The following is a 71212-nucleotide window of genomic DNA, read 5'->3' as shown; positions in this document are numbered from 1 at the left end:
TTTGGGGTGTGTCTTTGCTGGAAACCCTAAGGTCAAGTATTACTTCTTACAGTGCACTTATTTAGTGTGTTTTTTGGGCAGTCATTATACTGTAAAAAGGGAGTCATCACAAAAAGTGCTATAACTTTAGTTATTAACTGAATGGTGTTATGTGAAGTCCACAGCCCTGTATTTTAAAGGTTCATAGTTTATTCTTTCTACTTCTTAGGTTGGACATTGACTACACAAGTGTTTATTATATCATTTTTAAAAACACAAAATAAATGAAAGCAGGATATGCAGAGAATGGTGATGAGAGTGCATTATGAAAAAAGATTTGGATCCGTCTAATCCTGAGCTCTCTTGAGGTAGGAAAATTAGGAAGAAGGAATTAGTAAAATTAAAACCTGATGTGAATAAAACAGGAAATAAAAACAAGGCAAAAAATGATTGAAAGGATTAATCACAAATTGCTTCTTTCAGGATAAACTACATGTACCCTTCAGGAGACTGAATACAGATAAAGAAAGCAAAAGGTTAAAAAGAGATGCATTTAGAAATCAGAAAGGAATGTCATCAGAAGTTGTCTGGAGGCTACTGCATGCCACTCTAGTAAAAATATTTCCTGCTGAACTTCTAAGGATCATATTTGACACAAGATGTAGAAAACACAAGTGTTCTAGTTACTGTGGGAAAGTTCGGAAAGGTGATCAAAAAGCATTGTTTTTGTTTTTGAGATGGAGTCTCACTGTGTTGCCCCGGTTGGAGTGCAATGGCACAATCTCGGCTCACTGCAATCTCTGCCTCTCAGGTTCAAGCGATTCTCCTGCCTCAGCCTCCCAAGTAGCTGAGATTACAGGCATGCACCACTACGTCCCACTAATTTTTATATACTTATTAGAGACAGGGTCTCACCATGTTGGCCATGCTAGTCTCAAACTCCTGGCGTTGTGATCTGCCCCCCTCTGCCTCCCAAAGTGCTGGGATTACAGGCATGAGCTACTGTGCCCAGCCAAAAAAAAAAAAAAAAATCAGGTATATATATATATATACACACACACACACACACACACACACATATATGTGTGTGTGTGTATGTATGTGTGTGTGTATGTGTGTGTGTGTATATATATATATATATATAAAATCTCCTTTATTCAGATTTTCCTCTTGTGGACATTTTGCCTTATTTGCTATATTGCTGTTCTTTCTCTCTGTTCTTTTATTTTTGGAGACAGCATCTTGCTATTTTTCAGGGGGCAACAGCAGTGGTGTGATCATGCAGCCTTGACCTCCTGGGCTCAAGTGATCTTCCTGTCTCAGCCTCCCAAGTAGCTGGGACCACAGGTATACACCACTATACCCAGCTAATATTTTTTTTGGTAGGGGTCTTGCTATGTTTCCCAGGCTGTTCTCAAACTCCTGGGCTCAAGGATTCCTCCCACCTCAGCCTCCCAAAGTGCTGAGATCACCCATGTAAGTCACTGTGCCCGGCTTCTCTCTGTTCTTAACATTTTTTTTTTTTTCCTTGAACAATTTGAGACTGTGTTGCAGATATCGTGGTCCTTTACCCCGGATGTAGTGTAGAGTACACTATTGAGGGAGCTTCTGGTATCAATGGGAAACTCACTGGTGGAGTCTCCATAGGCTACGAGTGACAGTGAGATACGATGCCATTAAACTGGACTCCCTAGGGTTAATGGGAGTGACAGGATTCTGAAATAGCAGAGGCAGGTGGAGGCACTTAACCATCAGAGGCAAAGTGAGTGTAATTATTGGAATGAGCAGCAAGCCTGGACTGGCAGTCAGGGCGTTGTGATATGCAGATACCTGTGGCAATGGCCAATGGTCCACACGGTCCCTTGGGGAGAACAGCATCCCCTGAGGGATATTGCCTAGAGTATTATTTGACTGTATAACCAGGAAAAATGAAGATCTGGGGAGTAGAGCCCTATGTCATCCTCCACAATGAAAATCACAAGTCTGGCCAGGCACTATGGCTCATACCTGTAATCCCAGCACTTTGGGAGGCCAAGGCGGGTGGATCACTTGAGGTCAGGAGTTCAAGACTAGCCTGGCCAATATGGTGAAACCCCATCTCTATTAAAATACAAAAATTAGCCAGGCATGGTGGTGGGCACCTGTAACCTCAGCTACTCAGGAGGCTGAGGCAGGAGAATCGCTTGAACCTAGGAGGCGGAGGTTGCAGTGACCCGAGATCATGCCATTGCACTCCAGCCTGGGCAATAGAGCAAGACTCCATCTCAAAAAAAAAAAAAAGAAAGAAAGAAAAGAAAATCACACATCAGTTCTCAAGCTCAGTCCCCGCTGACAGAAGGGCAGCCCAGTTCCCTCGGAGGGACCCAACAATGCTACTGCAAATATATGCAGCAAGTATTCCTCCAGTTCTTTGTTAAAGGGACCGAGTCATGTTCTAGAGTAACTGTCCACTACAGAAAGGGAAGTACTTAGATTTCTCAAGGGCCATGGAGTACCAGGTTCATGAAATCGGTACCAGAGGATCTGAAGTGCCGCTATAGATCCCTGCCTAGAGTGGGCACAGGAGGCAAGGTAATAAGCGGAGTCCTGCCTCATGTTTGTCTCATGTTGTCCAGTGGACCCACACTTCCCTCTTGATGTTATTTCCAGGTCTCTTAATTGGGGTGGATATACTTAGTGGGTAGCAGAACTTGAATATTACTTCTCTCACCAATTATGTTAGGAAGGTCCAAGCATCAAGTGTCAAGATGAGAAATAAAAAACAATATCACATTCTGGAGAATGCAATTCTGGAGAATTGCAGAGATCAGCACCTCCATCAAATACTAAAGATGCAGGATGATGGTTCCTATCATATCCCCATTTGGCTCACATGTTCAAAAAACCACATGGATTGTGGTGGATGACTGTGGACTTCCATGGACTTAACCAAGTGATAGCTGAAATTGTAGCTGCTAGGCTGGATCTTTACCGGAACAGATCGATACAGCCTGTGGCACTTGGCCTGCCGCTATTGAGCTGATAAACGCATTCTTTTCAATGCTCATCAGTAAAGAGACTCAAAGTTGTTTTGTTCATATGTAGGAAAGGCAGCAGAATAGATTTACCATCTTGCCCCAGTGCTATGGTAACTCTTCTCCTCTCTATCACAGTATGAGCCACAGGGACCTGATCATCTTGACATTCAATGGAACATAATGCTAGCTGGACTTGGTTGAACAAAATATGGCAAGTACTCTGAATGACCAGATGCCAGTTGGTGGGAGACAAGACTCCCCTCCCCTAAAATTCAGAGGTGTTGCCATATTGGTGACATTTGTAGGGGTCCACTGGTCTGAAACAAGTTGATGTGCCTCAAGCACCCCCTATTGCCAACAAAGAGGCTGGAGCAAAACTATGCCTTCTCTAACAGACAATTATTTGCCATTCATTTGAAAAGCAATTCTTGTCATACCACTGGGCCCTAAAAGAGATTTTGAAATTGACCATGGGGCATCCAGTGACTTTGCACCTGGAGCTGCCTTTCAAGTATGATAGAGATGGTCATTCAGGAGCAGGTGGAGAACATAAGTAAGTTAAATGGACACATGGCCCAGATCCCCAGGTCATCCACCTCGGTTGCATTGAAGCCATTCACTCAGCTGATGTCTATAGCCTCAGGTAGGTGTATATGGTCAACTGATGGAACCATCTCTGGCCTTGTTGATGTGAGCTGAAGTAGACTGCTATCCACTGAAATAGACTGCTATCATACTACAGCCCTACGCAAGGTGGCCCGCAAAATAGTCATGAGGGGTTATCTTCCCAGCCATCAGAGCTGAGTAGTGTATTTGGCCATCCACTTTGTACAGAGGGAGAAGAGGCCTGAAGCAGGTATGAGTATGGACTCCTGAGCTGTGGCAAATGGCTTGGCTATTTGGTCAGCGACCTGGAAGGACCAAATTAGGAAAAAGGGAGACAAGGAGATTTTATATTTTTAGTAGAGATGCAGTTTTGCCACGTTGGCCAGGCTGGTCTCAAACTCCTAACCTCAGGTGATCCACCCGCCTCGGCCTCCCAAAGTGCTGGGATTTCAGGGGTGAGCCACCATGCCTGGCCTAATAATTATTAACTCTAGATATTTTGACATTCATAATCAACATGTATAAAATTAATTAATAGCTCTACTGTCCTTCAACTATACAAGGATATTTGATTACATTAACCTCACATTCTCGCCTCCTTACATGCTGTGTTTCTCTTGTTCTTTGGGGCCCAGAAGACATTCTTACAGTGTACTGTACCATCAGTGTTCTTTGTTCTTTCCTGCATCTCTGATCTTCCTGGATTGCTCTTCTGCATAAACACATCCTTCAGAATTTATGGCAGTTCTTTTTGGAGCAAACCCTCTATATGGTTAGCCTGAAAATGTATTTTACTGCCATTCTTAAAATATATTTTTGTTGAATATATAATTCCAAGTGAACAGTCTATGTAGAAAAAAGTTAACACAGCAGGCCTGAGCCTGCTATTCTCAGAAAAGTCAGCTTGCAAGGTTGGCCCTTGGCTGGCATCTAGTCAGTTGGATTTCCATCATTCTCTAATCAGAGTGTCTCACTGTATCTAAACTGTCTGTACAGTGTGGCTTATGCTGAACACCTCTTTTCCTGCTGGGAGTCTAGAATTTTGGTGCATGCCAGACAGTGGATGCCAATGTAAGTACCTTCCCCGCATTAAAACCTTACACACTGAGTCTCTAATGAGCCTCCCTGGTAGACAATGTTTCACCTGTGTTGTCATAACCTGTTGCTGGAGGAATTACATGCATCCTGTAGATTCCATTGGGAAAGGACTCTTGGAAGCTTGTGTTGCACCCAGTAGGAGCTTGACCTGGCCTGGTACCCCATGTATTACCTGGCTCCTTTAATGATGATGTTTGAGTCTCTGATTTTCATTGTTAACTTGGATCCTGTGTCCAACAGTTCCTGAAATGTCCGATTATTCCCTTTTCCCCAGTGTACATTTACCTGAGTACATGCCCTCAGGTCTTTCTGGAGAAGGAATGGAGGGAATCATTACCACATACATTTGCCATGATGTTGTAGGATCCTCTCTTATGTGGCCTGGCATCCCCTTCAGTCAAGGGGTACTGACTCAGGTCTAGAAACTGATCAAAGGATCATAATTTTTTATTGAGATGTGTCTTGAGCCTTTATCATCTTTCCTGATTCCCTCTGATTGCATAAATTAAGCTATATCTTGCCCTTAGGAAAAGTATGTCCTATTATCATCTCTATAATTCTCTCTCTCTCTTTTTTATTTTTTATTTTTGAGACAGAATCTTATTCTGTTACCCAGGCTGGAGTGCAATGGCACTATCTTGGCTCACTGCAACCTCTGCCTCCTGGGTTCAAGCGATTCTCCTGCCTCAGCCTCCTGAGTAGTAGGAATTATAGGTGCCCACCACCATGCCCGGCTACTTTTTTGTATTTTTTAGTAGAGACGGGGGTGTTTCACCATGTTGGCCAGGCTGGTCTTGAACTCCTGACCTCAGGTGATCCACCTGCCTAGGCCTCCCAAAGTGCTGGGATTTCAGGCGTGAGCCATGGTGCCTGGCCCATCTCTATAATTCTCTGTGGGAACAGACTCCCCTGCCTGTCATACACTACATCTGTTCTTGCCATGTATGACAGCAATCTCATCCAGCTTCCTTCTGGCAGTGAAGTGTTGTCACCTGGCCTCTATTATTTCAGGACTCATCCTCATTAGTATTGGGAACACAGCTCTGTAACAGCATCTCCCACTATCAGCCCACAGTCACCACCAAGCTTCTTGCTGATGTTGGTGGCCCCATTCATCAGCACATTCCTCCTCACTTGGATAAACAGAAGGTGCCCACGGCTCTCCTGTGGACTGTGGTGACCTGGTGAGTTTTCTGTCCTCAGTAGTATATCCACTCCAGCATGCCCGCTTCTCTGAGTTATCTCATCCCTGTATCCACTATTGCACCGCAGTTCTGGCAGTTCTACTGTCATGGCGGATACTGCTTTTTCCTAACTTCCATGAGACTGTTGAGTGGAGTGTTAGTACTATCTTCACCTCCTTGCTAAGGTGAGAATCCCATACCCCACAGCAGCATTCTCGCATCAACAAACTTCCCTTTATCCAACTTTGTCCCACTTAATGCAGCATGAGGAGAGCCAGCCCCGTATGTGTCTCCCTAGCACCTGCTGGACATTTGGCCACATCCTGCGGTTCCTTCGGTGTGTATCATTCTTTCCTCCCTAAGCAGACCAAGTATCTTCTTGTCAGGTGGCCAAGCAGCAGCCCCTAAGCAGCAGCCTGGGGGAGCCACAGCTGCTATGCATCAAGCACAAGGCAAGGCCTGGCTGACATGCATGGTCAGGAAAGCAACAAGGAGCCATGTTTTAGATCAGGCAGTTTATATTACTTATACAGATGGTGAAAGCGCAAGTAGACAGAGGTGCCAGGTCCCCGTGGCCCTTGCACAGAGCAACACCAAAACAAAAGAGGCAAAATGGCAGCAACATGAGTGCCACATGAAGCTCATACCACACTGCAGCCAAGCAGCTTTAGAGGTGGTAGCTATGTGCATGCTGTCAGGGATGGGAAGGTATAATTCTAGGTGGTCCCCAATTCCCACTGCCTTGTATACATGCCTTCTATAATCGCCTCCCCTCGAGTGCGGGTGCTAATTCTAAGCTACAGCCAAGTGTTTCCCGCTTCCTTCCTAAGCTACAGCCAAGCCCGCCCGCCTGCCTGCCTGCCTTCCTTCCTTCCTTCCTTCCTTCCTTCCTTCCTTCCTTCCTTCCTTCCTTCCTTCCTTCCTTCCTTCCTTCCTTCCTTCCCTCCTAAGCTACAGTCAAGCTTGCCTTCCTTCCTCCCCTCCCTCCCTCCTTCTTTTCCCTCCCCTCGCCTCCCCTCCCCTTCTTTTCCCTTCCCTTCACTTTCCTCCTTCTCCCTCACTTCCCCTCCCCTCGCCTCCCCTCCCCTTGCCTCCTCTTGCCTTCCCTTCCCTTCCTCTTTCTATTGACAGAGTCTTGTTCTGTTGCCCAGGATGGAGTGCAGTGGTGTGATCTCATCTCACTGCCTCAGCCTACTGAGTAGCTGTGATTACAGGCATGCGCCACCACACCCAGCTTATTTATTTTATTTTTTTTGGAGATGGAGTCTCGCTCTGTCGCCCAGGATGGAGTGCAGTGGCACAATCTCAGCTCATGGCAAGCTCCGCCTCCTAGGTTCACACCATTCTTCTGCCTCAGCCTCCCGAGTAGCTGACTACAGGAGCCTTCCACCATGCCCGGCTATATATATATATATATATTTTGTATTTTTAGTAGAAGTGGGGTTTCACCATATTAGCCAGGATGGTCTCAATCTCCTGACCTTGTGATCTACCCGCCTCGGCCTCCCAAAGTGGTTTTTCTTTTTCTTTTTTCTTTTCTTTTTTGTATTTTTAGTAGAGGCAGGGTTTCACCGTATTAACAAGGATGGTCTCGATCTTCTGACCTCATGATCCACCAGCCTCAGCCTCCCAAAGTGTTTTTTGTTTGTTTGTTTGTTTTTGTTTTTTTGTATTTTTAGTAGAGACCGGGGTTCCCCATGTTGGCCAGGCTGGTCTCAAACTTCTGACCTCTAGTGATCTGCCCACCTTAGCCTCCCAAAGGGCTGGGGTTACAGGCATGAGCCACCGTGCCTGACGCAGCCAAGTGTTTTCCATTCTGCATCTGTACTCAGAGGAGGGCAAGGCGTGGAGTCCCATGCTTACCAGAACCAGGGAGGCAGGTGATAAACTGGCTTGGGAGAGTTCTGAAGAAGATCACCCCATCTCAAAACCACCTTTGCCAAAATGATAACTGAGGAAATTACGACAGTGAAATATATCAGATCTAACTGACTCCATCTTGCTTCTCATCTCTAAACTGTCCTTATCCATTCCTGGGCATGGGCCGAACTAGCCTTGGGAAGGAATTTAGTTCATAGTTTAAATAACAGCCCTTCCCAAAAGCGAATCTGTTCTTGTGAAACGCCATGAAAGGCCACCAGCCACCAAGTTAGGTGGAGAGGGGCTGGAACTCTAAATATTACCAGCCGTTATGTGGGAGGTCATGAGATTTGCAACTTCCCCGATTACTCTTGAAGGTAGCATCACTGTTGTGAACCTGAGATTGGTCTTTTGAGATGGCTCCTCAGGTTTTTTCATTTCTGACAAGTGGTTGGCCCCACCTGGACCTGCCAACCAGTTCCGTGGCCCTCACCCAAGAACTGATTCAGCACAAGAGGATAGCTTGGACTCCTTATTAGTTCATCCCCAAGACAACCAATCAGTGCTCCTGACTCACTGGACCCCTACCCACCAAATTATTCTTAAAAACTCTGATCCCTGAGTTTTCTTTTCTTTCTTTCTTTCTTTTTTTTTTTTAATTATACTTTAAGTTCTGGGTGACGTGCAGATCCTGCAGTTTTGTTACATAGGTATACACGTACCCTGGTGGTTTGCTGCACCCATCAACCCGTCACCTACATTAGGTATTTCTCCTGTTATCCCTCCTCTAGCCCCTCACCCCGCGACAGGCTCCAGTGTGTGATACTCCCCTCCCTATGTCCATGTGTTCTCATTGTTCATCTTCCACTTATGAGTGAGAACATGCAGTATTTGGTTTTCTGACCTTGTGATAGTTTGCTGAGAATGATGGTTTCCAGCTTCATCCATGTCCCTGCAAAGGACATAAACTCATCCTTTTTTATGGCTGCATAGTATTCCATGGTGTATATGTGCCACATTTTCTTAATCCAGTCTATCATTGATGGACATTTGGGTGGTTCCAAGTCTTTGCTATTGTGAATAGTGCCACAATAAATATACGTGTGCATGTGTCTTTATCGTAGAATGATTTATAATCCTTTGGGTATATGCCAGTAATGGGATGACTGGGTCAAATGGTATTTCCAGTTTTAGATCCTTGAGGAATCACTACACTGTCTTCCACAATGGTTGAACTAATTTACACTCCCACCAACAGTGTAAAAGCGTTCCTATTTCTCCACAACCTCTCCAGCATCTGTTGTTTCCTGACTTTTTAGTGATCACCATTCTAACTGGCATGAGATGGTATCTCATTGTGGTTTTGATTTACATTTCTCCAATGACCAGTGATGATGAACATTCTTTCATATGTCCTTTGGCTGCATAAATGTCTTCTTTTGAGAAGTGTCTGTTCATATCCTTTGCCCATTTTTTGATGGAGTTGGTTACTTTTTTCTTGTACATTTGTTTAAGTTTTTTGTAGATTCTGGATATTAGCCCTTTGTCAGATGGATAGATTGCAAAAATCTTCTCCCATTCTGTAGGTTGCCTGCTCACTCTGATGATAGTTTCTTTTGCTGTACAGAAGCTCTTTGGTTTAATTAGATCACATTTGTCAATTTTGCCTTTCGTTGCCATTGCTTTTGGTGTTTTAGACATGAAGTCTTTGCCCATGCCTATGTCCTGAATGGTGTTGACCAGGTTTTCTTCTGGGATTTTTGTGGTCCTAGGTCTTATGTTTAAGTCTTTGATCCATCTTGAGTTGATTTTTGTAAAAGGTGTAATGAAGGGGTCCAGTTTCAGTTTTCTGCATATGGCTAGCCAGTTCTCCCAACACCATTTATTAAAAAAGGAATCTTTTTCCTATTGCTTGTGTGTGTCAGGTTTGTCAAAGATCAGATGGTTGTAGCTGTGTGGTGTTATTTCTGAGGCCTCCGTTCTGTTCCATTGGTCTATATATCTGTTTTGGTACCAGTAGCATGCTATTTTGGTTACTGTAGCCTTGTAGTATAGTTCGAAGTAGGTCGCATGATGCTTCCAGCTTTGTTCTTCTTAGCCGGGATAGTCTTGTCTATGTGAGCTCTTTTTTGGTTCCATATGAAGTTTAAAGTAGTTTTCCAATTCTATGAAGAAAGTCAGTGGTAGCTTGATGGGGATAGCATTGAGTCTATAAATTACTTTGGGCAGTATGGCCATTTTCACGATATTGATTCTCCTATCCATGAGCATGGTATGTTCTTCCATTTGTTTGTGTCCTCTCTTATTTCCTTGAGCAGTGGTTTGTAGTTCTCCTTGAAGAGGTCCATCTCATCCCCTGTAAGTTGTATTCCTAGGTGTTTTATTCTCTTAGTAGCAATTGTGAATGGGAGTTCACTCATGGTTTGGCTCTCTGTTTGTCTGTTATTGGTTTATAGGAATGCTTGTGATTTTTGCACATTGATTTTGTATCCTGAGACTTTGCTGAAGTTGCTTATCAGCTTAAGGAGATTTTGGGCTGAGACAATGGGATTTTCTAAATATACAATCATGTCATCTGCAAACAGAGACAATTTGACTTCCTCTCTTCTAATTTTGAATACCCTTTATTACTTTCTCTTGCCTGATTGCCCGCACTTCCAATACTATGTTGAATAGGAGTGGTGAGAGAGAGCATCCTTGTCTTGTGCTGGTTTTCAAAGGAATGCTGCTAGTTTTTGCCCATTCAGTATGATATTTGCTGTGGGTATGTCATAAATAGCTCTTATTATTTTGAGATATGTTCCATCGATACCTAGTTTATTAGAGTTTTTAGTATGAAGGGGTGTTGAATTTTATCGAAGGGCTTTTCTGCATCTATTGAGATAATCATGTGGTTTTTGTCATTGGTTCTCTTTATGTGATGGATTACATTTATTGATTTGCGTACGTTGAACCAGGGTTGCATCCAAGGGATGAAGCCAACTTGATCATGATGGATAAGCTTTTTGATGTGCTGCTGGATTCAGTTTGCCGGTATTTTATTGAGGATTTTTGCATCGATATTCATCAGGGATATTGGCCTGAAATTTTTTTTGTTGTGTCTCTGCCAGGTTTTGGTATCAGGATGATGTTGGCCTCATAAAATGAGTTAGGGAGGAGTCCCTCTTTTTCTATTGTTGGAATAGTTTCAGAAGGCATGGTACCAGATCCTCTTTGTACCTCTGGTAGAATTCGGCTGTGATTCCATCCAGTCCTGGACTTTTTTCTGTTGGTAGGCTATTAATTACTGCCTCAATTTTAGAACTTATTACTGGTCTATTCAGGGATTCGACTTCTTCCTGGCTTAGACTTGGGAGGGTGTATAGTCTAGGAATTTATCCATTTCTTCTAGATTTTCTAGTTGATTTGCGTAGAGGTGTTTATAGTATTCTCTAATGGTAGTTTGTACTTCTGTGGGATCAGTGGTGATATCCCTATATCATTTTTTATTGCATCTACTTGATTCTTCTCTCTTTTCTTCTTTATTAGTCTGGCTAGCAGTCTATTTATTTTGTTGATTTTTTCAAAAAACCAGCTCCTGGATTCATTGATTTTTTGAAGGGTTTTTCGTGTCTCTATCTCCTTCAGTTCTGCTCCGATCTTAGTTATTTCATGTCTTCTGCTAGCTTTTGAATTTGTTTGCTGTTGCTTCTCCAGTTTTTTAAATTTTGATGTTAGGGTGTCAATTTCAGATCTTTCCTGCTTTCTCTTGTGAGCATTTAGTGCTATAAATTTCCCTCTAAACACTGCTTTAAATGTGTCCCAGAGATTCTGGTATATTGTGTCTTCATTCTCATTGGTTTCAAAGAACATCTTTGTTTCTGCCTTCATTTTGTTATATACCCAGTCGTCATTCGGGAGCAGGTTGTTCAGTTTCCATGTAGTTGTATGGTTTTGAGTGAGTTTCTTAATCCTGAGTTCTAATTTGATTGCACTGTGGTCTGAGAGACTGTTTGTTATGATTTCTGGTCTTTTGCATTTGCTGAGGAGTATTTTACTTCCAATTATGTGGTCAATTTTAGAATAAGTGTGATGAGGTGCTTAGAAGAATATATATTCTCTTGATTTGTGGTGGAGAGTTCTGTAGAGGTCTATTAGGTCTGCTTGGGCCAGAGCTGAGTTCAATTCCTGGATATCCTTGTTAATTTTCTGTCTCATTGATCTGTCCAATATTAACAGTGGGGTGTTAAAGTCTCCCACTATTATTGTGTGGGAGTCTAAGTCTCTTTATAGGTCTCTAAGAACTTGCTTTATGAATCTGGGTGCTCCTGTATTGGCTGCATGCCTATTTAGGATAGTTAGCTCTTCTTGCTGCATTGTTCCCTTTACCATTATATAATGCCCTTCTTTGTCTCTTTGATCTTTGTTGGTCTAAAGTCTGTTTTATCAGAGATTAGGACTGCAACTCCTGCTTTTTTTTTTTTTTTTTTTTTTTGCTTTCCATTTGCTCAGTAAATATTACTCCATCCTTTTATTTTGAGCCTGTGTGTATCTTTGCACGTGAGATGGGTCTCCTGAATACAGCACACTGATCGTTCTTGACTCTTTACCCAATTTGCCAGTCTGTGTCTTTTAACTGGGGCATTTAGCCTATTTACATTTAAGGTTAACTTTTTTTTTTTTTTTTTTTTTTTTTTTTGAGACAGAGTCTCACTCTGTTGCCCAGGCTGGAGTGCAATGGCATGATCTCAGCTCACTGCAACCTCTGCCTCCCGGGTTCAAGCTGTTCTCCTGCCTCAGCCTCCTGAGTATTACAGGTGCATGCCACCAGGCCTGGCTAATTTTTTTATTTTTAGTAGAGACAGCATTTCACTGTGTTGGTCAGGCTGGTCTTGAACTCCTGACATTGTGATCCACCCACCTTGGCCTCCCAAAGTGCTGGGATTACAGGCGTGAGCCACCGTGCCCCATCCAAGGTTAATATTATTATGTGTGAATTTGATCCTGTCATTATGATGCTAGCTGGTTGTTTTGCCCGTTAGTTAATGCAGTTTCTTCATAGTGTCGATGTTTTTTACAATTTGCTATGTTTTTGCAGTGGCTGGTACCAATTGTTCCTTTCCATGTTTAGTGCTTCCTTCAAGAGCTCTTGTAAGCCAGGTCTGGTGGTGACAAAATTCCTCAACATTTGCTTGTCTGTAAAGGATTTTATTTCTCCTTTGCTTATGAAGCTTAGTTTGGCTGGATATGAAATTCTGGGTTAAAAGTTCTTTTCTTTAAGAACGTTGAATATTGGCCGCCACTCTCTTCTGGTTTGTAGGGCTTCTGCCGAGAAATCTGCTGTTAGTCTGATGGGCTCCCTTTGTGGGTAACCTGACCTTTCTCTCTGGCTGCCCTTAACATTTTTTCCTTCATTTCAACCTTGGTGAATCTGAGGATTACATGTCTTGGGATTGCTCTTCTCGAGGAGTATCTTTGTGGTGTTCTTTGTATTTCCTGAATTTGAATGTTGGCTTGTCTTGCTAGGTTGGGGAAATTCTCCTGGATGATATCCTCAAGTATGTTTTCTAACTTGGTTCCATTCTCCCCGTCACTTTCAGGTACATCAATCAAACGTAGATTTGATCTTTTCAGATAGTCCCATATTTCTTGGAGGCTTTGTTCATTCTTTTTTCTCTAATCTTGTCTTCTCTCTTTATTTCATTAAGTTGATCTTCAATCGCTGATATCCTTTCTTCTGCTTGATTGATTTGGCTACTGATACTTGTGTATTGTTCACGAAGTTCTCGTGCTGTGTTTTTCAGCTCCATCAGGTCATTTATGTTCTTCTCTACGTTGGTTATTCTATTAGCAATTCAACTAACATTTTTTCAAGGTTCTTAGCTTCTTTGCATTGGGTTAGAACATGTTCCTTTAGTTCAGAGTTGTTTGTTATTACCGACATTTTGAAGCCTACTTCTGTCAGTTTGTCACACTCAATCTCTGTCCAGTTTTGTTCCCTTGCTGGTGAGGAGTTGTGATCTTTTGGAGGAGGAGTGGTGTTCTGGCTTTTGGAATTTTCAGCCTTTTTCCGCTGGTTTTTCCACATCTTTGTGGATTTATCTACCTTTGGCCTTTGATGTTGGTAACCTTCGGATGGGGTCATTTGAGTGGACATGTTAATCCTTTCTGTTTGTTTCTTTTTCTCCTAACAGGCCCCTCTGCTGCCAGTTGGCTGGAGTTTGCTGGAGGTCCCCTCCTGACCCTGTTTGCCTGGGTATCACCAGCAGAGCCTGCAGAGCAGCAAAGATTGCTGATTGTTCTTTCCTCTGGAAGCTTTGACCCAGCAGGGCACCTGCCAGATGCCAGTCAGAGCTCTCCTGTATGAGGTGTCTGCCAGCCCCAACTGGGAAGTGTCTCCCAGTCAGTATACACAGGGGTCAGGGGTCCACTTGAGGAGGCAGTCTGACCCTTAGCAGAGCTCGAACGCTGTGTTGGGAGGTCTGCTGCTCTCTTCAGAGCCGTCAGGCAGGGACGTTTAAGTCTGCTATAAGCCCCTGACTGGGTGGGCTGCTGCCTTTTTTAGAGATGCCCTATCCAGAGAGAGCAGCAGTCTGGCAGACTGAATGCAGCAGCCTTGCTGAGCTGCCGTGGGCTCCACCCAGTTTGAACTTCTCAGCAGCTTTGTTTACACTGTGGCCTTAAAATCGCCTACTCAAGCCTCAGCAATGGCGGGCGCCCCTCCCCCCACCAAGCTCCACCGTCCCAGGTGGATCTCAGATTGCTGCTGTGCTGGCAGCGAGAATTTCAAGCCGGTAGATGTTAGTTTCCTGGGCTCTGTGGGGTGGGACCTGCTGAGCCAGACCACTTGGTTCCCTGGCTTCAGCCCATCTTTCCAGGGGAGTGAACAGTTCTGTCTTGCTGGCGTTCCAGACACCACTGGGGTATGGAAAAACAAACAAACAAACAAAACCTCCTGCAACTAGTTCAGTGTCTGCCCAATTGGCCACCCAGTTTTTTGCTTGAAACCCAGAGCCCTGGTGGGGTAGGTACCAGAGGGAATCTCCTGGTTTGCAGGTTGCGAAGACCGTGGGACAAGTGCGGTATCTGTTTGTCAGGCTCAGACCCTCATGGCTTCCCTTGGGTCTGGGGAAAATTCTCCAACCGCTTGCGCTTCCCGGGTGAGGTGACGCCCTACCCTGCTTCAGCTCGCCCTCTGTGGGCTGCACCCACTGTGCAACCAGTCCCAGTGAGATGAACTGGGTACCTCAGTTGGAAATGCAGAAATCACCCACCTTCTGCATTGATCTCGCCGGGAGCTGCAGACCGGTGCTGTTCCTATTTGGCCATCTTGAATCTCTCTCCTGATCCCCGAGTTTTCAGGGAGACTGATTTGAGTAATAATAAAACTCTGGTGTCCTGCTCAGCTGGCTCTGCATGAATTACTCTTTCTCCATGTAATTCCCCCATCTTGAAAAATGGGCTCTGTCTAGGCAGCAGGCAAAGTGAACCCACTGGGCGGTTACAATCTCACCATGTTTCAGGAGCCTCGGGTGCTCTTGCACAAGGGGAGTCAGACTGTGGTTGAGCCTTGTCTACATGGCCTAAGTGCTGTGGAGTTGGCACTCTACAACACCACCCTGGGACCTTCCACATACCCTGCTGATAATTCTGGATATTCTTTTTTTTTTTTTTTGAGATGGTGTCTCACTCTGTTGCCCAAGGCTGGAGTGCAGTGGTGCAATCTCAGCCCACTGCAACCTCTGCCTCCAGGTTCCAGCAATCTTCATGCCTCAGCCTCCTGAGTAGCTGTGACCACAGGCGTGTGGTACCACACCTGGCTATTTTTTCTATTTTTAGTAGAGACAGGGTTTCATCATGTTGGCCAGGCTGGACTTGAACTCCTGACCTCAAGTGATCCACCCGCCTCGGCCTCCCAAAGTGCTGCAATTACAAGGTGTGAGCCACTGCACCAAGACTGGGAATCTTTTTTTTTTTTTTTTTTTTTTTTTTTTTGAGATGGAGTCTTGCTCTGTCACCCAGGCTGGAGTGCAGTGGCCGGATCTCAGCTCACTGCAAGCTCCGCCTCCCGGGTTCCCGCCATTCTCCTGCCTCAGCCTCCCGAGTAGCTGGGACTACAGGCGCCCGCCACCTCGCCTGGCTAATTTTTTTGTATTTTTAGTAGAGACGGGGTTTCACCGTGTTAGCCAGGATGGTCTCGATCTCCTGACCTCGTGATCCGCCCGTCTCGGCCTCCCAAAGTGCTGGGATTACAGGCTTGAGCCACCGCGCCCGGCCTTTTTTTTTTTTTGAGATGAGGTCTCACTGTGTTGCCCAGGCTGGAGTGTAGTGGCACAATCTTGGCTCACTGCAACCTCTGCCTCTCGGGTTTAAGCGATCCTCCCTCCTCAGCCTCCCAAGTAGCTGGGACAACAGGTGTGCACCACCACACCCTGTAATTTTTGAATTTTGGGTAGAGGTGGAGTTTCACCTTGTTGCTCATGCTGGTTTCAAACTCCTGAGCTCAAGCGATTTGCCCACTTGGGCCTCCCAAAGTGCTGGTATTACACGTGTGAGCCACCATGCCTGGACTGGAAATTCTCCATCACTTACCTTAGATGTACTGGTAGAGGGTTGGACCAAATGCTTTTTCTTAGGCAACATTAAATGAGAATAACCATGATGATGACTCCCAGGAGGACAATTAGGCCTGCTTGGAAAAAGATAGGCTGCAATCAGATTTCCCATCCAGAGCCAAGCCAGTTAGGTATGTCATTAATTCAGGTGTCCTACTTGGCTGGCTGGTGGAAAATCCAGGGCAATGTGATCATCCATTACCACTCACACTTGATAGCCCAAGCTGGGTGTGTGGTAGGCAATTATACGCCTGATATCCACCATAAGAAATGCTATTCATTTGAGGAAAACTGTAAGAGTGTAAGTTTCCGGCTATCATAGCCCAACCTAGTCTCAATGCTATGTCCTGCTCAGGGTGAATTAGATTCTGCTAATAGGTTTGGGTGACCACAGCAGCAGCACAGTGCTTACATGAGGTCAAGGTCCAATTCTCACAAGACTGGAGGCTGGGATTAACAATATAAAGGAAATTTAAGTATCAGAAAGAGACTGCAAGAAGGAATAGTTCCTGGAAGAATACTTCCAAAGTACTCAAAGGAGGAACTTTTCTTTTTTCTTTTTTTTTTTTTTTTTTGAGATGGAGTCTCACTCTATCCCCCAGGCTGGAGTGCGGTGGCACGATCTAGGCTCACTGCAACCTCCGCCTCCTGGGTTCAAGCAATTATCCTGCCTCAGCCTCCCAAGTAGCTGGAATTACAGGCACTTGTCACCACATCTGATTAATTTCTCGTATTTTTGGTAGAGGCAGGGTTTCACCATGTTGGCCAGGCAGGTCTCGAACCCGACCTCAAGTAATCAACCTGCCCCAGCCTCCCAAAGTGCTAGAATTACAGGCGTGAGCCATCGAGCCCGAGCAGGAGGAGCTATTAAAGGTTTGTCAGCAGAGTCAGGAGGGGTAAGACAGATTGAGCAACACAAGGAAGTTTTGTTGTTTTTAGGTAGTGGAAGGGGACCAGAGATACCAGCTATAATAGGATAGGGGTAAGTAGAAAAGAAACCTAAGTGTCCAGAAAATGAATTTTTTCTGATGTCTTGGGCAGAGGTTCTCCACTTCTGAAGTGAGAGGTCCTCGATTTAAGGTCTCTCAATAGAATGGGAGTAGTAGTTAGACTGAGGGCAGTGGTGATAACCCAGACAATGTGACCAAACGATTCTGAGATGACAGGCCAAGCCAGGTATTCTGCAGGCAAGAGCCAAGAGAGATCTCGGGTGTCCCTTCACCACCATCCTGGACTTTTGATGTTTTTTCATGGCCATGAGATAGGTATAGCTAGTCTCTACAGTCCTCACTCAGTCTAATACACACCATATGGCTGAATTTATTCCTAAGCAGTGCAGCTTTGTGTGTGTGTGTGTGTGTGTGTGTGCAACTTGTGCCACCTAGAACATCTTCCACTCCCTCACATAGTGGGCCATGCCAGGACCACTTTGGGAGTCATTACTTCATACTCATGATCAATATCGTCAGTATCTATAATTGCCCAAATCCAGGAAGCACAGCTGGACAGTAAAAGAAGCATCAGGTTAGGCCGGGCATGGTGGCTTATACCTGCATTGCCAGCATTTTGGGAGGCCGAGGCAGGTGGATCACAAGGTCAGGAGATCAAGACCATCCTGGCTAACACGGTGAAACCCTGTCTCTACTAAAAATACCAAAAAATTAGCCAGGGTGTGGTGGCACACGCCTATAGTCCCAGTTACAGTCCCAGCTACTTGGGAGGCTGAGGCAAGAGAATCTCTTGAACCCAGAAGGTGGAGGTTGCAGTGAGCCAAGATTGTGCCATTGCACTCCAGCCTGGGCGACACAGCTGAGACTCCGTCTCAAAAACAAAAAAAGGGATGGGCGCTGTGGCTCACGCCTGTAATACCAGCACTTTGGGAGGCTGAGGTGGGTGGATCACCTGAGGTCAGGAGTTTGTGACCAGCCTGGCCAATATGGTGAAACCCTGTCTCTACTAAAAATACAAAAATTAGCTGGGCGTGGTGGTGGGCACCTGTAGTCCCAGCTACTCGGGAGGCTGAGGCAGAAGAATAGCTTGAACACTGGAGGCGGAGGTTGCAGTGAGCTGAGATCGCGCCACTGCACTCCAGCCTGGCAACAGAGTGAGACTCTGTCTCAAAAAAAAAAAAAAAAAAAAAAAAGAAGCAGCATTAGGTTAGAGTTTCCCACCCCCTGACTTTTGACTACTTGCTAATTCCAGTAGTTTGGTTTCCCCAGGGCTGAGCATGGGAGTGGAAGGAGGAATGAGGAGAGTACATTGTGTGGTTTGGGTCTTTTTTTTTTTTTTTTTTTTTTGAGATGGAGTCTCGTTCTGTTGCCTGGGCTGGAGTGCAGTGGCCAGATCTCAGCTCACTGCAAACTCCGCTTCCCGGGTTCACGGCATTCTCCTGCCTCAGCCTCCCGAGTAGCTGGGACTACAGGCGCCAGCCACCTCGCCCGGCTAGCTTTTTGTATTTTTTAGTAGAGACGGGGTTTCACCGTGTTAGCCAGGATGGTCTCGAACTCCTGACTTCGTGATCCGCCCATCTCAGCCTCCCAAAGTGCTGGGATTACAGGCTTGAGCCACCGCGCCCGGCCGGTTTGGGTCTTTTACAGCCAGTCTGGGCCTCCTCCCAGACCCCTCAAACTCACACAGATTCTATTTAAAATTTCCCTTTTGGGGAAATGGCACATTTAGAAACCATATTGTCTGTTTTAAGTGTGTACTCTATTGAGAATTGAGCTTTGATTCTCTATGTACCCTTTTTAGTTTCTCCATTAAGTATCCATCTCTCTCTCTCTCTCTCTTTTTTTTTTTTTTTTTTTTTTTGAAACCAGGTCCCATTCTGTCGCCCAGGCTGGAGTGCAGTGGTTCAATCACGGCTTACTGCAGCCTCAACCTCCTAGGCCCAGGTGATCCTCCCACCTCAGCCTCCCAAGTAGCTGAGACCACGGGGGTGTACTACTACGCCCGGATAATTTTTTGTATTTTATGTGGAGACAGAGTTTCACCATGTTGCCCAGGCTGGTCTTCAGCGATCCACCTACCTCAGCCTCCCAAAGTATTGGGGATACAGGTATGAGCCACTGTGCCCAGCCTCATTCCATCCTTTTATGACATCTATTGCCTGTGGGTGATGAGGGTCCTGAGATGTCCTGGAATGTCCAAGGTGGCTGGCTAGTGTTGGGTACTCTTGACTATAAATGCAGCATCATTTGATGAGATACATTCAGGGAATCTCAGTATGTAACACAGGTCATCTGCGAGTCCCTAAATATATGTTACATATATCTCCTATCTGTGGTGAGGACCTACATTGCCATGCCATACCCAGAAAGGTGCCTACTGTAGGCAATGCCTAATTGTATCCCCAAGCAGAATATTTAGGAGGTTATGTAGCCTATTTGCCAGGACTGTCCAGAATCTGGTGTCCTGGGTTTATATGTGCCCTGGAGTTTTCTTTGCCCCTTGACTGACAGGCTCATTTACCAGATTTTGGTGGCTTCCTGTACTGCATTGTAGACAGAATGTCGTGGCCTCTGTGATGGTGTATTCAGCTGGAAGGCACAAGTCTGATCAGGTTTTGAATTCCACTCATGCTAGTTTTATGGACATCCACGTCCATAAAACAGAGGGCAGTGGTGTAGTATTAATAAAATCCGAGGCTGGGCGCAGTGGCGCATGCCTGTAATCCCAGTTACTTGGGAGGCTGAGGCAGGAGAATCACTTGAACCTGGGAAATGGAGGCTGCAGTGAGCTGAGATCATGTCACTGCACTACAGCCTGGGCAACAGAGGGAGACTCCATCTCAGAAAAAAAAAAAAAAAATCTGATATCATAATGTTCACTGCCATAGGGGTTGAGACTTGATCATTTAGTCTTGCTTCCAGGCACAGGCTCACACTGCCAGCCCATTGGCTACCATCTCTAAATCAATGAAAAAGCAGCAAGGAGCATTTTGGAGGGGTTTTTCAGGAAAATCACCACTGTCCCCAGCTCTGTCCATTGGGTAGTACCTTCTTGTGTGTGCAAAATTTTAAACAGCTTTTGTTTTCCCCTGTGGCTGCACAGCTACAGGGGCCAAGAACAATCCACCAGCCTGTAACTTAGCGGGCTCCATCTGTGAACCAGCTTCAGGCGTCCTCAGGGACTTGGTGTATCAATGCCTCCATGAAGCTGGAGGTGCTGGCACAAAATGTTCCTCTGGGATTAAGGGAGGAGACCACCCCTTATATTGTCTGATGCCCAATTTCTGCCTCCAAAGAAAGAAGAAGTAAAAACTAAAAGGCAGAAATGAAATCTACAGGCAGACAGCCCGGCGCCGCACCCTGGGCCTGGTAGGTTAAAGATCGACCCCTGACCTAATTGGTTCTGTTGTCTATAGTTTACAGACATTGTATAGAAATGCTCTGTGAAAATCCCTATCTTGTTTTGTTCCGATCTAATTACCAGTGCATGCAGCCCCCAGGCACGTACCCCCTGCTTGCTCAATCAGTCATGACCCTCTCATGTGCACCCCCTTAGAGTTGTGAGCCCTTAAAAGGGACAGAAATTGCTTACTTGGGGAGCTCAGCTCTTGAGACTGAAGTCTTGCCGATGCCCCTGGTCGAATAAACCCCTTCCTTCTGTAACGCGGTGTCTGAGGAGTTTTGTCTGCTGCTTGTCCTGCTACAGGATCAAGGGATGTCTGGCCATCTTGTAATGCCATATGTAACTCCTCTGATGCCTGATGACCCCATTCTACATAGTAGCCAGTCACTGGCACTTGTAGCTGAAAAGAATCATTAGAGTTAACTGGCCTGAGCAGAGTGCAGTCTGTACAGCCTGCTGGACACTGTTGTTGTTGTTGTTGTTTTGAGATGGAGTCTCACTCTGATGCCAGGCTGGAGTGCAGTGGCTCGATCTTGGCTCACTGCAACCTCTGCCTCCCGAGTTCAAGCGATTCTCCTGCCTCAGCCTCCTGAGTAGCTGGGACTACAGGCACACGCCACAATGCCCAGCTAATTTTTGTATTTTTAGTAGAGATGGGGTTTCACCATGTTGACCAGGATGATCTTGATTTCTTGACCTCATGATCCGCCGGCCTCGGTCTCCCAAAGTGCTGCGATTATGGTGTGAGCCACCGCGCCCGGCCTGGACACTGTTCTTAAGCACGCTGGCCTCTGCCAGCTGTTTTCCTCAGTGCAGTGGTCTCTTCCCCATCTGTACTGCTTCACCCACACTACATGGCTGGGCTCAGAGAGCCCAGTGGGTCCTGGATGTGCTCTCATCCCACTAATGCTGTTCTCATTGTAGCATTTTTCCAATGGCAACATCGCTTGCCATTGTGGACAGAAGTATTACATATCCTTAGAACAGGCTGTGTGTCCCCACACTGGGAAGGGTACATGACCTTGGGTAAGACAGTTCCTGCTGGTCTAGGACATTCTTAGAAGAGGTTTCACCTGTGAATCATTAGCAGTCCATACTCTGGCAGCTCATGGAATGACTGCCTAGGTCCTGATGGGAAATTCTAAGAAGTATCCAAAGGTTCACTACACGTTGTAAAGTCGCAGGTGTGGAGCCCACACTGCTACCATAATTAAGGCTGCAGCAGGTCTTTCTATCATTCTGTGAAGCTGCCTGCTGCTAGGAGATGTGGCATGTAGTAAACAGGAACTCCATAGCCATGGCCCATAGCCTAACACCTTTTATCATGAAAACATGTCCCATGGCGAAATAATTTATACGTAAGACATCACTGCAATTGAATAAGCATTTGTAAATCTATGAATAGTGGTGCTGGTGGAAGTGCTGTGGGTGGGATAAGCAAACCCGTGAATATGTCGGTGTTAATCCACCTTCATTCCCCACCACCATTTACCTCTTGCACTGACCAAATAGGTGAGGTAATAGTGGTGTTATGGAAATCACTAGCCCTGCATCTTTCAAATCTTTATGGAACTAATTTCTGCAATGACTTCAGGCACAGAATTGTTTTTAGGTTATTATCTTGGTTGTAGGTGGCCCTTTCAAGGATTCTAATTGGTCATTCCCACCGTGACAGACCACATTCCTCGGATAAGAAGAGCAAGGCTGGCAAAATAGCCACACGGTGTGCCTGGGATCCTATCTGACCCAGTGGAAGGTGGACTCTGGCCAAGACCTATCTATCCTCTGACCTCCCTAAGCCTCTCTCCAATGGACCATAGAGATTCCAGGGATTAGGCTCAGATAATACCAGTAACTACACATGTGACTTCCAATAAAATGAGCACAGACTGAGATTACAGAACCCAATTCCTGGCCCTCTCTGTTGCTAAGTGTCTATCAGGAAAGATCCTCCCTGAGCCTGCTTACTCATCTGTAAGTTGGAGCCAAAAATGTTCTTTGGATCGTGTGTCATTTGTGCTGATGTGATAAGATTACACACATCAAGTGCTTTACACATTGCCTAATGATCATAAGTACCATTCACCGTTTCTGCTGCAAAGTGTAAAAAGGAAGATAAATTTATTAAAAATTTATTAAAAATCCTACTATTTTGCAGTATTTTAATAACTCATATTTTATGCACTTTTAATTTCATTTATTTCCAAATCTTTTCTTTCCTTTTCTTCTCTTTTCTCTTCCCTTCTCTTCTCTTCTCTTCTCTTCTCTCTTCTCTTCTCTCCTTTTCCAGTAGAGACAGAAACTCTCTTTGTTGCCCAGGATGGAGTGCAGTGGCAATCACAGCTTACCGAAGGCTTGAAGCTCTGGACCCAAGTGATTCTCCTGCCCCAGCTTTCTGAGTGGCTGGGACTATAGGCCTGCACCACCAGCGTCTTGCTATTTCTTTTTTCTTTTTCTTTTTCTTTTTTTGAGACGGAGTCTTGCTCTGTTGCCCAGGCTGTAGTGCAGTGGCACGATCTCGGCTCACTGTAACCTTCACTTCCCGGATTCAAGTGATTCTCCTGCCTCAACCTCCCAAGCAGCTGGGACTACAGGCATGTGTCACCATGCCCAGCTAATTTTTGTATTTTTAGTGGAGACCGGGTTTCACCATATTGGTCAGACTGGTCTTGAACTCCTGACCTCGTAATCCACCCACCTCGGCCTCCCAAAGTACTGGGATTACAGGGTGAGCCACCGCGCCCAGCCACCCAGCTATTTCTTTAAAAAATTTTGTAGAGATGGGGTCTTGATATGTTGCCTAGGCTCAAATTTTGTCGTCTTTTAAATAACAGGATTTGGGGCTGGGTGCAGTGGTTCACACCTGTAATCCCAGCATTTTAGGAGGCCTAGGCGGGCGGATCATGAGGTCAGGAGTTTGAGACCAGCCTGGCCAATATAGTGAAACCCCATCTCTACTAAAAATACAAAAATTAGCCGGGCATGGTGGTGGGCGCCTGTAATCCCAGCTACTCAAAAGGCTGAGGTAGGAGAATTGCTTGAACCCGGGAGGTAGAGGTTGCAGTGAGCTGAGATCGTGCCATTGCACTCCAGCCTGGGCGACAGAGCGAGACTCTGACTCAAAAAAAAAAAAAAAAAAAAAAAAAACCCAAAAAATTTAAAAAGCAATTAAAGAAAAACCAAACAGGATTTAGGGATAGGAATTTAGGAGTAAGTCAATTTTCTATGAATATTCTTACATGTCAAATTTCGAAGGCCCAGACTCAAATACTTGATTCTTATTTTCAAATAATTGGGCTGTAAGATTTATTTGTTACTTTTTTTTTTTTTTTTTTTTTTTTTGAGACGGAGTCTCACTCTGTCACCCGGGCTGGAGTGCAGTGACCTGATCTCAGCTCACTGCAAGCTCCGCCTCCCAGGTTTACACCATTCTCCTGCCTCAGCCTCCTGAGTAGCTGGGACTACAGGCGCCCGCCACTTCGCCCGGCTAGTTTTTTGTATTTTTTAGTAGAGACGGGGTTTCACCGTGTTAGCCAGGATGGTCTCGATCTCCTGACCTCGTGATCCGCCCGTCTCGGCCTCCCAAAGTGCTCTTTGTTACTTCTTAACATACAATTTGTACACCTGTCTAGGATTTAACTTGGAAAAGATTTTTCAAAACTTGGTACGATTATATAAAATGTGTGCTTATGACCACAGCTGGTAGGCATGTGAGATGGTGAGGCATTTCCTCAGAGCAGAGGTTCATAAAAGCTTTATCATGCATCAGAGCTACCCGGAAGGCTTTTTAAAACACAGATTGCTTGGCTGGGCACAATAGGGTGCGTCTGTAGTCCTAGCTACTTGGAAGGCTGAGGCAGAAGGATCTTTTGAGCCCCGGAGTTTGAGGCTACAGCACATTTGATTGTGCCTGTGAATAGCCCTACGCTCCAGCCTGGGTGACATAGCAAGACCCTGTCTCTAAAACAATAACAACAACTAAAACAAAAACCATGAAGACTGCTGAACCCCAACCTAGAGTTTCTGATCCAGTAGTATTGGGGTGGGGCCTGAGAATTTGCATTTCTGACAAGTCCCCAGATGATGTTGATCCTTATTCTCCTGGCCCATAGACCACTTAATTAAAGCCAGCAAAGTACTCATCAACGTTGACCCAGGATATAAGCTGAAGATGAAGAACAGCCTTGAGGCAGTGAGGGAGGCCTGCCCTTTAACATCAGGAAGCCAAGTAAAGGGGTGACTCACCAGGGCAGGGTGGGGTTCCTGTGTGTGAGAAACCAGAATTGAGAGCTGCACCAGCTGTGCGGCCCCAGGTTTCTCAGGCAGGCCCAGGGGAAAGGCACTCGGGACCACACCCCAACTCACCTATCCTGTGTAAGGTTTTTTCCATTGCACATATCAACATCTAACATGTCATACATTTGATTTACCTCATTTATTCTCTGACTCCCTGCCTCCTATTAGAATGTAAGTTCTCTAGAACAAAGATTTATATATGTTTTATAGAAGAACAGTGCCTGAATCATAGCAGGTGTTCATGCCTATGTACATATAACTATGTTCATAATATTGTTTCTAGAAGGATCCACGAGAAAATGGTGGCAGACTGTCTCTGAGCAAGGGAAATGGGGGAGTGGGTGGGGGAAACTATAAGTTTTTACTGATTCCATAGCCTTTTGAATTTTTCTTTTTTTTTTTTGAGATGGACTCTTGCTCTGTTACCCACGCTGGACAGTGCGGTGGCGCAATCTCAGCTCACTGCAACCTCTGCCTCCCGGGTTCAAGCAATTCTCCAGTCTCAGCCTCCCAAAAAGCTGGGATTACAGGCATGCGTCACCATACCCGGCTCCTTTTTGTATTTTTAGTAGGGATGGGGGTTTCACCATGTTGGCCAGGCTGATCTTGAACTCTTGACATCGTGATCCACCCACCTCGGCCTCCCAAAGTGCTGGGATTACAGGTGTGAGCCACAGTGCCCGGCCGAATTTTTCCTATGTATCTTATCTAACTAATCAAAAACAGATCTCTGTTGTTGATTAGGAAATATAAATTGGAAGAGAAATACATATAATAGGAAAAACCTGAAGGAGCCCCATTTCCTCCTAAATCTGGTGAGATCATTGGGTACAGCTAAGTGAGAACACCTGAAATATGCTTGAAGAAAAGTTCATCTTTGACAGGGCATTCAGCTCAGTCCCACGCGGCCCTACCCCAGTCCCAAACTGGGCTTGGCCCTATCCCAGGACAACCCTAGGGGGCCCCGAGAGTTCCCTCCTAGAAACCAGAAGTTCCCAGCCCTTCCTGCTGCCCACCCCACCCCATGGACACTTGTCCATGTGTCAAGTAACAACAGCTAATCCTGAAGTGGGTTAGAAACACCCCTGTGGCTGCCCTCAGGAAGGAGAGAATATCTCTAAGTCCAGAGAGCTCAAGGTGGAACGAGAATCCAGGTGTTCAAAGGGGAGGCAGAAGGAAATGATGACAGAAAAGGGTGATTTGTGCTCATCTCAGCAGGAACCTGGGTTGGGGCTGAGAAACTAGGAGGAGCCATGCCCCGGGGGGCCTGGAGGAAGATGCCCAGGCCAGAGCACCACCTTGGAATTGGGAGAGCCAGGCAGGACCCCGAGTAGACATCAGAGGTTAGCGCCTGTTAGAGGAAGTTGAGGAAGAAAAACAATAAAGTTGCCCTTCCAAACAAGACAGGAGCAGTTTCTACCGTAGATAACCACTGGCCTAGTAATTTATTCAATATATATTTACTGAGCACATCATTGTGCCGGGTCCTATGTCAGAAAAGGGATTTTGGGGCCAGGCGTGGTGGCTCATGCCTATAATCCCAGCACTTTGGGAGGCTGATGTTGGCAGATCACCTGAGGTCAGGAATTCAAGACCAGCTTGGCCAACATGGTAAAACCCTATCTCTACGAAAAATACAAAAATTAGCTGGGCATGGTGGCTGGTGCCTGTAGTCCCAGATACTTGGGAGGCTGAGGCAGGAGAATCACTTGAACCCAGGAGGCGGAGGTTGCAGTGAGCTGAGATTGCACCACTGCACTCCAGCCTGGGTGACAGAGCAAGATTCTGCCTCAAAAAAAAAAAAAAAAAAAAATTTGATAAAACGCAGACTTACATGACCCGAGGCCATCTTCCTAGAGACTAAGTCTTCTTTGGAAGGTGGCAGGGATGCAGCAGCCCACACAACCAAGCCATTCCCACCTCACCAATATGGAGAACCTGAGAGACGGTGGCCTCCTTCCCCCGTGGGATTTTCTGTGGTCTCAGACCCCACAGCAGCTTCTGTGCTCACCCAGCAGGGGGCAGCCTGAGCTCAGGCGCCATCTTCCCAGCACCTGCTTAGGAGACGGGACAGATCGGTACCCAGCCCCCTCACTGCCCACTGCAGGGTGGGCATGGTGCCCACTTGCTGGTGGCAGCAGCACCAGAGAAACAGGATGCACCAGGAGGCTGTAAAAAAAGGCTGTTTTGAGTTCTCCCTAAGCCGTGATGGTGCTGCCTGGCAGACGCTCAGCCCTGGCATGCTGCCACACTCACCCTCTGTAGCATCCCAAGACTAAGGATCATCTCCTTCTCATCCCATTGCAGCCTGCTCACCCTGCTTCTACTCACTGTTTCTCTGAGGCATAGAATCCTGGACCCAAAGCTGGAAGGGACTTGGTTACTGCTAGTGCTGGAGTTGCCATTTCAAATAACTTCAAAGGGCAGGCAGGGAGCCTGAATTTGTGAAGCTGACTTAGGATAAGATGGCAGGAAATGGTAGTGGCTAGGTCGAACTGGGGAAAAGAGCCTTGTGCAAAGGCATCTAAATTTAATTGTTTTTCTAACTGTGAGTAAGATAAAATGCAGCTATAGGCTGAGTTGGGACATGAGTTGGCTGCCAGTTTCCTCCCTGTCCAGTCCACCCCTACACCTTCGAGATGGGCAAATGAAGGTCCAGAGAGGGCCCAAGATGGGGCCTGATTCCCTTCTCACCAGAATCCAGTTCTTCAGTGCTGTTTGTTCCTTGAGGGCACAGGGCAAATATTAAACAGAAAGAGTTGGGGGTGGCGGGGATGTCTAGCTTCGCCTGCCCCACGGTTGCTGATCAGTCTTGGATTGCTTCATTTCCTTCCTTGGCCACAGATCTCCTGTTTGGAGAAAGCAGCCTCCTCCAGAATACAGGGCACTCCTTTTCCTCAGAATGAGTCACAGCCTCCAAGCAGACTTGTGGACAGCTTACTCGGAGACAGAATTCTCCACTCCCACTGCTTTTTCCAATGAATACCTCCAGTGGTGGGGCTCCACTGCCTTGGGCCACCGCCCCAGGGCTGCGAACTTGAATTTACTCAGGTTTTTCTCTCCTTAAAATGAATTCCTACAGAGAAACACCCAGGGGTCTTCTGGCCTTGATTCTTCAGATCTCATTAAAAAAAAAAAAAAAAAAAAAAAAAAAAAAAAAAAAGATACAGATTAGAAGCATAAAGTGCTGTTTTCTCATAAGGTGTGAAGGTCGCAGGAGTGTGGCCGGTACTTGCTGTGGCTCTGCAGGTACCAAGAGTGGTTCTTCAGAAATCCAAGCTTGTGCCTGCATTGCCTCCATCTCCAGGAGAATCAGCAGGCCATGCTGAGCTTGGTGGAGATGCTTCATTAGGGCAGGAAACCTGAACCTCAGTCTCCTGGGTAGCAGGAACTGGGTTGTGGCCCCATTACCAATCATAGAGACACCTTTGGGACCTGGGGTAAGTATTTATGATACAGCTAGTCACGTGAAGAATGAGGGGAGGATGAGGACACAACTAAGGCCACTGTCACAGAGCTCCTGCCTGCCTAGCACCTCCCAACCTCCCAACCAACATGTGCAAAAGATGGCCAGAGTCCTGAAAAACTGGTCTTGAAAGGACATTGTCTCAAGTATACCTTTGAGAGGAGGAAACAGAACATTTACCTATTTGTTCAAGGAAAAAGAAACAGAAAAAGAAAAAAACAGAGACAAATGAGATGAGCTACCTGCAAGGCATGGTAGGAACAGGATGGAAATAAAGGGAATGAGGGGGAATGAGACTTCTAGGAATATCTCTTTTTGTTTATTTCCTTTTATTTTTAGCAGAGATGGGGGTTCCTTATGTTGCCCAGCTGGTCTTGAACTCCTGGGCTCAAGCTATCCCCCTGCCTCCACCTCCCAAAGTGCTGGGATTATAGGTGTGAGTTACCACACCTGGTCCTCTTTTTGTTCTGACCTGACTTTTAAAATCATTTTAATATTTCACAACTCAAAAATAAATACAAATAAAACTCACAAGGACAGGGAAAACCCTAAAGCTGAATACAAACAGAAACAAGCAAATAAAATGTACCCTTTGACTTCTATCTTACCACTTTGTAGTAAAAATAATTAATCCCAGTAACATGCTAAACATTTTCTAGTTTCATTAACCCTTGCAATATCCCTAAATGGTAGGTACGATGACTATTCTAGTTTTACAAAAGAGGAATTGCCCTTCAGGAAGGACGCAAAGGAAGCTCCCAAGCTCCCAGGGACTTGAACTCATGTTTTGCACCACATTTTTTATTAGATCTCAATTCCAAAATCCTATTACATCTTCAGCTCTGAGCCAGGCATAGAAGGATGATTTAGTGTCTCTGAGTTCCAAGAATCTACAATACTTAACATCTCAGTGACAAACTTTTAACATCCTGAGGTTATACATACGGGAATGAATAACTCCTTTATCATTCATACAGATTTAAAGGCCAGGCTGGCATGGTGGCTCACACCTGTAATTCCAGCACTTTGGGAGGCTGAGGTGGGGGGATCACGAGGTCAGGAGTTCGAGACCAGCCTGGCCAACATGGTGAAACCCTGTTTCTACTAAAAATACAAAAAAATGAGCTGGGCATGATGGCAGGAGCCTGTAATCCCAGCTACTCGGGAGGCTGAGGCAGGAGAATCTCTTGAACCCGGGTGGCAGAAGTTGCAGCGAGCCGAGATCGCGCCACTGCACTCCAGCCGGGGTGACACTGCGAGACTCTGTCTCAAAAACAAAACAAAACAAAACAAAAAGATTTAAAGACCAAAAAGATTTTCAAAATTCTGGGTACTCTGTGTGGTCTGCTTTCCTGGACGATACGGGATTTTAGGTAGGTATAGAAAAGGAGCTGGAGAATTCCAGAGAGCAGAAGACACTTGGAGCAAAGGGCTGAAAGGGGCTTGGTGTGTTAAGAGCAAAGGCTTCTGCATAGGTATGAACAACAGAATACGATGTCCATCACGCTGCTGGATGACTCTTAATATAAGAGTTCCAAGTCAAGGCGAACGTCATGGAAAGAAGATGTCCACAATGAGGCTGGGGTGAGGTTGGTAAATTTCAGTTCCTAACTTTAGCCCTTAGACAGCTACATTTAGATATTGGATATTTGCTGCCCCTTTCAATTACTGGGCTGCAAGTAATTACTTCTGCAATTACCTAGGAGAAGGCAGAGGCTACATTCTGGATCTACGACTAAAAAATGTTTTTGCAAAAAACGTTTGCTCCTTTGGTTGTTTTTGCTTTTCTTTTTTATCTCTACTTCCTAAGCCACTCCCTGTTCGCTGAGCTGAAAAGCAAGTTCTCAGCCCTGCCATCTCTTTCGAAAGCCAGCTTGCCTGTAGCCCCCAGGGGTGAGGAGAGGTGTTAGAAGAAAACACTTCTCCCCTTCTGGGTCCCTTCCGGAGCTGGAGTTGGTGCTCAGTGGGGATAATGAGAAAAAAATGGGAAAGCAAAAAGGGTTTGTGGGAAAGCAAAGTGGCCACATACCAACGCTGGGTCTAGCTGGAGGGCAAGGAGGAAACATGAACAAAATGAAAACGTGGAGAATTCCTATCAAACCACTGCTTCACTGTACCCCAAGTTTTAATCAGGACGAATGTTCAGATAAACCAGAAAAATCCTTGAAACGAGGACAAATGCAACATTTGACCCTCAAGTTGCTGCTTCCCATTGTCATCCCCTTTTGAAACAACAAAAAATATCCCACATGTCTGACCAGACTGGCCAACATGGTGAAACCCCGTCTCTACTAAAAGTACAAAAATTAGCCAGGTGTGGTGGCAGGTGCCTGTGGGCAAGGCTGAGGGATGAGAATCGCTTGAATCCGGGAGGCGGAGGTTGCAGTGAGCTGAGATTGTGCCACTCTGTGTGTGTGTGTGTGTGTGTGTGTGTGTATACACACACATACATCCCACATCTCCCACAGGATAAAGTCCGTATCTGGTCTGCTTTGATCGTTTCCTCCCTGTCATCATTGCCCCTGTGTCCTCCTGGAACCTCTGCCCAAGCCTTGTCCAGCAACCCCTTGCCCTGGATTCCCACACCAGGCTACAGCTCTCCGTCCACGCCCCCCATCCCCACCGGGAACATGCTTCCTCCTGCAGCCCGCTTCAGGACCAGCCCACACACCACCTCCTCCAGGGGCACTGGGTCCCCGGAAGGTGGTGGCTCCTCCTCCCAACTCCAGGCACTCTGACCCCACTTTGTCAGTGTGTGGTTTTCACATCCTGTCCTAGTGGTATGTTCGTCTTTTCGCCCCCAGATTCACAGCTTCCTAAATGAAGGAGCTAAGTCTTGCTCTTTTCTTTACCCTAGAACAAGATACAGTTTCTGATCATACTTAATATTTGATGAACAGATGTTTTCCTTTAAAGTTTCACTTAAACTTTTAAAACCTCAAACCACAGTAAGAAATACATCTGACATTACCACCCAGACTCATACACACACGTCACTGAATCAAAAGTTTCATGAAATAATACTTACTCTGTTGGATGCACTCTGATATTTTCTTTAATTCCATTTTTAAAAAAGTGCTTGTTGGGACTTGTAGGTGGAAAGCCATGGTCCTAAAGTGTACAGAGAAGCTGTCATTGCTAAAGTGAGAGAAGCTTTGCTTCCAAGCTAGGATCAGGTTAGGATTAAACTATAAACAAATGAGGGCTTCCGCTTGCTCTGATCTGCAGACTGAGAGAGTCTGGCCTCATTAAGAAGTAAAAGCCAAGGTGGGACTTACTGACAATGGTGATGGACTTCAAGCTCCTGGGGCCTGCTCTTTGCAGCTTTCCTGTTCAGTGCCTTATATCTTTCCTTCACTCCTTTAACACACCCGTCCCTAACCTACGAAGATGCTCCAAACTCTGCCTGGTGCCCCAGCGATATTTTGTGCACAGCTCTCTGATAGCTCTTGTCACACTGTACTGTAATGCTAATCTTTTTTAGATGGCTAGCTCTTCAACTGAGCTGCTGGAGGGAGCCTGGTTAGGGAAATACTGGCCAAAAAGAGGGTGTGAATGGGAAGAGAGGAACTGTTGCATCTTGGGGTCTAGAAGTGCCCATCTCTTCCCTGTTGTTGCCTGGGCAGGGGGTCACCACTGGCTCTGGAGCCACAGCAGGGAGAGGCAGGCCCAGGCATACCATGGTGGAGTAGAAGGGCAGGGAGCAGTGATGTAATTCAATTACAGAACTCGGTTATCCCTTAACTTTGTATAGATACTTCACCACTTAATAAATTTTTTTGTTTGTTTGTTCGAGACAGTGTCTCACTCTGTCACCCAGGATGGAGTGCAGTGGCATGATCTCAGCTCGCTGCAGCCTCTGCCTCCCAGGTTCAACATTTAACATCTCAGTGACAAACATTTAACATCCTCAGGTTATACATAAGGGAATGAATAATTCCTTTATCATTCATAAAGATTTAAAGACCAGGCCTGGCATGGTGGGTCACACCTGGAGTCCCAGCATTTTGGGAGGCCAAGGAGGGTGGATTACTTGAGGGCAGCAATTCAAGACCAGCCTGACCTACATAGTAAAAATCCGACTCTACTAAAAATGCAAAAATTAACCAGGCTTGGTGGTGTACGCCTGCAATCCCAGCTACTCGAGTGGCTGAGCCAGAAGAATCGCTTGAACCTGGGAGGCAGAGGTTGCAGTGAGCTGAGATCCACCACTCCACTCCAGCCTGGGCAACAGAGCAAGACTCCATCTCAAAAACAAAACAGGCTGGGCGCGGTGGCTCAAGCCTGTAATCCTAGCACTTTGGGAGGCCGAGACGGGCGGATCACGAGGTCAGGAGATCGAGACCATCCTGGCTAACACTGTGAAACCCCGTCTCTACTAAAAAATACAAAAAACTAGCCGGGCGAGGTGGCGGGCGCCTGTAGTCCCAGCTACTCGGGAGGCTGAGGCAGGAGAATGGCGGGAACCCGGGAGGCGGAGCTTGCAGTGAGCTGAGATCCGGCCACTGCACTCCAGCCTGGGCGACAGAGCGAGACTCCATCTCAAAACAAAACAAAAACAAAAACAAACAAACAAACAAAAGTCTCCCTCAAATTCATGCTGATATCTAATTCCCAATGTGATAACTTTTGGAGGTGCGGCCTTTGGGAGGTGATGCAGTCATGAGGGTGGAGACCTCATGAATGGGATTAGTGCCCTTATAAAGTGCCCTTATAAAAGAGACCACCAGAGAGCTTCCTCTCCCCTTCCTTCAAGGACACAGTGAGAAGCCAGCTGTCTATGAACCAGAAAGCAGGCCCTCAGCATACATTGATTCTGCTGGCGTTTTGATCTTGGACTTTTCAGCCTCCCTGTGAGAAATGAATTTCTGTTGCTTACAGGCCACCTGGTCTATAGTCCTCTGTTACAGCAGCCTGAATGAACCAAGACACCCATGTACACATTGCCAAAAAAGTTACAGCTTAGCCCACATTCTCAGGAGCTTACAGTTTTCCTTTAAGTAAAGTTACATGGGAAGACCCTAAACTGTGGAGCAAAAAGGGCCTGAGTTGAGACTAGCTCTCCCGCTTGTCATGCTGTGGTCTTGAGAAGCACCTGAACTCTTCTGAGCCCCTTTCTCCTCATCTGTGGAATTCGGGAAACTATGCCATTCCTCAGGGCTTGCTGCCAGGAGTAGAATGAGGGGATAGACTTGGGAGCAGCTCACATTCCTGAGGAAGTTAACTTTCTAAGGTAGCCACGTGAGGCCACTTGCCTCAGTGCACAGGAGGTGGTGGTGACAAGCTGGACTGGGGCAGAGAACATTTTTCCCCTGGTGAAACAGTGGAAAATAAAGCTGGACAGACAGTGGAGGGCCCTGTCATGGAAAGCTGCAGCCAGACAGAACGGTCTGGAGTTCGTCTTGCAGGCAGTGGCAGTGGGGAAAGCCTTTGTGAAACTCATGGTTCAGCAGCTGAGTCTTGCCGCCTATGTAGGTTGGGTGCCATGGGGTGAGACTGGAGGCTGGGATGCACCTGAGAGGTGTCAAGGGCTACCCGTGGACTTAGCCTGGGGCAGTGGGAGGGCAGGGGTGGAAGGCAGGCCACAGGAGTGAAAATAGGGCCCCGGTTCTAGGACGTTGTTTCCCCCTGCATCTTGCTCTCTGCCTTTCTCCTCTTGTCCTTCTGTCTCCACCCCTATCCCCACCTCCCAAATGCTTCAGAGCATAAAGATGCTGCCCAGTCAAAATCACCCCCACAAACTCCAGGTGAACTTGGTCTGGGCAGCTTTGAGTGGGTCATGAGTGGAGGAAGGGCAGGCCCACTCTTTCCTTAGTATATGAGGGAGAAAAGTGACTGCTAGTTAGATCTCACAGGAAGCCAGAGCCACGTGGCAGCACCTGACTTCAAGTGCAGCACAGCCCGCGGGGTGAGAAGCTGACACCTCTGGGCCTGCTGAGGCAGGCTGTTCCTTCTACACCAGGTCAGGGAAATCAGGTCACCCGCCCCAACAGTCTGCCAGACACTGGGGACTGACTGCTGCCTCTGGGACATCCACCACAAAGGATTCATGGACTCACTGACAGGGCCAGGCACCTGGCTGAGGATCTCAAACTGGTGCGGCCCACGGGCCCATTCAATCTATAGATGGGTTTTGTGCAGCCAACACCGTCCTTCTTGTCTACCTCTTGTATATGCATTCTGGCCTTGCCCTGAGCTTATGAATTTACCACCCCCATCTTAGCAGGGCATGAAGAAATGCAAGGCACTCCAGGAGCTGCTGATTTTGCTGGGGAAACAAAACAAGTGTATAGGCAAAGAGGGCAGACAATGGCAGACCCAATGCATGGGGCAGGCATCCGCACTTCTGAGTTGAATTTAGAGAGGAGATCTTCTCTTCTCTAGAGGTGAGGTGCACACTGGGCCTGGGGGAAGTAAACCCTGGGATGAGCATGGGAGAGGGAGGTTCCCCAGTGTGGAAGGACACGAGGGCGTGGACTGGAGAAAATCTGCATGGCTGGGCCCCATTCCACAGAGGGCCCCAAGAGGTGTCTGCTGGATAAGGGAGTGATGATGAAGACACATGGGGAAAGTGTACAGGCCTGGGCCACCCAAGACTCAGTAATCTGGAAAAGGTGGCAGAGTGTGGAGCTCTGATTTGGGAGAGGCACTGATTTGGGAGAAATCTCAGAGGATGTAAAGACTGATACCGTGTGGAAGTTGGATGCAAAGGACACCAGGCTTGAAGCTTCAGAGTGTGTAAGAGAGGTGCATCTCTGGTTATTGAAGCAGGGGAATCATGAGAGGGTGGCTGCTCAGGGTGGGAGGTGAGAAGCTGAGACATTTGGTTTAAATGTTATATTTAACAGAAGAGATGCTCACATTGAGAGCTATGGGCCAGGAGATGGAGGCTTGGTGGAGACGTGCATGTGGATGTGGTGATTTAGGGCAGGGATGGATTCGGTGAAGCCCCGATTTGGTGAAAAGAATGTGGAGGGACAGATACTGGGGATAAGGAAGAAGGACACTGCTGCAGCACTGGAGAGGTGGGGTGTACACAGATGTCAGGGGAGAAGACAGTCCTAGGGAAGTGCTCTATTAGCATGATCAATTGCAGAGGTTTCAGAAAGAGTGCTGAGAAGAGGCTGGGGCGTCTGAAGCTAAGGGGCAATAGGAGTTTCAGCAGGGGTGCGGAAGGGGGCACTACCTTTCAGGGTAGAGGAGAGCAGGCAGAGGGGAAGGAAGGTGGACTGGTAGAGACTGCTGTCTCAGGGAGCAGGCAGTAGAAGTGATAGGTATGATCAAGAGGGAAGTACAGATGTTTGGAGGCAAAAGGGAAGGAGACAGTGAGCAGGAAGTACTGAATCTGCTGAGGACAAAGGAGAAAATGAGACAGAAAGAGGCAGATGAGGTGGATGGGGTAGATGGAGAGGCTAATCTTGGATTTCACAACAGGCTGCATCCCCTACCCCTCCATTGTGTGCCAGGCCTGCCAGCTTGTGCCTGGCCCCACTACCCCCCAGCCTTGGTCTTTATTCTTGTGGTTAGGTAGCATGGAAGTCAGGCAACTGGATGGACCAGGCACTCTCTGGGAATGGCCGGGATGTTCATAGCTCAGGGCTGGGACCCAGAGCAGCAGCAATTATTCTTTTTCCCATTTGCTACTGATTCTTCTCTTCTTCCTCTATCATAGGGCCCATCAATGCTGGTGGCTAGAAATCATCCAGAGGGACTGCAAACATTAGCGAGGCACTGAGTGGTCCCTGTCTTGGCCCAGGCAGCAGCAGACAAACGGGAAGTGAAAGTGGGTAACCACTGGAAGGTGAGGGCGAGGGTTGGTTTCATCATCAGCGCTGTTGGCAGCAACAGCTATGAGCCAGCCTTTGCCAAGATGGTGAGTAACTACAGATTTAAAATTCCTAGCAGCAAAGCTGTGTCTCCTCAGGGTTTGGTTACCCACGCTGACCCCATAACAACCACCACGCCAACAGCAGGGAACATCAACAAGCAAGGAGGTGACCATGAGGATGACCTTGCCGCAAAAACAACCACACACCCCACACCCCTGGGGAAGGAGGCACCCTACCAGCTGGCTCTTGTAGGGCTGTTCCAGAAAGCGCAGGCTGGGAGGAGGATGGAGTAAGGAAAGAGGCCAGGGTCTAAATGGAAAGGGCCATTGAAAGGGACAGACAGGCTTTATCAATGACCACTACAGAGTTGGAAAGAGAAGGCAAAGAAAATGCCACACTGCGGACGATCAGCGTCCAGAGGTTTCATTCTATTGAGAGTTAGAGATGCCAAAGCTGGGGTTAATGTTGGTAAAGGAGATATGGATGGGCCATGATGCCACCAGCCACATGTAATCAGAAGGGGATCGAAAAACATCCCCAGCCTTGAAACTGACATTTTCTCTTATGTGCTGGGTGGACATTTGGCAATATCATATAAAATGAAAACATTTGCATAGCCCATGACCCAGAGAGTCCACTTGCATAAGGACATGCTTTATAATGGTCTATTCCACGGCAGATAATAAAACAAGGCATGCAGGAAGATCTATATGCAGTGACGTGCAAAGGTATCAAGAATAAGTTGTGAAATCCCATGGTATGATTTCATTTGATTTAAAAAAAAAAACACTTTGGGAGGCCGAGACGGGCGGATCACGAGGTCAGGAGATCGAGACCATCCTGGCTAACACGGTGAAACCCCGTCTCTACTAAAAAATACAAAAAACTGGCTGGGCGAGGTGGTGGGCACCTGTGGTCCCAGCTACTAGGGAGGCTGAGGCAGGAGAATGGTGTAAACCCGGGAGGCGGAGCTTGCAGTGAGCTGAGATCTGGCCACTGTACTCCAGCCCGGGCGACAGAGCGAGACTCCGTCTCAAAAAAAAAAAAAAAAAGAAAAAAGAAAAAAGGTATATACTACATATTATAGTAAAAATACCTTATATGTGTGTGTATATTACAAGTAATGATTTAAAGTGTGTGTGGGGGGGTTAGACTTAGAAAGTTAGAAAGTTGAGATTCTAAGGAGGAGCACTTTTCACTTGATATTCTTCTCTATGGTATAGTTTTTACATGTTTTTTTTTTTTTTTTTTTTTCAGACAGAGTCTCACTTTGTCTCCCATGATGGAGTGTAATGGCGTGATCTCAGCTCACTGCAACTTCCACCTCGCCGGTTAAGCGATTTTCATGCCTCAGCTTCCTGAGTAGTTGGGATTATAGGCATGCCCGGCTAATTTTATTTTTATTTTTTTTGACACCGAGTTTCGCTCTTGTTACCCAGGCTAGAGTGCAATGGTGTGGTCTCAGCTCACTGCAACGTCTGCCTCCCAAGTTCAAGCAATTCTCCTGCCTCAGACTCCCTGAGTAGCTGAGATTACAGGCATGCTCCACCATGTCTGGCTAATTTTTTGTATTTTTAGTAGAGTCGGGGTTTCTCCGTGTCGCCCAGACTGGTCTTAAACTCCTGACCTCAGGTTATCCAGCCGCCTTTGACCTCCCAAAGTGCTAGGATTACAAGCATGAGCCACTGCAGCCGGCGAGCATGTATTATTTTTACAATAGTTTTTAAAAATCTTGAGCTCCTTTTGCCCTAAACTATTTCCCCTATTAGTCTGGTTGTTTTAATGCACATATATTGTGAAATAATCAGAATACAAGTCTGATAAATATGCATTCTAGTGGGGACAATGGAATAGGGTCTTCGCAGTACTCTCTCCCTTGTCCCTTTCTTTCCCTTCTCTGGCCTGAATGTCCCATCCCTACCCCCATCCCTGTAAGTCACTCCTCTGGCTAAAATGGGGAGTTAACACAGGGTGGTAGGAAGAACAGTAGACTTGGAGTCTCTTATGCGTTGCCTGCCAGGGCCCCCTGTGCAGGACTCCAGGCCCTACTCTAACACTTGCTATTTGCCCAACTGTAGGCTCTCAGACCATTTCCCTGTGATAGCATAAAAAAAAAAAAAAAAAAAAAAAAAAAAAAAAAAAAAAAAAAACAAACAAAAAAAAAACTTGCTCTGCCTACATCACACAGGTGTGAAGATAAAATGAAACAATGCCTTTGAAGGTATCTGGAAACAGAAGAGAGTCCTATACATATATTTAAGGTTTTTACAAATCAGCATTAACATTTGATTTTATAACCATCATTAAAAAGGGAGAGGTAAATGGGTGGAGAGGAAGGAGTAAAAAAAACAAAACAAAATGTAGAGGCAGTATTCAAGGTCACAGTTAAAAATTTCATATTCCCTGCAGGTGGTGGGTGCTCAATGGTTGAATAAATGAACTGTCCTCAAATGGATATATTTTGGGGCAATAGTAAGTTGCCCCCAGGAAGAAAATCACTTTTGGAAAATAAAACTGGGAAGAATCTGTGCAAAATGGATGAGACCAGCCACAGAAGCACTTCATCCTAAAATATAGTAAAGGTGGTATATACAAAATTAGGCTGGGTGCAGTGGGTTATGGCTGTAATCCCATAACGTTGGGAGGACCAGGTGGGTGGATTGCTTGAACCCTGGCATTTGAGACCAACCTGGGCAACATGGTGAAACCCAGTCTCTACAAAAAATACAAAAATTAGCCACTTGTGGTGGCATGCAACTGTAGTACCAGGTACGGGGAGACTGAGGAAGAAGGATCACCTGAACCTGGGAGGTCAAGGCTGCAGCGAGCTCACACTGCACCACTGTACTCCAGCCTGGGCAACAGAGTGAGGCCTTGTGACAAAAGAAAAAACAAAAAGCAAAAAACAACAACTTGGATTGGACTGGGCCGGGTGGCTCACGCCTGTAATCTGAACACTTTGGGAGGCCGAGGTGGGTGGATCACTTGAGGTCAGGAGTTTTAGACCAGCCTGGACAACATGGTGAAACCCTGTCTCTACTAAAAATACAAAAATTAGTCGGGCATGGTGGTGGGAGCCTATAGTCTCAGCTACTCGGGAGGCTGAGGTGGGAGAATTGCTTGAACCCAGGAGGCAGAGGTTGCATTGAGCCGAGATTGCGCCACCGCACTGCAGCCTGGATGATGGAGCAAGACTCCATCTCAAAAACTAAATAACCAAATAAATAAAAACAAAATAACAAAACTGGGGGACACCCAAATCCAATCAATATTCAAATAAGTGTTTGCTAAATGCCAGGGATAGTGCTATGCATTTTACTTATTTAAGTCTCATAACAACCCTATTATCTCCACTTTACAGAAGAATGGGAGGCACAGAGAAGTTAAGCAATTTGCCCAACCTCATAGCACGTAAATAGTAGACGAGATTCTAATTTCTAATAGTCTGGCCCCAGGGCCCATGTGTTAAGCTATCCCTTACCTAGAACAAGTAGGAATGCTTGCTCAGAAAAACAGGACTTAAAATAGAAAAAAGTGGTGTTGTTTGAACATCTGACTGAAAAGGAATGTGTTAACATGTTGTTTCTAAACTTACCAGGTAGCAAGAGTCATTCTTCTTGTGATTGCTTCCCAAACTGTAGCATGCTTATGAATTACATGGGGATCTTGTTAGAATGCAGATTCTCACTCAGCAGGTCTGGGGTGGGAAGGCTCTAGGTAGAAGGCAAGAGGGTCCCCATCATTGGAGATGGACTTCCCCACTGAAAATGAAGAAACTCGGTTCTGCTCAGAACCTCAGTCTCCCACGAGACAGTCCCTAACAGTGGAAGCCTCTCTTTGAGTGCCCCAAACACCTGAATTTCTGGACCAGGAAAGCTGAGGTGCAGCCCCAGGCCCTCCTCCCTCCCTGAAAACTCAGCTTTTTGTGCCCAGCAAGCTCTGTGGGGGTCTTGTTGGGGAGCCTTCTCTTGCTGAAGGGATCAGACGAGTGAGGGGCACTGACCCTGGAAGAGGAATGCTGGGGAGCAGGAGGCTCTGCGGTGGTGGAGTCTGCACAGTGGCATTCTGCACAGCAAGTGGTCTGGCACAGTCTCCTGTGCTCTGGTCTGCAGAGACAGCCAATGATAAATAAGGATGTACTGGAAGATGAGGTGTGCGGTTCATGTACAGAAGTGGCAGGTCTGTTGGGGGAAGTGAGAGATTGACTTTGCCTCCTTGGCTGTTGTATTCATGGCCAGTCCTCAGTGTGAAACTCAATGCAAGAAGGAGTTTGTGCCCCATAAAGGCATGGGCTGGTCAATCTTGTTGATCCACTAGATCCATAGCAGGCTATTTGTTGACTGAACAGACAAATGAATGAAAGGCCAGGGGTAGCCATACAAAGCCAGATGCTGTTACTCTCCACCTCCTCCTGGGATGACTGTGGGGATGACTCACGTCCTGCTGCCCCCTCACTTTCTCAGCCTAAAACCACACATCCTGGACTGTGCAGGCAGCAAGCTGACCCTTCCTTTTCCGCTGCAGGACCTTCATTACACACAGTTCCCACGTTTCCAGCAAGTTGCCTTTCTTCCCTGTTTAAGAGTTGAGAAAACTGGGCCTTGGGGAAAACAAGAAGTCCCAGTTTAAGTCACCAGAGATGTCTTTCTAAAGAAGTATTCAGGATGCTGTGCTATCCAGAAGCTGGCTCCAGAGACACCTGGACCATTTCAAGTTCTAAGAACTGCATTTCTGTTCCCTCTGGCTCCTATGCCATATCACGCCCACATGTGTGAACTCAAAGCCAAAGGGAAGAGACCAGGCCATGTGCAGCCAGGATGGAGGCATGTAAAATCTGGAGAGGGTAGACCAACCTCCCATACTCCTGTGTTGGCAGAGAAATGGACCCACCAGTTTGCCTGGCACAACCAAAACTCAGCTTTCTTGCCGTGGGATGCTGGCCTGAGACCAGTCTCAACCAGTCTCCATATCAGGGCTTGGCTGTCTGGGTGCTTGAAAGTACCCTTCTCAAGCCACCCGGATCCCAAGCGTCCCTTGGACCCTGCCAGGCCGGAGCCACAGATGCCGGGGAAATGGGAAATGTCTGGAGACAGAGAGGACAGCCACATCCAAAGCCGGTAGGAAAGTGGTGGTGGTGACATGTGGCCCTTGCTTGAAACATTATTTTGAACTTATTTCCTGTAGGAATTGACTACAGGTGGGTTTTGTTTTGCAAGATAGGTTTCCTTTCTTGAGAAGTCTCAAGAGAACAGAGTTTTCAGTAACTCTAAGACATGGTTAGACCACTGCAACAACTTTATTTCTGGAGAGAACATGTGCTCTGGCTTCCTGCCTCTTCCTACTCTGGGGAAACTGGGGCCAATCTTGAAGACTGATCTCCTAGAAATGTCCTTTTTTTATTCTGACAGGGTTTGACGCAGCTCAAAATACAGGCTGTAAAAGTAACAAAGTTAATAAAAATGAGGGGGAAAGAAGGAGGAAATAAATGTGTTAACTTAAGTGCAAATAAGAGTTGGCACCTAGGGCAATCATACTTGCCTCAGCACTTGCTGGCATCCTGGGAAAAGGCACTTACAATCTTGAAATTTGTCGGGTTCTTCGCAGCTTTAACTGTCACTTCCTTCTCTGTACCTCCATTTCTCTGTCTATAAAGTAAGGGGAAAATACTTCATCCGAGATTTGAGAGCATCACCTGAGACAATCCATGCAGAGCACCTGAAACAGTGCCTGGCACACAGTAAGCATTCAACTGCATCACAGATATTATTATTATTATTTTGAGATGGAGTTTCGCTCTTGTTGCCCAGGCTGGAGTGCAATGGCATGATCTTGGCTCACTACAACCTCCGCCTCTCGGGTTCAAGGGAGTCTCCTGCCTCAGCCTCCCAAGTAGCTGGGATTATAGGCATGCGCCACCACACCCAGCTAATTTTTGTATTTTTAGTAGAGACGGGGTTTCTCCATGTCGATTAGGCTGGTCTCGAACTCTCGTCCTCAGGTGATCCACCTGCCTTGGCCTCCCAAAGTGCTGGGATTACAAGCTTGAGCCACTGTGCCCAGCCACAGGTATTATTATTATCTCATTCATCTGGGGATGGGGAGGGCATTGGTGGGTGGAAAGGAGCTGGTTCTCCTTTACTGTAAGGCTCCTATCTTCTCTTCCCTGGATGTTCTTGCCCCTGCTCCCATTCAAGTCCTCATAGACAGCCTCTGAAGCCGACTTTGTTCCTGGTCTGGCTCCAGAACATTCCCATGCCCACTTGAGCTCCCCCTGCTTCAAGTAGACTATTTCCAGGATGCGTACTTCATGTACATTGAACATTGACCTCAAATGCATTTCTTTGACTGTGCCTCTCTGAACTAAAAAGTGCAGAAATGGCACTGTTTCCTTCTTTTGTCTGGTCTTCTGCAGAGCTAGGTTGAGATCAGGGGGAGAGTAGCTTTCCTAGCTCTCAGCAGCTCAACTCCACCTAATTAGTGAATGATGGACATGTCCCCAAGAAGACTCCAAACCCACAGTGCCCAGCATGGTGTTCTGCAGCCTGCCACAGGTCATCTTGTTCTGTCCTCTCTGAGGGTGATGTTGGCGAGGGACCCTCAGCTCACAGGCTCAGTGACAGTGACTCACCAAAGATCCTGTGGGCAGTCAGGGTCTGGGTCAGACCAGTGAGCCCATTCACATGGCACGAGCCACAACCCTTTTCCTCTTCCTCCAGCAGCAGCCCACTTTGCGTGTCCCCTCACTATGAGCCGTGGGAGAAATCTCAAAGAGCTTGGATCAGAGGGCAGGGATAAGAAGGTGGTCCTGACATCTGACACATACTTCATTTTAAACATGGGCTATGTATGACAGGCCTTCAGCTAGTTATTGAACAAAGAGGGTAAGAGCCCTTTTAGAAGGGCTTTACATGTATTCATTCATTTGATCCTCATAACAGCACTGTGAGTTAGATCTCTCACTCTCTCCCCTTTACGGATCAGGAAACTGAGGCAGAGAATTTATTTGCCTATGGTCACAGGAATAGTAATAGAGCAGCTGGTTTGGTCTTACAGTCTATGTGTTTAAACACTAGACCAAACCATCTCCCTAAGATACCAGAGGGTGTTTGTGCCAATGCCTGGATTCTAAGTGGTTAGACTCTCTTTAGGATCTCTGACCTGTTTCCCCAGCATTCACAGATAAGGCCAGAAACAATGCCATTTGTGCACAAACTGACAACTGACGGTCCTCCTACCTCCTATTTCTATTTAAAAGGCACCGTTACTTCTTTCCACCTCTCCTCCCTTAGGGGAGGATAAAGGTGTCCCAGCCAAGGAAGGTCCTGGTCTCCAAGGGCTATACCCTACTGATCCTGAGGCAAAGCAGTGAGGGCCCATCCCAGTTCCTCACCTCCCTTTCTACCCTTTCTGCCCACTGAGGCAGAGGCATCTCAGTGTTGGAAAGATAAGGATTTCTTTCTAAAAAGGAAGGATTATACTATATCAGAGTCTGAAGATAGTTTTCATTTGCAACGCAAGGGAATTCCTTAGAATCTCTACCGTATGATTTCTCTGCAAACCCACTCCGATGGGGCTGGAGAGTGCTCTCTCACTCAGATGAATCTCTCAGGGCTTGTCCAGCAAGTGTTTGCCAACTTGAAGAGCTACCTACTATCACAGACATATAAAAGTACGCCTGTGGACAGACTGAAAACACACACACACACACACACACAACCGCACACTGGGAGAAGTTCTAGGCAATTTCCTCGCAAATAACTGCTTTGAAAATTACTGTTTTAAATTGGCAGAACACTAAGGACTTTGAACAGATCGTCCTTTTTACTCAATGTTTTCATAACCTTGAAGTGAAGGTGGAGGGAACAGTACGTTTTAAGGTGCCAGGATTACACTATGGGGTCAGTGCTCCCGGATATGAACTTTCTTTTTCAGACCGACCTTGGGACCTACAACTTTGTAAGTTGCTCATACAACTCCATCAAATGTTATAGGTAGGTCAGAGGACATTCAGGTTGTTTAATCCTCTATAAATGACTCAGGCAGCAACAATTTACAATGTCTCTGTTTTTGCTATACAATGCCCTCCTGCTAGAGATGGCAAAAATGTGGGGAGGGCTTCACAGCATTCTAAGACTGGTATTTCTGGCTGGAATTTTGGAATCTCACTACAATCCTGACAAGAGACCATGACCTTAATCTCCCATGGCACGACTGGTTAGTCTTGATCTTAAGCCATATAATCAACCCCCAAATGTGCATTAACACATCTAAATAATGTCAAAACTACTCTATATACCACGCAGGGGGCCAGAAATCAATCTTTCCCTCAAAAGGATAAGCTTTCAGGATGCAATAACATCCCTTTCCACCCTTTTCTACATCCTAAAACAGGAATATTCACGGTAACAGCAAAGCGGAAATCAGCTTTTCCTGAACATGTACTGAATTCTAGTCACATTCACACACGTTAATTCATTTAATTCCAGCCACAGGGTAGGCAGCCACTGTTAACATTTTACAATTGTGAGAACGCAGTCAGAGATCTGGGACTTGCTCAAGGTGACACACTGCAGCAAGGAAGCAGAATTTGAATTCGAAGCAGTGTCCTTCCCCCTCGCCACAGCTGCGGCGTTACAAACACAGGTCAGTCACGGAGAAATTAATGAGCCACAGCCATCCTTGCAGCTCTGCGCCATAACTGGGGAGACAAGCTGGTTCCCGTGACTCTTCAGTCTTTCTGTTTTCACTCAAGTGCATGACTGCGGGAGCAAAGCGACCACGTGAGCATCCCCCCCTTCCCCCAGGCGAGGGACAGTGCCAGGCCAAGGACAAGTCACAGGTGCAACAACGTGCCAGAACTGGATCCGGAGCCCCAGGGCGCAAGATCTCCCGCAGCGTCACCCGGCAGACGGGACGGGTGTGGCCACCTGGCGCGGCAGGTCATGCGTGTGCTGAAAGTGCGGCTGGAGGCGCGGACGGGTTTCCAGAGCCCCGAGAGAGGAGCTAGGAATGTCTTTGGTCGCAGCCTCTGTAACCCCGCATGACGGCCTCCAGGGTGACGGCGAGGTCCCCCTCGGTCTCTGGCGGTAATTAGCCGGCGGGGCCAGACGCTGCGGAGACTCCAGGGCAAGGCCGCAGGGAGGGGGCTGTCCCGCTCCACGTGGACCAGCTCCCTGCTGGGGGCGTGGCCGCCGGCGCAGGCCGGGCCAATGAGCGCCACCGTCAGGCTCACCCGGCTGGGCACGCCGGGCCGAGGAGGGCTGCGTCATGCCGGGGGCGGGGCTCCGGGGCCGGCGCGAGGCGCGGCGGGTCACGCGGGTCGCGGCGCGGGCTATAAGTAGGGGCCGGCGGCGTGCTCCGCTAGAGTGATGGCTGCCGGCGTTCGCTGCGTGTTTCTTCTTCTCGGCTGCTGAGGTCCCCCCGCGGCTGCTTCCTGGGTAAGTCGTGAGTCCCGCGGAGCTGTCCCTGGTGCCGCCGACCCGGGCCGTGTGCTCGCCGACCGCAGGCGCGACCCGTGGCTCCCGCCGCCGCCTCGATCTCCTCGTCTCCCGCTCCGCCCTCCCTTTTCCCTGGTGAGTAGTGGCGCCGCCTCGTAATGGTCTTTCTTCTACCGGGGGCCGGGCGCGGACGCCGTGGCGCTGGAGGCAGCCGGCGTGGGCGGCGCGACTGGCTTCTCTCGTTGCCGCTGGCCGCCTCCACTCCGCCAGTCCGCCCGCCCGCGGGCCTTTTTGGCGGTCCCTGGGCGGCGTGCGCGGGAACGGCCCTTTTCCGGTTTTCGCGCGGAGGGCGCGCGCGGGCTGGCAGCGCAGGGGCTGGGCTGGGCTGGGCGCGCGCGGGCCGCCGAGGACCCGGAGCCACGTGCCCGGCCGTCTCGCCCGTGCTGCTGGGGATGGGCGTCTGGAGTAGCCCACAGGGGCCACTGCGGGGTCCCGGGCGCGTGGGCAGAGCGGGGTGCCCCACTGGCCCCCCAGGGACACGCAGCTATTGTTATTTCCCCCCTCCTCCGCAGGATGAACTTGCGTCCTTTCTCTTCTCCGCCATGGAATTCTGCTCCGTGCTTTTAGTCCTCCTGAGCCAAAGAAACCCCAGACAACAGATGCCCATACGCAGCGTATAGCAGTAACTCCCCAGCTCGGTTTCTGTGCCGTAGTTTACAGTATTTAATTTTATATATATATAATATATATTATTTATTATAGCAATTTTGATACCTCATATTCTGTTTACACATCTTGAAAGCCGCTCAGTAGTTCTCTTACTAAACAACCACTACTCTAGAGAATGGCAACGCTGATTACCAGTACTACAGCTGCTACCGCCGCTTCTGGTCCTTTGGTGGACCACCTATGGATGCTCATCCTGGGCTTCGTTATTGCATTTGTCTTGGCATTCTCCGTGGGAGCCAATGATGTAGCAAATTCTTTTGGTACAGCTGTGGGCTCAGGTGTAGTGACCCTGAAGCAAGCCTGCATCCTAGCTAGCATCTTTGAAACAGTGGGCTCTGTCTTACTGGGGGCCAAAGTGAGCGAAACCATCCGGAAGGGCCTGATTGACGTGGAGATGTACAACTCGACTCAAGGGCTGCTGATGGCCGGCTCAGTCAGTGCTATGTTTGGTAAGTTCTTTTTATGTTTTGTCCTCTTCGTGGTGGGTGAGCAGATTTGTATCATGGTGGTTCCATTTTTGTGCTTAACCTTTTAGATTAACCTTTCTGAATGCGCCACTTACATAATGGAATTTTGCCATTTACTTAATAAAACTTGACTGTTTCAGGTTCTGCTGTGTGGCAACTCGTTGCTTCGTTTTTGAAGCTCCCCATTTCTGGAACTCATTGTATTGTTGGTGCAACCATTGGTTTCTCCCTCGTGGCAAAGGGGCAGGAGGGTGTCAAGTGGTCTGAACTGATAAAAATTGGTATGTTTAATTCCAAATGGCTTCTTCATTTTCGTGTTTGTCGTTTGTTACCATGGCATTAGATATGGGAGTATGTGTTCTAACGTGGAGGGACAGACCAAAGAATTTTGAACTCTTAAACATTTAAAGTGGTTTCTGGTTTCTGATTTTCATTATTTGATATTTTTTCTTAATGTGTTCTATTCCAGTGATGTCATGGTTCGTGTCCCCGCTGCTTTCTGGAATTATGTCTGGAATTTTATTCTTCCTAGTTCGTGCATTCATCCTCCATAAGGTAACCTTTCTCCCCTGTATGAAGACCTTTCATGGAGCACACCCAATCGATTTCAAACCCAGTGGTATTTTTGCAGATGTAATTGGTATATAGATACGCGGCCTTGGAAAGTTAAAAAAAAGTTATTTGTTCTGTGTGTGTCTTGTATGTTGTGGAGTTCTCTGAAAGCAAGTTTTTAATACTCAAGAGGGCAGTCAGGAAGGAAGAATTGAATACTATGATGTGCCAAGAAATAGGAGAAGCTGGGAGCAAAAAAGTACAGAAATTTATTTTGGATGGCTTTGTGTAGCTGTATACAGATTATTTGTTTAAACCACCATTATATTCAGGCTAATATAATGCGTAAGCTTGGAGTTCAAGACCGTGTTCCCTGTGGCTTTTTTAGTAAGCTGCCAGTTAAATGGGTCTCTGCAGTGCTGATTATCATAACCAGTTTATAAGCTTCTAGATGAGGACTCTGCCTCCCATAGTGACTTGACTCCAATTTCTCACAATAGGTGAAAAGAACCAGTTAAAAGTAGTTTTTGGCTAAAAAAAAAAAAAAAGATTCAGGCAACCATTTAATTTCCAGTCCATTTGAAAATCCCTTTTAAGTGACCCAATAGCATTTCTTTTATCAAGAAGTCATGCTGGCTCCAGAATAAATGTTGACAGGGGATTATGTTGGCATAGGACTGAGTTACAGTGAGAATAAATGCATTTTTCTCAGGACACAAAGTTGTCCTTTTTCTAAGGTGAATGGCTCTTAACAATCCGTTGTAAGTTCTTAGAAATGTTCCTAAACTGTAGAAATCTGAGTGAGATAGCATAAATCCCAGCAGGTAAAAATGTGTTCAGACCCACTTGTCTTGTCTAGTTCTAAGCTTCTCTAGGGAAAGATTTGTCTCTTCTCTGTAGAAATTCTATGACTTGTAAAGTGATTCACTGATCGCTTTTCCATAGCTGGAATCTGGCAGAATATAGGAGTTTAACACTTTGAAAACTTGAAATATCTTTAGCTTGGTATAATTTGAGAGTAAACAGTTCATTGATATTTATGAACTCTGAAGTTTGGTACTGTTTTATTCAGCAGATAGGTACGACAAGCATCTACCTTCCCCCTCCCTACAACTGTAGTGTATGATACTAGGATGCTTAAATTAGAGGCTCACCAGTAGTGATGGACCAGATCTTTTTTTTTAGTGTTTTTATTAGAATCCTGTATCTTGCTACTTAACAGAGTCAGAAGCATTAGTAGGATCTCCTGTTGTGAATTCCTGCTTGGTAAAGGTTTATACTGGCCCTGTGTTGATTACTGAGTAGTAGATCATTTTGTTTTTGGAGAGGGTTTGTGTGTTTCGCCTCCACAAAACACTTATTCCCCGGAGGGGGAATGGTGGTGCTCTGAGGTGCAAAGAAGGATTCTCAGGTGCCCAGAACCTCTCATTTGAGGAATGCATACCCCTGCGGTGTTAGTGAGAGCTGAAGTTAGATGTAGTAACTGATTTCTTATTTGTATATGTCTTATATGGGTATGGGAATGGGCATGATCAAATGATGACGAATGATTGGCATAGTGTTTAAAACAGTATTGACTTTGAGGGTGTCCCCCCACTCTGTGCACGCACACACACACACACTCTTGCAGGCCAATCCCTCAGTCACAGGAGTTTTTCAGATGAGTATGAATATTTCTGCTTCCTTTTAGGAGTTAAATTTCAAGAAAATATCCTTAGACTGGTAAGCTTTGGGTATCCTAACTGCTAAAATCTGAATATTTGACTTTTAAGATATATTCCAACTCTTAAATGTCTATCTTGAAAATTAAGATTGAAATGACTTTTTTTTTTAATTTCAAAAAATTGCTTTTAAACATTTTCTATTCTCTGAATGTTCCAAGTATGTTGGGAATCTGGTGGGAACAGACAGAATGGAGGTGAGTTAGTTCTGTTTAGGACTGGCATTGCACAGAAGGAATACTCTTCAGTGCTCCTGTTGAGTATTTTTAAATTCTAGTCAAAGAAAACAGAAACAGGGCTTTTGGCATTCTTATTTGTTAGAAAATATATCTAGGATATCTTCCCTTTTCTTTAGACAAAACCAGAATATCCAATACGTAAAAGTGAACTATTCTGGTGAAGATGGGGGGTTTTGTGAAGACCTTTCCCATCCCACATGACTAGACGAGGAGGCATTCACATTATTTCTAGGTGAAGTTTTACTTGTGTGTTAGGTGGATCTGTACAATGTTTTACTTTCTTCCTAGACTCTCCGAAACTTTCTCCGGAACTTTTGTTATTTTTTTAAACCATGAACCCGTATTTCATAATAAACGATTGGTATAGTAGTGTAATTCATACCCTACCCCATCCCCAACAACTTTGCATAGAGAGTACCTCAGACTTGTTTACCTCGGGGAATACTTAATTGGGCCATAATACAGGATAATAAATACACAGGCTGCTACTTCTGACTAGTCAATTACAGTTTGATTTATAGATAACCATATTACAAAATATCTTCCAAAATCTATTGAGAAGTCCCCACATAATGTCTTTAAAACTCTAAAGGGTTTTAATTTTGGGGGGTGGGAGTCTTGGGTTGGGTTTTTTGGAGGCTTTTTTTTGAGACAAGAGTCTCACTCTGTCGCCCAGGCTGGAATGCAGTGGCACGATCTGGGCTCACTGCAACCTCCGCCTCCTGGGCTCAAGCAATTCTCCTGCCTCAGCCTCCTGAGTAGCCAGGATTACAGGTGCGCGCCACCACACCCAACTAGTATTTTTGTATTTTTAGTAGAGACAGGGTTTCACCATGTTGGTCAAGCTGGTCTCGAACTCCTGACCTCATGTGCTCTGTCCGCCTTGGCCTCCCAAAGTGCTAGGATTACAGGCTTGAGCCACCACACCTCCTCCCCCTTTTTTTTTTTTTTAAGAAACGAAGTCTTGGCCGGGTGCGGTAGCTCAAGCCTGTAATCCCAGCACTTTGGGAGGCCAAGACAGGTGGATCACGAGGTCAGGAGATCAAGACCATCCTGGCGAGACTCCGTCTCCAAAAAAAGAAGAAGCAAAAAAAAAAAGAAGCGAAGTCTTGTCACCCAGGCTGGAGTACGGTGACTTAATTGTAGCTCACTGCAGCCTTGACCTCCCAGGCTCAAGCAATCCTTCTGCCTCAGCCTCCAGAGTAGCTGGGACTATGGGTGTGTGCCACCACATCTGGCTAACTTTTCATATTTTATAGAGGTGGGGTCTTGCTCTGTTGCTCAAGTTGGTCTTGAACTTCTGGGCTCAAGCCATCCCCCTGTCTCATCCTCCCAAAGTGCTGGGATTACAGACAAGACGTGAGCCACCACCACACCTGACCTGCATTTTCTTAAGACTAGTCTTTAGAATAAAAATACACACCTTAGTTTCCTAATTTTGTTGACTGCCCTCAGAGTTTGACCACTGTTGAGTTAGTTATTTAAGGATGCTTAGCCGGGTGCGGTGGCTCAAGCCTGTAATCCCAGCACTTTGGGAGGCCGAGACGGGTGGATCACGAGGTCAGGAGATCGAGACCATCCTGGCTAACACGGTGAAACCCCGTCTCTACTACAAAATACAAAAAAACTAGCCGGGCGAGGTGGCGGGCGCCTGTGGTCCCAGCCACTCGGGAGGCTGAGGCAGGAGAATGGCGTAAACCCGGGAGGCGGAGCTTGCAGTGAGCTGAGATCCGGCCACTGCACTCCAGCCCGGGCCACAGAGCAAGACTCCGTCTCAAAAAAAAAAAAAAAAAAAAAAAAAAGGATGCTTAACAGTTCTTGATTTCTGTAGGCTATTGTTTTTGTTTTGACTGTTTCACTATCTGTTAACATTCTCTGTTAAACTGTAGACAAGAGTTAAATTTTAGAGTGGTTTTCAGTGAGCGCCCATCTCTGCTAATTTGAAATGGTACCTTTACTTTACACTTGGGTCTGTGCTTTCCCTTGTTTCATTGGTCTTAAGCTACTAACTTTCCAGTGTATTGATTATTGGTAGAAGCTATAGGGTTTTACTCTTTGTTTTTGCTGCCCAAGATTTTCCATTGGAATTGTGATCAAGATAGCATTAAGCCTTTTAGGTTAAGGTCTTTATAAAGTTTTTAGCCTTCCCATGTATTTATTCAGATCTTTGCTCCAAATTTTTTTTTTTTTTTTTTTCCTGAGAGGGAGTCTTGCTCTGTTGCCCAGGCTGGAGTGAGGTGGTCCAATCTCCGCTCACTGCATGCAACCTCTGCCTCCCAGGTTCAAGTGATCCTCCTGCCTCAGCCTCCTGAGTAGCTGGGACTACAGATGCTTGCCACCATGTCCGGCTAATTTTTTGTATTTTTAGTAGAGACAAGGGTTTCACTGTATTAGCTAGGATGGTCTCGATCTCCTGACCTCATGATTCTCCCGCCTTGGCCTCCCAAAGTGCTGGGATTACAGATGTGAGCCACCACGCCCAGCCTCCTCCCATTCTTTTGGTGTTTGACTTGGGTGTTCTATAGAATTAATACATACTAGGTATGGTAGAGTTCTTATTTTTAGTCACTGGCCTTACTGTTCCTTAAACATTTCAAATTTTTGCCTCAGGGCCTTTGCACTTGCTGATACCTCTGTCTGGAACATTCAGCACCCAAATAATCAGGTGGTTTGCCCCTTCTGTACCCCTAGTTAATGTACACAACTTGCTAGCTTACTACATTTATGCTCATTCCTTGACTCTTCCCCACCCGAATGGTACCCCTGCCATCACTCTCCTCTTACCCTTCTTTATTTTTCTTCACAGCATTTGTCACTATTTTATATTATTCCATACTAGAAGTGAATAATATAGGTGAGTGTGAATAATAATAATCAGGTGAGTGTCAGTTCTATTAGAACAGGAACTTGGTCTTACTCCCTCCTATATTTCAGTGCCCAGAATAGTGCTTGGCACACAGTCTGTTGAGTGAGTGGATGACCTTGTGTGCAATCAGTTATTATCGTTGAACTTTGGTGAAGCATCAATTATGGCATCTTTGTCAGATGTTTAGATAAGATGGTTGCCGTAGGTGTAGTCTGCATGTTGAATTTGTAGTCTTTGAAGGTATGAAGTCAGGTAAGCAAAATCCTAACATAGTCTGTTTCTTGACATCTCTTACAGATGTAGAGTATAGCCTATCCTCAGGTGTGTGCTCAAGTTTACATTAGGGCTTTTAGGTACCTTAGAATGTGGGTATTGCAGTCTTTATTCAGGAAGTTATCAGTCACTGGTACAGTTAGCCTTGTTATTAAAAATAGAAAAAAAAAAAAAAAAAAAACAGGTAGAAGTTGGAATTAGCCTTTGTAGGAAGAATTCCAGGCGCAAATGCAGGTAAAACCCAGTTGTCCTTGGAAACTGCTCCGGAGGAACAGTTATTGGCACTATAATTCCCAAACCTACCGTGTTAAAAGATTCTGTGAAAATAGGTTAACCTTTATACCTTTTAAGATACTGATCTTAGTAATGTTTTACAGGCAGATCCAGTTCCTAATGGTTTGCGAGCTTTGCCAGTTTTCTATGCCTGCACAGTTGGAATAAACCTCTTTTCCATCATGTATACTGGAGCACCGTGTAAGTACCTATCAAAATATTTAAATGTGAATTTAAAGTTGTTTACAAAACTTGCATTAAATGCCCAATTTACCCCTTTTTGCTTTACAGGGCTGAAATCTCCTAGAAGGTGGCTGGCCTGCGCCCATTTCAGAAGGCTGCAGGCTAGTGTACGCTGAGTTAACCTAGATAGTTTTTCAACCAAAGACATCTGCTCAGATTCTAAATCACTACAGACCTTTCCTCTTTAGTCTTCACAGGATCTACTGATAATATGATCATCTCCTTCCCTTTCTCCTGTCTATGCTAAAAATGCTGGAATTAATACTGACCTCAACTACTGAAGTCATTAGTTATATCTGATCTTCAGTAATCAGTCGTTTAGGACTGGTTTGCTGGATATTCTCATTTTTCTCTCCCAAATGGAGATATGATTGTTTCTAAGTACTAAACTTCCATGAATCTGCTTGAATGAGAAGAGTTGGGATGTTTACCACCTGCTCTAAGTGCACTTGGAAGAAGAATTCATGCAGCTAAGAGGAAAAATAATTTGTGAGAATATAAAGGTTGAAATGTTGATGACTTTCATGTTTGGGACTAAGGCAAGGCATGGATTAAATTATGGTGCTACAAGTTTAGCAACAACAAAAGATGGGTAACATAACTGGCAAGACAGTACAGTTTTGGTATCTTGGCTCATTTAAGCTGATGGTCTGACTACATAGGCAGTGATTTTTATTCTTTATACTGTGACCCACTGGATGAAATAGAGGACAAACGTGTATGTATGCAGAGAAAAAGATAACTGAAATAGTGTCGTGAAGCCACTTATGCTTACTCTGTGCTATGCACCCATATTTTCAAATTCTCTCTCTTTTTTTTTTTTTTTTTTAACATTTGTTGTGGCCCACTGAAATGATTTCAGTTTTGACTAATGGGTTGTGACTTGCTTAAACCGCACTGAAGTGGTAAGTTGCTGACCCAAAATAGAGTTAGCTAAATGTTTTCATTTTTTATTTATTTTTTTGAGACAGTTTTGCTCTTGTTGCCCAGGCTGGAGTGCAATGGCATGATCTTGGCTCACCACAACCTCCAGCTCCCGGGTTCAAGCAATTCTTCTGCCTCAGTCTCCCCAAGTAGCTGGGATTATAGGCATGCGCCACCACGCCCAGCTAATTTTGTATTTTTAGTAGAGATGAGGTTTCTCCATGTTGGTCAAGCTGATCTCTAACTCCTGACCTCAGGTGATCCACCTGCCTCAGCCTCCCAAAGTGCTGGGATTACAGGCATGATCACCACACCCGGCCAATACTTTAATTTTTTATCTTATTTTAGATTCAGGGATTATATGTGCATTTTGTTAGATGGAGCTAAGTATTTTTAATCTTGCTTTTATTCTTGGAATGATCAGGAACAAAACAGACAAGTTTAAGAAAATATTGTTCTTAGGATATACTGAACTCTTATGTGCAGGTGAAGAGAAGCTTGTATGCCAGATTTCCATTGTAAAATGAGTTATTTGTGATAAGCTAAAAAGTCTCCAATTGAGGCTCTTAGCACTCATTGTTTACGTGGTAGAAGCAAAGCTCAGAGTTGAGTGAAATTAGAATCATTTGGAAACAGAAACGTAGGTATTTTTGTTCTGTCCTTTATGGATCATTTATGAGAAAAACCAGTCTCTTCCCCTTTTGACTTGGAATGTAGACCAACTTGTGATAGACAATACTTTCATGTATATTTTAGTTTGTGTGACCAGATGATCAAAATTGAAAGCAGAAATTAAAAGATATATAGTCACCATAGAGTTGTAGTTTGGTGCCAGGTGCCATGGCTCATGCTTGTAATCCCAGCACTTGGGGAGGCCGAGGTGGGTGGATCATGAGGTCAGGAGTTCAAGACCAGCCTGGCCAGGATGGTGAAACCTTGTCTTTACTAAAAACTGCAAAAACTAACCTGGTGTGGTTGCAGGCGCCTGTAATCCCAGCTACTTGGGAGGCTGAGGCATGAGAAGCACTTGAACCTGGGAGGTGGAGGTTGCAGTGAGCCAAGATCGTGTCACTGCACTCCAGCCTGGGCAACAGTGAGATGCTGTCTCAAAAAAAAAAAAGAATTACAATTTTGAAGGGACCTCAATTTGTTTCTGATTTATTTATTTATTTATTTTTTGAGACGGTGTCTTGCCCTGTCACCCAGGCTGGAGTGCATTGGTGCGATCTTGGCTCACTGCAACCTCCACCTCCTGGGTTCGAGCAGTTCTCTTGCTTCAGCCTCCTGAGTAGAGTAGCTGGGATTACACATGTGCATCACCACGCCCCAGCTAATTTTTGTATTTTTAGTAGAGACGTGGTTTCACCATGTTGGCCAGGCTGGTCTCGAACTCTTGACCTCAGGTGATCCACCCACCTCAGCCTCCCAAAGTGCTGGGATTACAGGTGTGAACTGCCGCGTCTGGCCTTGTATCTATTTTTAAAGATTAATCATTTTGGGGTTTAATAGAATTTCCAGTTTATAAGTACAGTCACTGACTTCATGGTTCAGTCTTCAGTTGTTTGACTTTTTGATGGATTTATAGGTACATAACCTCATTGTAAGTTGAGGAACATCTGTGATTTCATACATAGCAAGCAAAATAAAGCAAAACAAGCAGAAGTAACTAAGCTATTTCTAGATATCAACTACAGATCATTATAATATCTTTTATATTTTTATTTACCTTTTTTTTTTTTCAGGGATGGGGTCTTGCTGTGTTGCCCAGGCTGGCCTTGTATTCCTGGGCTTAGGGGGTTCTCCCACTTCAGTCTCCTGAGTAGCCAGAGATCATTATAACATCTGTTAGACTTAAATAGGATTATATAGTGCTTTACTTCTTTTTTGTTTTTGTAATGGAGTTTCACTCTTGTCACCCAGGCTGGATGGAGTGCAGTGGTGCGATCTTGGGTCACTGCAGCTTCCACCTCCCGAGTTCAAGTGATTCTCCTGCCTCAGCCTCCCGAGTAACTGGGATTACAGGTGCCCACCACCACATCTGGCTAATTTTTGTGTTTTCAGTAGAGACGGGGTTTCACCAGGCTGGTCTTGAACTCCTGACCTCAGGTGCTCTGCCCGTCTCAGCTTCCCAAAGTGCTGGGATTACAGGTGTGAGACACTGTGCCTGGCCAGTACTTTACTTCTGTCTGTAGTATAGGCTAATGGTTTGGAGCATACTGGCATGCATATGACAATCAGATAATGACTAATATTACTCATCCTTAAACCATGTGACCAGTGTTGCTAGGCAAGTCTTTTTTTAAGAAAAGACTTGTTAGTGAAATTACCACTAAATTTTGTGTGTGTGTGAAAGACAAAACTTTTTTTTTTTTTTTTTTGAGACAAAGTCTCGCTTTGTCACCCAGGCTGGGGTGCAGTGGCACAATCTCAGCCCACTGCAGCCTCTGTCCTGTACCCCCAGGGTCAAGTGATTCACCTCAGCCTCCCCAGTAGCTGGGATTACAGGCGCCCACCACCATGCCCGGCTAATTTTTTTCTGTATATTCAGTAGAGACGGGGTTTTGACATGTTGGCCAGGCTGGTCTTGAACGCCTGACCTCAAGTGATCTGCCCGCCTGGCCTCCCAAAGTGCTGGAATTACAGGCATGAGCCACCTTGCCTGGCCGAAAGACAAAACTTTTAAAACTATTCCTTAAATTATCAATTTTTGTTAGATAATATCCTTGTTTTCTGTATCTTTGATATTGCTTTCAAGGAGATAATCTCATTAAAGCATTTTACTAAAGGCCATTACAATGAATATCATCACTTTTTTACAGAATTCTGTCAGCATGACAAATGTGACTACTGAGACATTGTTTTAACATTAAGTTTGTAGGTGGTAATGGAATATGTGGCAGTTATGATCATGAGCTAGGGAGTGGGACACTTTCTTTTTCATAGCTAGTCATAGGTCCTTAGCATATAGTGATCCTTGTTGTCTTCCAAGGTGAAGAAAGGAAAAAGGCTCTGTGTTGAGAAGCATAGGACACTTGAGTCCCGCAGGTGTTCAAGTGGGCCAGGCTGGTGTGGATTTTCAGATGACCATTGAGTTTTTCTCCCAAATTTGTATAGGCACTAGCACAGTAATCCTGTGCACTTAAATCTGGCAGCAGTTGTCAAGGGTGATGGGCTGGCATGGGGAACGCCTCAGTCCCCAGAGGAGGGTTTACACAGTATTGCAGGGGGCTGTTGCCCTGGGGTTTTCAAGATGCACCATTTTATCTCCTAGTGCTGGGCTTTGACAAACTTCCTCTGTGGGGTACCATCCTCATCTCGGTGGGATGTGCAGTTTTCTGTGCCCTTATCGTCTGGTTCTTTGTATGTCCCAGGATGAAGAGAAAAATTGAACGTAAGTAATAACCTATAGCAGAAACGTTTATCTAATAATGTTGTATTTATTTCTTTTTTATTTGGCCACCTGTAAAAATCTATCAGGAGAGATTGGCAAAATAAGAGATTTTAAAGAGAAATTTGAGGATATGGGTTTGTTGTCCAAACTGTGTTCTTAAATGGACCTACATGACCTAAGACCTAGTGATAGAGAGTATTCAGTCTATGCTGTAGAGACAATCTGGGCATTGAATTTTTTTTTTTTTTAATGTTCCTTGATCAGTTGCCAGTGACATGATAGATAAATTGAGAAATCATAGCCTACATTTACTGAGAAGTACAAGGATACCTGAATGAAAAATAAGGGGTAGATACAAGATATTTTCGTAGAGGTAAATACCCCAACTACTTCTGTGTATAACTTCAGATTCAGACAAGCAAAGCTAAGTCTAATGTGTACATGTTGTATATGGGCTAGAATACATGTAGACATTGTATTGCAGTATACAATACAAATACATATACAAACACATTGCGTGTCTGCTAGAATTGTAGCACAGATTCTAGAAGTAAACATTTTCAGGTGTCATGTGAAGGAATCATTTAGGCCATTACAACACACTCCTGTAATACTGAGTAAATTTTGGTTAGTATCAGGCTTTTTTTTTTTTTCCCCCTTTAAAGAGTCATTTTCTGCCCTTTTCATCTATGTGAAGGCTGGGTTAGCAATTTCAGGTTTATCCTTCTGCCCTTTTCATCTGTGTGAAGGCTGGGTTAGCAATTTGAAGTTTATCCTTTCGAAGGTGAGGGATGCACAGACTGCAGTGGCGTTAGGAAGAATGCTGCGTCACCGCAGCTGAACCGAGGGGCCTCCAAGAGGTTCTGTGCTAGTCTGGCTGTGCCGAGTGCACGGTGGAAACCAGGCTTTCGGGACTCTCTGACCTCATTTTCCCTCTCTGGGAGGAGATGAGATAAGTCTTGCTTTATGTCAGAAAGTCTGTAGTTCGAGGTGCCTGAATGGATAGGTCAGCATACTGAGCACTGGCATGAGAGAGAGGCAGAAGATACTCTGGTCTGCCTGTGGGAATTTAGAGCCTTGATGCACATCTTTTTGTTTTATAGAGATGGAAATTAAAGTTGTCATCTTTAGTTCCCTGCATTGAGCTGTGCCACTTTGCTCGAATTGTTGGACTGAAATTTGAGAGAATCCTCTTTTCAAAAGAACAGAATTCGATACTGTTCAAGATTTTTAGTTTCAGATTATCAGCCCCATGGTTGAGCTACTTTCCACTACAGAATGAGTCAGCAGGGAGCTAAGAAGGGTTCTTATATCTGTAGAGGGTTGTAAAAATAAAAACAAAACAAGAATGTGCTACAGAAGCCCATAAAACCTAAAATATTTACAGAAAAACTTTGGGACCCCTGACATAGGGTGTTCTGCATTGCTGGTTGTTCCCAAGTGAGAGTTGCTGGCAAATGATGAAGCGGGCAGGAAAAATGGTCCTGAATGTTAACTGAAGTTCACATACATTCTTGTTTTGAGATGAGTTTTTTGGGGGTGGAGGAAAAAGTATAGTGACAACCAAACCAAAAAAACCCCCTTTTTTTTTCCCTAGGAGAAATAAAGTGTAGTCCTTCTGAAAGCCCCTTAATGGAAAAAAAGAATAGCTTGAAAGAAGACCATGAAGAAACAAAGTTGTCTGTCAGTGATACTGAGAACAGGAATCCTGTTGCTGAGATAGGGCCTGCCACTCTGCCCCTCCAGGCTGTGGTGGAGGAGAGAACAGTCTCATTCAAACTTGGAGATTTGGAGGAAGCTCCAGAGCGAGAGAGGCTTCCCAGCGTGGACTTGAAAGAGGAAACCAGCATAGATAGCACCGTGAATGGTGAGTTGGAATTCCTGGTTTCACTTTGTTACCTGCGGTGGTGAGGAGGCTTATTGTTTTGGATTTGATGCTTTTTGTATTAAATGTCACCTTGGTGGTCTTGACTAGGTGCAGTGCAGTTGCCTAATGGGAACCTTGTCCAGTTCAGTCAAGCTGTCAGCAACCAAATAAACTCCAGTGGCCACTACCAGTATCACACCGTGCATAAGGATTCTGGCTTGTACAAAGAGTTGCTCCACAAATTACATCTGGCCAAGGTGGGAGATTGCATGGGAGACTCTGGTGACAAACCCTTAAGGCGCAATAATAGCTATACTTCCTATACCATGGCAATATGTGGCATGCCTCTGGATTCATTCCGTGCCAAAGAAGGTGAACAGAAGGGCGAAGAAATAGAGAAGCTGACGTGGCCTAATGCAGACTCCAGGAAGCGAATCCGAATGGACAGTTACACTAGTTACTGCAATGCTGTGTCTGACCTTCACTCGGCATCTGACACAGACATGAGTGTCAAGGCAGAGATGGGTCTAGGTGACAGAAAAGGAAGTCATGGCTCTCTGGAAGAATGGTATGACCAGGATAAGCCTGAAGTCTCTCTCCTCTTCCAGTTCCTGCAGATCCTTACAGCCTGCTTTGGGTCATTCGCCCATGGTGGCAATGACGTAAGGTCAGTTGACATTGATCTTAGTGTTGCTAACCCTATTTTTAAGCTGTTTGTCCTTGTCATAGCCTGTGCTTGTGGTAGTGGTACTCCTAGCATTTATGGGACCCCAAATAATCCAAATAGGATGAGGTAATAGCAGTTCTTGACATAATGAGACAGTACAGTTTTATTCTTTGGAGGAATTACAAACAGTGTTTATTTTGGTAGTTGATAAATATAAACAGATATTCTTCACAGAGAAGGCTTTTGTCTATCAGGATGAGATTCAGTTCTTTGATAATGAATTGTGGAATGTAAGATAAGATGTAAGATGGAAAACTTAAGTTTTTCATATGGAATGATTTTGTAGTTTGGTTTGTAAACTGTTTATTGGAACCCGAGAGTTGCTTTAAGCTGCCTATAGGAGGAAAGAGGCCACCATTTGTGTGGCATTCCCTCCATCAGAGTTGTGTTCATGTTTCTGTTGTATATGTTGGGGTTCCATTTATTTCCTTAGAAAGGCTCTTTGGCCAGATGAGCTTGAAAGCTGTACTTTAGACAACCTGGTAGGTCATTCAGCAGATTGGGTCTTGCCAAGATCTAGTTCTGCCTGAAAAGTCACTTCTGTCCTCTTTGTTTCTTCCAGCAATGCCATTGGGCCTCTGGTTGCTTTATATTTGGTTTATGACACGGGAGATGTTTCTTCAAAAGTGGCAACACCAATATGGCTTCTACTCTATGGTGGTGTTGGTATCTGTATCGGTCTGTGGGTTTGGGGAAGAAGAGTTATCCAGACCATGGGGAAGGATCTGACACCGATCACACCCTCTAGGTAAGTAGGTGGAGCAGGTTCTACAAATGTCAGTACTCATTTTTTTCAGAGACACAATACTGTCGAGTGCTAACACAAATCTCTTGTTGAATGTAACCAAGTTCCTGATGTTCTTATTGTCGGTGTGTTCTTTTTAGATTTTACTTGTCTGGCCCTTAAACATTTTGGTCAGACATTTTACCCATTCAGCTCTGGGGATCTCTGAAGAAAATGACTTTTCTGAGAAAGCTGTGTGTGCTAAGAGGGGATAGTTCCATATCCTTGCCTTTTATTTGTCTTTACTTGGGAGCTAAGACTCAATGTTTACCAAACTCTTCAAAATAAAAGGGCAAATTTTATTTAATAGTGGGATTTCAGAAAAACGTAAAACTTGAAACCTTCGAATAAGGAAACTGGGCATCCGTGGCCTGATTTAAATAAAGTAGATAGATCTTAGGGGTTATAGCACATAAAGATGTCAGTGGAGGTTTTGTGACTGAGTAGAACAAAACAGGACTGTGTTAACTTGAGGCGTAGTGTTAGCTTCTCAAAAAAGTCAAACTCACTTCCTGACAAGAATCCTTTTGTGTCTATAGTGGCTTCAGTATTGAACTGGCATCTGCCCTCACTGTGGTGATTGCATCAAATATTGGCCTTCCCATCAGTACAACACATTGTAAAGTAAGTGTAATGCCAATGTGTGTCTTTCAAATGGTTCTTCTACTAATATGTAGGGTTTTTAATTTTACTTCTCTGATACTTTGATTTAGAAGGTTTTGTGCAGTTGGAATCTTGAAGAGTTCATAAATCTAGGACAAGCATGCAATTTCTTGTGTCTATTCTTGTTTAAGCAATTAAATAGATATTCTCCCCAAATAATAGAAACATTCTTTTATATAGAGCTTACTGTAATTTCTGGTTACTAATCTCTTCCTTTGTTACTTAATCCTCTCTCATTGTAGTCTCCTTATAATACATATATTTTTAAAATCTCAAGAGTCGTTTCTACTTGGCACCTTTATGTTTTATTTATTTACTTAGGAGTTGGAGTCTTGCTCTGTGGCCCAGGCTGGAGTGCAGTGACGCAATCTCGGCTCACTGCAACCTCCGCCTCCTGGGCTTGAGCGATTCTTGTGCCTCAGCCTCCCAAGTAGGTGGGATTACAGGCACCTGCCACCATGCCTGGCTAATTTTTGTATTTTTAGTAGACACATGATTTCACCATGTTGGCCAGGCGGGTCATGAATTCCTTCCTGACCTCAGGTGATCTACCTGGCTTGACCTCCCAAAAGTTCTGGGATTACATGCATGAGCTACTGCTGCCAGCTGACACCATTATGTCCTTTGTCTTTGGGGAAGCCATTCAGAGCAGGGTAGGTGTATGCTTAAAAACCAGTGGGTGCTTTAATTCTGGCCAGGTGGGTTTCTGCTGCCATTTGTGGTGGCTGAAGGCCTGGTTCTAACAAGTCTGTGAGGCTTGCCAAAATGTTGGCAAGGCAGTTTATTTACAGAAGGCATATATTCAGGGCCTCTCGGGATTGAAATACTGAGAAACAAAACAAATCTTAAGGTTGTCTGATGATAATCTAATAATTATAGGAAAAGAAAGAAACTGGTTTCCTTAAGAGCATTTAAGCTGGTCCATCATGGATCCTGCTGAGTCATCTATTTGCTGCCAGGTTGTGTCTCCCGGCAATCGTTTATTAGGTTTAATATCAGCCACTCTGTAAATATTAGGAAGACTTACAGCGCAATTTGTTGTTAAAAGCAGTGTATAGGCCGGGCGCGGTGGCTCACGCCTGTAATTCCAGCACTTTGGGAGGCCGAGGCAGGCGAATCACGAGGTCAGGAGTTTGAGACCAGCCTGGCCAATGTAGTGAAACCCCGTCTCTAGTAAAAATACAAAAAATTAGCTGGGCGTGGTGGCGGGTGCATGTAATCCCAGCTACCTGGGAGGCTGAGGCAGGAGAATCACATGAAGCCAGGAGGCAGAGGTTGCAGTGAGCCGAGATTGTGCCACTGCACTCCAGCCTGGGCAACAGTGTGAGACTCTGTCTCAAAAAAATAATAATAAATAAAATAAATAAGCAGTGTATATTCATTAAATTTTAGTAGCTTAGAAGGGGAAAAGAAATAGTTCTTGTGTCCTTTTACTACCATTAGTATAGATTATGATTGGATTTTCAAAGTGCCTTCATTTTCCCATCTTAACCTATTGTAAACCGGCTTTCTTGGACTTGGTCTTGTCCAGGGGTCTGGGGCTCCTTGTCCAAACAGTCTCAGGTGTCTGTTTGCCAAAATACTATTGCCAGTTTAATTACCTGTTTCCTTGGTCTGTTTCTCTTTTAGGTGGGCTCTGTTGTGTCTGTTGGCTGGCTCCGGTCCAAGAAGGCTGTTGACTGGCGTCTCTTTCGTAACATTTTTATGGCCTGGTTTGTCACAGTCCCCATTTCTGGAGTTATCAGTGCTGCCATCATGGCAGTCTTCAGATATGTCATCCTCAGAATGTGAAGCTGTTTGAGATTAAAATTTGTGTCAATGTTTGGGACCACCTTAGGTATTCCTGCTCCCCTGAAGAATGATTATGGTGTTATTGAAGACTGACAAGAGTCTTTTTATTTGGGAGCCAGAGGAGGGAAGTGTTACTTGTGCTATAATTGCTTTTGTGCTAAATATGAATTGTCTCAAAATTAGCTATGTAAAATAGCCAGGGTTCCACTGGCTCCTGCTGAGGTCCCCTTTCCTTCTGGGCTGTGAATTCCTGTACATATTTCTCTACTTTTTGTATCAGGCTTCAATTCCATTATGTTTTAATGTTGTCTCTGAAGATGACTTGTGATTTTTTTTTTTTTAAACAACCATGCAGAGCCATTTGACAGAGTATGCTCTGCTTTGTTGGTTTCACCAGCTTCTGCCCTAACATGCACAGGGATTTAACAACAAAAAAATATAACTAAAACTTCCCTTGTAGTCTCTTATATAAGTAGAGTCATTGGTACTCTGCCCTCCTGTCAGTAGTGGCAGGATCTATTGGCATATGTGGGAGCTTCTTAGAGGGATGAGGTTCTTTGAACACAGTGAAAATTTAAATTAGTAACTTTTTTAAAGCAGTTCATTGACTGACTGCTAAGAAGAAGTAAGAAGGAAAAGCCTTTTGGCAATCTTGGTTATTTAAGATTTCTGGCAGTGTGGGATGGATGAATGAAGTGGAATGTGAACTTTGGTCAAGTTAAATGGGACAGCCTTCCATGTTCATCTGTCTACCTCTTAACTGAATAAAAAAGCCTACAGTTTTTAGAAAATTTGTTCTCATGGTTTTCATTCATACTTGAATCATCTGGGCTTCTGAACAGTTCACCTTATATCATTCTTTTTTTTTTTTTTTTGAGACAGAGTCTCGCTGTGTCGCCCAGGCTGGAGTGCAGTGGTGTGATCTTGGCTCACTGCAAGCTCTGCCTCCCAGGTTCAAGCGATTCCCCTGCCTCAGCCTCCTGAGTAGCTGGGATTACAGACACACACCACCACGCCTGGCTAATTTGTATTTTTAGTAGAGATGGGGTTTCACCATGTTAGCCAGGGTGGTCTCGATCTCCTGACATTGTGATCTGCCCGCCTTGGCCTCCCAAAGTGCTGGGATTACAGGCGTGAGCCACCGCACCTAGCCTATCATTCTTAGGAGATATGAATATCTTAACAAGTGAGGGCTACTGTCCAACTTAAAGCTCCCCACTCCTCCCTGTTAGGTTTCTTGTGTACCCAGAATATGCATGACATTATTCCATAGGGACTGTTAATAGCAACCTGACATTTTCCCTCTTAGTAACACAGCCCATACACCTTCATGTTAGCACACGTGGTATTGTTTTTTTTTTTTTGTTTTTTTCCAGTTTTTTCTTTTGATACTTTTTGTTTGTGTTTTTGAGATGGAGTCTCGCTGTGTCACCAGGCTGGACACTGCAGTTGTGTGGTCTCGGCACACTGCAACCTCAGCCTCCTGGTTTCAAGCAATTCTCCTGTCTCAGCCTCCTGAGTAGCTGGGACTACAGGCGCTCTCCACCACGTCTGGCTAATTTTTAGTAGAGACAAGCTTTCGGCATGTTGGCCGGGCTGGTCTCAAACTTGACCTCAAGTGATCCGCCTGACTTTGCCTCCCAAAGTGCTAGGATTATAGCCATGAGCCACTGCATCTAGCCTACTCATGGTTTTTAGCAGCCAAAGATTTACTGTTGAATGGACAACTTTATTTTACTATTTTATGTAGATTGTTTTTAGCTTTGGTATTAGGGTAAACCCTTGAACAGTGTGGAGGTCGGGCACCAACCCCCATGCAGTCAAAAAGCCATGTACAACTTTTGATTCTAAAAACTTGACTACTAATAGCCTACGGTTGACCAGAAGCCTTAGCAATAACATAAACAGTTGTGAACACATATTTTACATGTTATATGTATTATATACTGTATTATAATGTAAGCTAGAGAAAAGGAAATATTAAACCATAAGGGAGACACATTTACTATTTATTAAGTGGAAATGCATCATAAAGGTCTTCATCCTTATCATCTTGAGTAGACTGAGGAGGAAAGGAGGAGTTGGTCTTGCTGTCTCAGGGATAGCAGAGATGAAAGTAAGTCTGCATATAAGTGGATTCTGCAGTTCAGACTAGTGTTCAAGGAACATCAGTACAAGGAAAGCAAAAATGAGGGGGGCAATGTGTAGCTAAGTTCGTTTAGAAGTTCTCAGTATTGGATTATTCTGTCCTGACCCATTTTTACCTTTGATCAGAAGTTGATGAAAAGTACATTTCTTGGCAAACTAGGTTGATAGTTCCTGTCCTGAGGGTGTGGGACAATACTTTTGAATTTTGAGTTTATTCAGAGCATTTCGCTAGAAACCAACACTGAGAATCTAACAGGGTAAGGCAGTACCTAGTCTGACCTCTGCCTGTAAGGTTAGGCCACTGGCTGGGTACATACCATTGCATCCTGTTGTCAGTTTAATGATCTTGCAGAAGACTTCTCCATGAATGTTTGCCATTTAGTGTCAGGCCTTATACTAAGTTTTTACATACGTTTAATCCTCATGGCCTTTTGTGGTAGATCTTGTCCTGATTTTGTACATGATGAAACTGGCATGGAGAACATCTGTATTTGCCCAGTGTTGTAAGTTAGCAGAGGATTGACGTTAGTTGTAGCCTTTGGGGCCGGCTGAAACTAGCTTTATGACTTGTTACTTGAGGGAAGGGAGGGTAGGGAGCTGTTGTAAAGGGCAACTGAGCATTAGGCCTTGAACTGAGGGTCTAGGGGGAGACCCTCAAGAGTTCTGGCACTGCCTTCCCTTTGTGCTGGATGACCTCACATAAGCCCAGATCCTTTCAGAGCCCAGTGATTACATGGCGAAGAGGACTCTCCCTGGCATTTTCACTTGGCTCAGGACAGAACACCTGAGAAGATCCTTAGACCAAGCTTGTCCAGCTGAAGACAGTTTTTCCAGTGTGGCCCAGGGAAGTAAAAATATTGGACGCCCCTGATGTGACCAAGGATGTGTTTCTGTAGACAGAGCGGGTAGACCTGGGTGAGAGGAGCCCCTGAAGCTAGGAAGGGACCAGACAAGAGAGGTTATATTTCTACTTCAGTTGTCTGCCATGGGGCAGGGACACATGGTGGTGAGAACCCTGGCTTTTTTTGTTTTTGGCATAGACATTGCCTTTTTTTTTTTCTTTTTTTGAGACCAAGTTTCACTCTTGTCGCCCAACTGGAGTGCAATGGCGCGTTGTGAGCTCACTGCAATCTCTGCCTCCCAGGGTTCAAGTGATTCTCTTGCTTCAACCTTCTGAGTAGCTGGGATTACAGGCTTGCACCACCACGCCGGACTGATTTTTGTATTTTAGTAGAGACAGGATTTCACCGCATTGGCCAGGCTGGTCTCAAACTCCTGACCTCAGGTGATCCACCTGCCTTGGCCTCCCAAAGTGCTGGGATTACAGGCATGAGCCACGGCACCCAACTGACATTGCCTTTTCTTAACCAAAAGTTTTGTTTATTTTAAATCAAAGTTATATGTGCAAATTGAAGAGCCAGCTTGTCCAACAAGGCTTGGAACAAAAACAGGTCTGCCAACATTTCCCTTTAATGAGGCAATCACTTTCTATTCTTTTGGTATTTGCCTCTGTATATCTAAATGATATATTTGTGTTACTATGTCCCTCTCGCATTTTTTGGCTGAGTGTGGGTGACACTTCTGGGACTCCTGGGCCTTTGTCTTGGGTAGGAGTTCACTAGGGGTGACTTTTGCTGCCCTCAGTCCCCATTTGTGACTCTCCCTTATCCCATTTATGGTAATAATATTTGGAGACATTTTCGGTTGTCACAGTCGGGGGATGGTACTGACCAAGGATGCTGCTGTAAGCATCCTACAGTACACAGGGCAACTCCACAACAGAAAATACCTGGGCTGAAATGTCAGTAGCGCTGAGGTTGAGAAACCCAGACATAGGGGTGATCTGGTTGGGCTCTTTCCTTGGAGGAACCCCAGAAAAGCTTCAGAAGGCTAAAAGCCTGACTAATGAAAGTTCTAGGGCTCAGTGGGGGAAGTGGTCACCACATATTTTAACCTCACTATTTTCAGCCTAGACAGCCCATCCTTTGGGTGGCTTCAATAGGCATGGGTTTAGTTACCACAGTTTAGGTAAATACCAGTCCCCTGACAACACAGCTCATATTTCAGTTACTGTGGTCTACTAACTGAGTAAGTATAAAGCAAAGCCTTCAGTGTTAGCTCTTCAGTCCACAGATCACCTTTAGAAAACAATAGGCACATCATGATGGGTGATCTGTCATGTCACTTCCTTCAAAGTCTGTTGGTGATGGGCTACTGTACAGCTGTTACTCAGTTCACTCCAGATGAGAAAGCTTTTGGTTGTGTTGCCTTTTTATCTTCCAGTGGGAAAGATACTACTTAAGCTAACTTTCTGTACTACTATGGGATTATGCTCCAGTTCTTTTTGGGGCTTGAGTGAAAATGAAAATTTGCTTTTTACCATCAAACACAGCTTTCATTAATCCAGCCAATGCACAAACAGATAATTTTGATTTTTTTTTTTTTTTTTTTTTGAGACAGTGACTCGCTCTGTCACCCAAGCTGGAGTGCAGTGGTGCGATCTTGGCTCACTGCAACCTCCCGCTCCCGGTTCAAAGGATTTCCTGCCTCAGCCTCCCAAGAGCTGGGATTACAGGTGAGCACCACCACACCTGGCTAATTTTTATTTTTATTATTTTTTTTTGAGACAGAGTCTTATTCTGTCACCCAGGCTGGAGTGCAGTGGTGCGATCTTGGCTCACTGCAACCTCTGCCTCCTGGGTTCCAGTGATTCTCCTGCCTCAGCCTCCTGGGTAGCTGGGACTACAGGTGCATGCCACCATGCCCGGCTAATTTTTGTATTTTTAGTAGAGATGGGGTTTCACCATGTTGGCCAGGCTGGTCTCAAACTCCTGACCTCGTGATCTGCCTGCCTCGGCTTACCACAGTGCTGGGATTGCAGGTGTGAGCCACCATGCCTGGCCACGCCCAGCTAATTTTTGTATTTTTAGTAGAGACGGGGTTTCACCATGTTGGCCAGGCTGGTCTTGAACTCCTGACCTCAAGTGATCCACCCACCTTGGCCAGGGCGGTCTTGAACTCCTGGCCTCAAGTGATCCACCCACCTTGGCCTCCCAAAGTGCTGGGATTACAGGTGTTAGCCACTGCACCTAGGCATTATTTTGATTTTTAAAGCTCATTATCTTCTATGGAGTTTTGATAGGCCATTGATGCTATATCCAGAGATCTTGCTTTTTTTATTTTTATTTTTATTTTTTTTTCTGAGGTGGAGTCTTGCTCTGTCGCCCAGGCTGGAGTGCAGTGGTGCGATCTCGGCTCACTGCAACCTCCATCTCCCAGGTTCAAGCGATTCTCCTGCCTCAGCCTCCCGAGTAGCTGGAACTACAGGTGCATGCCACCACGCCAGGCTAATTTATTGTGTTTTTAATAGAGGTGGGATTTCACCATGTTAGCCAGGATGGTCTCGATCTGACCTCGTGATCCACCCACCTTGACCTTGCAGTTTTTTTTTTTTTTTGAGACCGAGTCTCTCTCTCTCTCTTGCCCAGGCTGGAGTGCTCTGGTGCTATCTTGGCTCACTGCAACTTCTGCCTCCTGAATTCAAGCAATTCTCCTGCTCCAGCCTCCCAAGTAGCTGGGACTACAGATGTGTGACACCACGCCTGGCGAATTTTTTGTATTTTTAGTAGAGACAGGGTTTCACCATGCTGGCCAGGCTGGTCTTGAATTCCTGGCCTCAAGTGATCCGCCCCCCTCCCCCAACATCCCAAAGTGCTGAGATTACAGGTGTGAGCCACTGCGCCTGGCCAGGTCTTGCAATTTCTTTAGCTAAAGTTTGGAAGAAATGGAAAGCATCATGGTAGAAATTAACAGTAATATTCAGTGTGGTAGAAACTTACTATGCTGCAAATGACTTTGCAGAATTCAAATTGCACATAAAGTGAGTTACATTTGACCATGGGAAGGTAGATTAGGCTGCTGTTTGAGAGATTCTAGGCAGGCAGCCAGAGGAAGTTAGCGAAGGTAAATTTACCCACAAAAATGAGGAAAGTGATTGTGGCAAAGAGAACATAGGCGTCCCAGAGGAGGTGATGCTGGCAAAAACTTCACTTTAACAGACCTCTTGGAGTTAATTTATAACACTGAGAGTCCAGAGGGCAAAATGCTGGATGCTGATCCAAAAATGCTTAGTCCCAATATGTCTAATGTTTTAAATTACAAGTACTAGATAAATAGTGGTTTTGCCATTTTTGAATTTCCCTGTACATTTTTACAGAGTTTGTTGTTGTTGTTTTTGAGATGGAGTTTTGCTCTTGTTGCCCAGGCTGGGGTGCAATGGTGCAATCTCGGCTCACTGCAACCTCTGCCTCCCGGGTTCAAGCGATTCTCCTGCTTCAGCCTTCTGAGTAGCTGGGATTACAGGCATGCGCCACCATGCCCGGCTAATTTTGTATTTTTAGTAGAGATGGGGTTTCACCATATCAGCCAGACTGGTCTTGAACTCCTAACCTCACGTGCCCAGCCCACCTTGGCCTCCCAAAGTGTTGGGATTATAGGCGTGAGTCACTGCGCCCAGCCCTACTAATTCTTTAATATCATCTGATACTCCATCTGTCCAAACTGCTTCTTAGACTTTCAGTCTTACTGGTTCTAGCCCATCCTTTGTTTCTCTTCCAAGTTACTTGAGACACCAACCTCTGAGCCTTTTAGTGGCCAGCTTAGCTTCAGCCTTCTGGGGTCAGCCAAGTCTTTCCATCTGCTATCTAAGCTTCCACAATTTTGAGGTTTTTTTCCTCCCCTGTTCACTATGCCTCTACAATATTCCCTTACTGCCCTAAGGGAGTGAAGGTAAATGTTTCAATGTGTCTTTACCTGGAAATTCTTGACTGGTTGGTATTTTAGTAGTTTGTATGTATGAATGTATGTGTGTATTGATTGATGATTGATTGATTGATTGAGGTAGAATCCTGCTCTGTTGCCCAGGCTGGAGTGCAGTGGTGGAATCTCGGCTCCTTCTAACCTCTGACTCATAGGTTCAAATGATTCTGCCTCAGCCTCCTGAGTAGCTGGGATTACAGGAGCCAGCCACCACACCTGGCTTTTTTTTTGTAGTTTTAGTAGAGACAGAGTTTCACCATGTTGGCCAGGCCGCACCTGGACTCCTGACCTCAGGTGATCCACCTGCCTCAGCCCCACAAAGTGCTGGGATTACAGGTGTGAGCCACTACGCCCGGCTTTAGTATTTGTTTTAAAGTGAAACATTTATTGGAATGTTTACATTGAAAAGTCTTTTGAACAATTAGGTATAGAAAGTAGACCAGGTGCGGTGGCTCAAGTCTGTAATCCCAGCACTTTGGGAGGCTGAGACGGGTGGATCACGAGGTCAGGAGATCGAGACCATCCTGGCTAACACGGTGAAACCCCGTCTCTACTAAAAAATACTAAAAAAAACTAGCCGGGCGAGGTGGCGGGCGCCTGTAGTCCCAGCTACTCGGGAGGCTGAGGCAGGAGAATGGCGTAAACCCGGGAGGCGGATGAGCTGAGATCCGGCCACTGCACTCCAGCCCGGGCGACAGAGCGAGACTCCGTCTCAAAAAAAAAAAAAAAAAAAGAAAGTAGAGAATGGGCTGGGCGTGGTGGCTCACGCCTGCAATCCCAGCACTTTGGGAGGCTGAGGAGGGCAGATCGTGTGAGGTCAAGAGCTCAAGACCAGCCTGGCCAACATGGTGAAACCCCGTCTCTACTAAGAATACTAAAAGTAGCTGGGTGTGGTGGTGCACGCCTGTAATCCCAGCTACTCAGGAGTCTGAGACAGGAGAATCACTTGAACTCAGGAGGCAGAGTTTGCAGTAAGCCGAGATCATGCCACTGCACTCCAGCCTGGGCGACAAAGTG

General features: G+C 45.6%; 1 protein-coding gene and 1 long non-coding RNA gene across 2 annotated transcripts; one reads left to right on the top strand and one right to left on the bottom strand.

Moving 5' to 3' along the window:
* Positions 1–45645: 45645 nt before the first annotated feature.
* Positions 45646–64020, top strand: SLC20A1 (solute carrier family 20 member 1). The gene is made up of 11 exons (XM_030921094.1): positions 45646–45854; positions 46292–46897; positions 47056–47196; positions 47385–47470; positions 52944–53040; positions 57278–57397; positions 58995–59264; positions 59373–59931; positions 60554–60739; positions 61315–61399; positions 63068–64020. The coding sequence occupies exons 2-11, from the start codon at positions 46564–46566 to the stop codon at positions 63227–63229; spliced, it is 2040 nt and encodes a 679-aa protein (XP_030776954.1). The 5' UTR covers positions 45646–45854; positions 46292–46563; the 3' UTR covers positions 63230–64020.
* Positions 55734–63148, bottom strand: LOC115894254. Its single transcript, XR_004054328.1, has 2 exons — positions 63040–63148; positions 55734–55821 (listed from the first exon to the last, which is right to left on the bottom strand). It is a non-coding gene; the product is annotated as an uncharacterized LOC115894254 (long non-coding RNA).
* Positions 64021–71212: the final 7192 nt, after the last annotated feature.

The sequence above is a fragment of the Rhinopithecus roxellana genome, chromosome 17 (assembly GCF_007565055.1).
Source record: "Rhinopithecus roxellana isolate Shanxi Qingling chromosome 17, ASM756505v1, whole genome shotgun sequence".
NCBI lineage: Eukaryota > Metazoa > Chordata > Mammalia > Primates > Cercopithecidae > Rhinopithecus > Rhinopithecus roxellana.
Note: the sequence above shows the minus strand (reverse complement) of the source record. Positions and strands in the feature narration are given on the sequence as shown.

Bases quoted from the DNA above. Each gene is read 5' to 3' on its own strand.
- SLC20A1 (XM_030921094.1), top strand. From the start codon at position 46,564: ATGGCAACGCTGATTACCAGTACTACAGCTGCTACCGCCGCTTCTGGT. The intron at 47,471-52,943 runs GTAACCTTTCTC...AATGTTTTACAG, and splicing joins GTGCATTCATCCTCCATAAG to GCAGATCCAGTTCCTAATGG. The intron at 59,932-60,553 runs GTCAGTTGACAT...TGTTTCTTCCAG, and splicing joins CATGGTGGCAATGACGTAAG to CAATGCCATTGGGCCTCTGG.